This window comes from Salvelinus fontinalis, chromosome 15 (assembly GCF_029448725.1).
Source record: "Salvelinus fontinalis isolate EN_2023a chromosome 15, ASM2944872v1, whole genome shotgun sequence".
In the NCBI taxonomy this organism is placed as follows: Eukaryota; Metazoa; Chordata; class Actinopteri; order Salmoniformes; family Salmonidae; genus Salvelinus; species Salvelinus fontinalis.
The window spans coordinates 26,846,220-26,916,591 of record NC_074679.1 but is presented as its reverse complement, the minus strand read 5'-3'; the positions used below and the strand labels follow the sequence as shown (position 1 = coordinate 26,916,591).

The window sequence follows — 70,372 nt, the reverse complement described above, 5'->3', positions numbered from 1 at the left end:
CAAAAATCAATGCGAACTCTTTTTAGTATTTGGGGAAACAAAACAGTATTTAAATATCAAATCAAATCAAATTGTATTGGTCACATACACATATTTAGCAGATATTATTGCGGGAAATGCTTGTTAAGCCTGTTGACATTACACAAAAAACACAACTATACCAAAATGTTATGTTTTTTTTTCTTATTTAGAATGTCTTTTGATTTTCTGTAAAGATGCGGTAAAGGAGCCATTGGAACGCAGACCCTGGGGGATAGAAGATAGACGCCATATTGGGACACATTCATCAAATCTGATCTAATAAAGTGGATATTCGTCAAATCTGTGATGTATTAAATACATGTATTATAAAGGAAAAAATTCAAACCTTCACCATTACAATTGTAGACATAGAAGAAAAGCCGACCCGATATCATTTGGGATGCCTTGAAGGCGTACATTAGGGGAATGATAATCTCATACGGCAAAAGTTCAATCTGATTTGGAAATTAAAATGAAGGATAAAGGATCTTAGAAAAAATCCATACATTTCTGAACTTAAGCAGGAATACACACTTTTATTTCTGAAGAGAGCCAATGACTACAGGTTAAACTCAAATAAAGCATACTACTTAATGGCAAATAAACCTGATAAATATCTCACAGCTCTCACAAAACAAATACATGCTAAACCAGTTATATATGTTTAAGATAAAGATACAAAAGCAGTAATTAGAAACAACAATGCAATTAATGGTAATTTTAAAAGCTTCTATGAAAATGTATATAAATTGGAATAAACAATGGTTGAATGGATCCTATAGCCTTCTTAGGCTCAACAACTCTGAAGCAACTATCAGCAGACAAAAAATAATCACTAAAAACAGAGATCCCCCAAGAATAAATATTAGATAGTGTTAAAACATTAGCAGGAGAAAAGCACCAGGAATGGACGGCTTTCCCATAGAATTCTATTTAATATTTTGGGACAAAGTAGCCCCCCTATTTACGCAAATGACAAGACATGTCACTCAATTCAGTACTCATAGTTCCATGTATCAAACAGATTTTTCAGTTATATTAAAACCACGAAAATCTGGAGAGTCCCCTGCTGATTAAAGACCCATAAGTTTAATAAATTGTGACGGTAAAATAATAACAAAGCTTATAAGTAATAGAATGGCAAAGGTCTTACCAGACTTGATACAGTCCAGCAGGGTTTATAAAAATAGACACAAACAAATACAAGAACAATGTTTCAGTTTAATACAATACCCCAAAAAACAAGATATAGATTTATCAAAAATGGCTTTTGATGCAGAAAAGGCTTTTGACATTCTTGAATGGCCCTTTCTATTCAAAACTTTGGAAGCTTTCAACTTTCCAGCTGCAATAATACATTTTCTAAAAATATTGTATAAATGTTGTAAAGCTAATATACAAAAATAATACATTATCTGATGAATTTGCTTTTAGAAAAGGGGCACAATACAGGGATATCCCCACTCCCCCCTCCTGTTTGCACTGGCAATTGAACCGTTTTGCAGAAAGAATTAGACAGGACACAAACGTAACAGGTATCAGTATTGGTAAACATGAATATAAACTAAACTTATTTGCAGGTGATCGCCTGATATACCTGACCAACATTGAAAACTCAATGTCCCCTTTGCTAAAATATTTTCAGAATACTAAAATGATCTCAGGTTATAAAATTAAAGTAGAATGTTGTATATATTTTGAAAAATCTGAAAATAATGGCAGTAGGAAAAAGAAAAATATTAACTCACAATATACATCAATCCTTTAAGTGGACCATAAAAAATATTAAATACTTAGGATGCTTAATGAGTGACAACAAAATAGAAATATATAAAGATAACTTTATTCCATTACTCAACAATATGAAAGCAGATCTAATTAAATGGAATAATCCTCCCATAAATCTTACAGATGGAATAAACCTCTTTAGAATGTTGTATTTATTCCAGTAATAGCAATTACCCCCCCCCCCCCCCCCCCCCCCCGAAGACATTCTTTAAAAAAGTATAATAGGTGATAACAGACTTTATATGGTCAAATAAAATTCATAGAATAAAAAATAAAGTCATACATCTTCCCAAGTCTGGGGGTGGTTTTAACCTTCCAGACTTGGAATTGTATCAACTCCCTACCCAAGGCTTTTACTTGTACATATAGTTAAAGATGCCCTATGCAGAAATTGCTCCGCCATTTCCTGGTTGCTAAAATTCTAATAGTTTGCCTAATATCACTTTATGTGACAAAACAAGCAAGTATAGTGTAGAGAATTATTGTACCATCTAAACCTCTGTGAAATATATTTTCCACAACCAAATATATTGTATTTTCAGCTGTTTGAAGCTGGTGTATAAAAGATGCAAAAATCTAACTTAAGACCGGAAAAAAACACACACAAAAAAATTGGAAGTCAATCAATCCGCCATCATTGACACAATGGAAAAATCTAATGATTTATTATTGAAATGTTGAAATATTTATTTATTTCACCTTTATTTAACCAGGTAGGCCAGTTGAGAACAAGTTCTCATTTGCAACTGCGACCTGGCCAAGATAAAGCATAGCAGTGTGAACAGACAACAACACAGAGTTACACATGGATTAAACAATAAACAAGTCAATAACATGGTAGGAAAAAGAGAATCTATATACAATGTGTGCAAAAGGCATGAGGTAGGCAATAAATCGAATAATTACAATTTAGCAGATTAACACTGGAGTGATAAATCATCAGATGATCATGTGCAAGAAGAGATACTGGTGTGCAAAAGAGCAGAAAAGTAAATAAATAAAAGCAGTATGGGGGTGAGGTAGGTAAATTGGGTGGGTAGTTTACAGATGGACTATGTACAGCTGCAGCGATCGGTTAGCTGCTCGGATAGCAGATTTTTAAAGTTGTTGAGGGAGATAAAATTCTCCAACTTCAGAGATTTTTGCAATTCGTTCCAGTCGCAGGCAGCAGAGAACTGGAAGGAAAGGCGTCCAAATGAGGTTTTGGCTTTAGGGATGATCAGTGAGATACACCTGCTGGAGCGCGTGCTACGGGTGGGTGTAGCCATCGTGACCAGTGAACTGAGATAAGGCGGCACTTTACCTAGCATAGCCTTGTAGATGACTTGGAGCCAGTGGGTCTGACGACGAACATGTAGCGAGGGCCAGCCGACTAGGGCATACAGGTCGCAGTGGTGGGTCGTATAAGGTGCTTTAGTAACAAAACGGATGGCACTGTGATAAACTGCATCCAGTTTGCTAAGTAGAGTATTGGAAGCTATTTTGTAGATGACATCGCCGAAGTCGAGGATCGGTAGGATAGTCAGTTTTACTAGGGTAAGTTTGGCGGCGTGAGTGAAGGAGGCTTTGTTCCGGAATAGAAAGCCGACTCTAGATTTGATTTTGGATTGGAGATGTTTGATATGAGTCTGGAAGGAGAGTTTGCAGTCTAGCCAGACACCTAGGTACTTATAGATGTCCACATATTCTAGGTCGGAACCGTCCAGGGTGGTGATGCTAGTCGGGCGTGCGGGTGCAGGCAGCGAGCGGTTGAAAAGCATGCATTTGGTTTTACTAGCATTTAAGAGCAGTTGGAGGCCACGGAAGGAGTGTTGTATGGCATTGAAGCTCATTTGGAGGTTAGATAGCACAGTGTCCAGGGAAGGGCCGGAAGTATACAGAATGGTGTCGTCTGCGTAGAGGTGGATCAGGGAATCGCCCGCAGCAAGAGCAACATCATTGATGTATACAGAGAAAAGAGTCGGCCCGAGAATTGAACCCTGTGGTACCCCCATAGAGACTGCCAGAGGACCGGACAACATGCCCTCCGATTTGACACACTGAACTCTGTCTGCAAAGTAGTTGGTGAACCAGGCAAGGCAGTCATTAGAAAAACCGAGGCTATTGAGTCTGCCGATAAGAATATGGTGATTGACAGAGTCGAAAGCCTTGGCCAGGTCGATGAAGACGGCTGCACAGTAATGTCTTTTATCGATGGCGGTTATGATATCGTTTAGTACCTTGAGCGTGGCTGAGGTGCACCCGTGACCGGCTCGGAAACCGGATTGCACAGCGGAGAAGGTACGGTGGGATTCGAGATGGTCAGTGATCTGTTTGTTGACTTGGCTTTCGAAGACCTTAGCTAGGCAGGGCAGGATGGATATAGGTCTGTAACAGTTTGGGTCCAGGGTGTCTCCCCCTTTGAAGAGGGGAATGACAGCGGCAGCTTTCCAATCCTTGGGGATCTCAGATGATACGAAGGAGAGGTTGAACAGGCTGGTAATAGGGGGTGCGACAATGGCAGCGGACAGTTTCAGAAATAGGGGGTCCAGATTGTCAAGCCCAGCTGATTTGTATGGGTCCAGGTTTTCCAGCTCTTTCAGAACATCTGCTATCTGGATATGGGTAAAGGAGAAGCTGGGGACGCTTGGGCGAGTAGCAGCGGGCCGGGCGGGGCTGCTGGCCAAGGTTGGAGTCGCCAGGTGGAAGGCATGGCCAGCCATTGAGAAATGTTTGTTGAAGTTTTCGATTATCACGGACTTATCAGTGGTGACCGTGTTATCTAGCCTCAGTGCAGTGGGCAGCTGGGAGGAGGTGCTCTTGTTTTCCATGGACTTTACAGTATCCCAGAACTTTTTGGAGTTAGAGCTACAGGATGCAAATTTCTGCTTGAAAAAGCTGGCCTTTGCTTTCCTGACTGACTGCGTGTATTGGTTCCTGACTTCCCTGAACAGTTGCATATCACGGGGGCTCTTCGATGCTATCGCAGTTCGCCACAGGATGTTTTTGTGCTGGTCGAGGGCAGTCAGGTCTGGAGTGAACCAAGGGCTATATCTGTTCTTGGTTCTGCATTTTTTGAACGGAGCATGCTTGTCTAATATGGTGAGGAAGTAACTTTTAAAGAATGACCAGGCATCCTCAACTGACGGGATGAGGTCAATATCCTTCCAGGGTACCCTGGCCAGGTCGATTAGAAAGGCCTGCTCGCAGAAGTGTTTCATGGAGCGTTTGACAGTGATGAGGGGTGGTCGTTTGACCGTGGACCCGTGGCGGATACAGGCAATGAGGCAGTGATCGCTGAGATCTTGATTGAAGACAGCAGAGGTGTATTTGGAGGGCAAGTTGGTCAGGATAATGTCTATTAGGGTGCCCATGTTTACGGATTTGGGGTTGTACCTGGTGGGTTCCTTGATGATTTGTGTGAGATTGAGGGCATCAAGCTTAGATTGTAGGACTGCCGGGGTGTTAAGCATATCCCAGTTTAGGTCACCTAAATAGCATGGGCTAGCATAGCATGAGAGAAGCAAATGGAATAAATCATTAGTGTCATGACTTCCGCCGAAGTCGGTCCCTCTCCTTGTTCGGGCGGCGTTCGGAGGTCGACGTCACCGGCTTTCTAGCTACTGACGATCCACTTTTCATTTTCCATTTGTTTTGTCTTTGTTTCACACACCTGTTTTCAATCCCACAATCACTAGTTCTTTATTTAACCCTCTGTTCCCCCCCATGGTTTTTGTGAGTGATTGTTAATTTTGTATTTTCTGTCTGTCATGGTGTACATGTATTTGTTACTTTGTATATTTTACATTTTTGAGTAAAGTACGTTTGATTACTCATATCTGCTGTCCTGGGCCTGATTCTCTACACTAGCTACACCTAGGACCCATTACAATTAGATTTTTCCATTGTGTCAATGATGGTGGATTGATTGGTTTCCAAGTTTTTAGTGTGTGTTTTTTCAAGATTAGTGATGAGAAGAGAAACATCCAGCCCATTGAGTATCCTACTACACCCCCATATGTCATGTCTTAGTAGTTATTGTTGTTTTGGGGCTGTATCGCTTTGCTGTATTTGAACACCTTTTATTTATTAGGTTCAAAGGAAAGTAATAGTGAATTGCGTGTGGGCATTCCTTGTCAAGTTGCTACAGTAGTCAAGTTGTTTTTTAACAGTAATGCAGTTGATTGGTGATGATGACATGAACATGTGTTGGGGTTGACATCCAACAAGCATAATACTCTTATTTTATCTGAACATAGTGTGAAATGCACATATTAACAATAGCCTAAATGTACAGTGCCTTGCAAAAGTATTCAATCCAGTTGGCATTTTTCCTATAATTAATAACCTGTAATTTAAATGGATTTTTATTTGGATTTTATGTAACGGTGTAACGGCATTCGTCGGAAGAAGGTGAGGACCAAGGTGCAGCGTGAGACATGTTCATATTATAACCGGAACAGTTCTGACAGGTGCAGCAAACACTAAACAGAAAATAACCACCCACAACTACCAGTGGGAAAACAGACTACCTAAGTATGGTTCTCAATCAGAGACAACGATAGACAGCTGCCTCTGATTGGGAACCATACCAGGCCAAAACATAGAAATACAAAACCTAGACATACAAACATAGAATGCCCACCCACATCACACCCTGACCAAACAAAAAATAGAAACATACAAAGCAATCTAGGGTCAGGGCGTGACAAACGGACATACACAAAATAGTCCAAATTGTTGAAGTGAAATGCTAAATATTACTTGTTTCGAAATATAAAAAAAGTGTGCATATGTATTCACCCCCTTTGCTGTGAAGCACCGAAATTAGTTTTATTTATTTATTTCACATTTATTTAACCGGGTAGGCCAGTTGAGAACAAGTTCTCATTTACAACTGCGACCTGGCCAAGATAAAGCAAAGCAGTGTGACAAAAACAACAACACAGAGTTACACATAAACAGACGTACAGTCAAAAACACAATAGAAAAATCTATGTACAGTGTGTGTAAATGTAGAAGAGGAGGGAGGTAAGGCAATAAATAGGTCATATAGGCGAAATAATTTCAATTTAGCATTAACACTGGAGTGATAGACGTGCAGATGATGATGTGCAGGTAGAGATACTGGAGTGCAAAAGAGCAAGAGGATAAATAACAATATGGGGATGAGGTAGTTGGGTGTGCTATTTACAGATTGGCTGTGTAGAGATACAGTGATCGGTAAGCTGCTCTGACAGCTGATGCTTAAAGTTAGAAAGGGAGATATAAGACTCCAGCTTCAGTGATTTTTGCAATTCGTTCCAGTCATTGGCAGCAGAGAACTGTAAGGAAAAGCGGCCAAAGGAAGTGTTGGCTTTGGGGATGACCAGTGAAATATACCTGCTGGAGCGCGTGCTACGGGTGGGTGTTGCTATGAGGACCAGTGAGCTGAGATAAGGCGGGGCTTTACCTAGCAAAGACTTATAGATGACCTGGAGCCAGTGGGTCTGGCGACGAATATGTAGTGAGGGCCAGCCAACGAAATCATACAGGTCGCAGTGGTGGGTAGTATATGGGGCTTTGGTGACAAAACGGATGGCACTGTGATATACTACATCCAGTTTGTGGATTAGAATGTTGGAGGCTATTTTGTAAATGACATCGCCGAAGTCAAGGATCGGTAGGATAGTCAGTTTTACGAGGGTATGTTTGGCAGCATGAGTGAAGGAGGCTTTGTTGCAAAATAGGAAGCCGATTCTAGATGTAATGTTGGATTGGAGATGCTTAATGTGAGTCTGGGAGGAGAGTTTACAGTCTAACCAGACACCTAGGTATTTTTAGTTGTACACATATTCTAAGTCAGAACCGTCCAGAGTAGTGACGCTAGTCGGGCGGGCGGGTGCGGGCAGCAATCATTTGAAGAGCATGTATTTAGTTTTACTAGCATTTAAAAGCAGTTGGATGCCACGGAAGGAGTGTTATATGGTATTGAAGCTAATTTGGAGGTTTGTCAGCACAGTGGTCAAAGAAGGGCCAGATGTGTACAGAATGATGTCGTCTGTGTAGAGGTGGATCAGAGAATCACCAGCAGCAAGATCAACGTCATTGATATATACAGAGAAGAGTCGGCCCGAGAATTGAACCCTGTGGCACCCCCATAGAGACTGCCAGAGGTCCAGACAACAGGCCCTCCGATTTGACACACTGAACTCTGCAGGGGGTGCTGGGGTGTTGGCCGGGGTAGGGGTAGCCAGGTGGAAAGCAAAAATTCTTATTGAAATTATCGATTATAGTAGATTTATCAGTGGTGACAGGGTTTCCTAGCCTCAGTGCAGTGGACAGCTGGGAGGAGGAGCTCTTATTCTCCATGGACTTTACAGTGTCCCAAAACTTTTTGGAATTAGTGGTACAGGATGCAAATTTCTGTTTGAAAAAGCTAGCCTTAGCTTTCCTAACTGACTGAGTATATTGGTTCCTGACTTCCCTGAAAAGTTGCATATCGCGGGGGCTATTTGATGCTAATGCGGAATGCCACAGGATGTTTTTGTGCTGGTCAAGGGCAGTCAAGTCTGGGGTGAGCCAAGGGCTATATCTGTTCTTAGTTCTACATTTTTTGAATGGGGCATGCTTATTTAAGATGGTGAGGAAAGCACTTTTAAAGAGCAACCAGGCATCCTCTACTGACGGGATGAGGTCAATATCCTTCCACGATACCCAGGCCAGGTCGATTAAAAAGGCCTGCTCGCTGAAGTGTTTTAGGGAGCGTTTGACAGTGATGAGGGGTGATCGTTTGACCGCGGACCCATTACGCACGCAGGCAATGAGGCAGTGATCGCTGAAATCGTGGTTGAAGACAGCAGAGTTGGGGCATGTCCTAGTTTAGGTCACCTAACAGTTTGAACTCTGAAGATTCACATATGGTGTGCAAGGCACAGCTGGGGGCTGAAGGGGGTCTATAACAAGGAGCAACAGTGAGAGACTTGTTTCTGGAAATGTGGATTTTTAAAAGTAGAAGCACGAATTGTTTGGGCACAGACCTGGATAGTAAGATCGAACTCTGCAGGCTATCTCTGCAGTAGATTGCAACTACTAGTCAAAGCCCAGACCTCAATCCAATTGAGAATCTGCGGTATGACTTAAAGATTGCTGTACACCAGCGGAACCTGTCATGTTTTGTCATTTGATTATCATGTCTTGTCCCTGTGCTTCCCTTCCATTTGTCTCCCTCTGCTGGTCTTAGTAGGTTCTTTCCCTCTTTCTATCCCTCTCTCTTCCCCTCCCTCTCTTCCTCTCTCGCTCTCTCTCTATCGTTCCGTTCCTGCTCCCAGCTGTTCCTCATTCTCCTAACTACCTCATTTAATCTTTCACACCTGTCCCCTATTTTGCCCTCTGATTAGAGTTCCTATTTCTCCCTCTATTTTCCGCTTCTGTCCTTGTCGGATCTTTGTTTGATGTTTGCTGTTCTGTGTCCTGGTTCCGCCCTGTCGTGGTTTTGCCTTCATCAGATGCTGCGTGTGAGCAGGTGTCATCTAAGATATATCCTGGAGTACCGTTTTGTTTAAGACTGGAATAAAGACTCTGTTTTTGTTAAGTTGCTTTTGGGTCCTCATTCACCAGCATAACAGAAAGATCCGACCACAATGGACCCAGCGACTACGGATTCTCGCAACACTGCCATCAAGATCCAGGGAGCAATGCTCGGCAGACACGAGCAGGAATTGTCTGCTGCTCGTCATGCCGTTGAGACCCTGGCCGCTCAGGTTTCCAACCTCTCAGGACAGTTTCAGAGTCTTCGTCTCGTGCCACCTGTTACTTCCTGGTCTTCCGAGTCTTCGGAACCTAGGGTTAATAACCCACCATGTTACTCTGGGCAACCCACTGAGTGCCGCTCCTTTCTCACCCAGTGTGATATTGTGTTTTCTCTCCAGCCCAACACATACTCACGAGAGAGAGCTCGGATCGCCTACGTCATATCACTCCTTACTGGTCGGGCTCGGGAGTGGGGCACAGCTATCTGGGAGGCAAGGGCTGAGTGTACTAACGATTATCAGAGCTTTAAAGAGGAGATGATACGGGTTTTTGATCGTTCAGTTTTTGGGAAGGAGGCTTCCAGGGTCCTGGCTTCCCTATGTCAAGGTGATCGATCCATAACGGATTACTCTATAGAGTTTCGCACTCTTGCTGCATCCAGTGACTGGAACGAGCCGGCGTTGCTCGCTCGTTTTCTGGAGGGACTCCACGCTGAGGTTAAGGATGAGATTCTCTCCCGGGAGGTTCCCTCCAGCGTGGACTCTTTGATTGCACTCGCCATCCGCATAGAACGACGGGTAGATCTTCGTCACCGAGCTCGTGGAAGAGAGCTCGCGTTAACGGTGTTTCCCCTCTCCGCATCTCAACCATCTCCTCCCATCGGCTCAGAGACTGAGCCCATGCAGCTGGGAGGTATTCGCATCTCGACTAAGGAGAGGGAACGGAGAATCACCAACCGCCTTTGTCTCTATTGCGGTTCTGCTGGACATTTTGTCATGTCATGTCCAGTAAAAGCCAGAGCTCATCAGTAAGCGGAGGGCTACTGGTGAGCGCTACTACTCAGGTCTCTCCATCAAGATCCTGTACTACCTTGTCGGTCCATCTACGCTGGACCGGTTCGGCTGCTTCCTGCAGTGCCTTGATAGACTCTGGGGCTGAGGGTTGTTTTATGGACGAAGCATGGGCTCGGAAACATGACATTCCTCTCAGACAGTTAGGGAGGCCCACGCCCATGTTCGCCTTAGATGGTAGTTCTCTCCCCAGTATCAGATGTGAGACACTACCTTTAACCCTCACAGTATCTGGTAACCACAGTGAGACCATTTCCTTTTTGATTTTTCGTTCACCTTTTACACCTGTTGTTTTGGGTCATCCCTGGCTAGTATGTCATAATCCTTCTATTAATTGGTCTAGTAATTCTATCCTATCCTGGAGCGTTTCTTGTCATGTGAAGTGTTTAATGTCTGCTATCCCTCCTGTTTCTTGTGTCCCCTCTACTCAGGAGGAACCTGGGGATTTGACAGGAGTGCCGGAGGAATATCATGATCTACGCACGGTCTTCAGTCGGTCCAGAGCCAACTCTCTTCCTCCTCACCGGTCGTATGATTGTTGTATTGATCTCCTTCCGGGGACCACTCCCCCTCGGGGTAGACTATACTCTCTGTCGGCTCCCGAACGTAAGGCTCTCGAGGATTATCTGTCTGTTTCTCTCGACGCCGGTACCGTGGTGCCTTCTTCCTCTCCCGCCGGAGCGGGGTTTTTCTTTGTTAAGAAGAAGGACGGTACTCTGCGCCCCTGCGTGGATTATCGAGGGCTGAATGACATAACGGTTAAGAATCGTTATCCGCTTCCCCTTATGTCGTCAGCCTTCGAGATGCTGCAGGGAGCCAGGTTCTTTACTAAGTTGGATCTTCGTAACGCTTACCATCTCGTACGCATCAGAGAGGGGGACGAGTGGAAAACGGCGTTTAACACTCCGTTAGGGCATTTTGAATACCGGGTTCTGCCGTTCGGTCTCTCTAATGCTCCAGCTGTCTTTCAGGCATTAGTTAATGATGTACTGAGAGACATGCTGAACATCTTTGTTTTCGTTTACCTTGACGATATCCTGATTTTTTCACCGTCACTCGAGATTCATGTTCAGCACGTTCGACGTGTACTCCAGCGCCTTTTAGAGAATTGTCTCTACGTGAAGGCTGAGAAGTGCGCCTTTCATGTCTCCTCTGTCACTTTTCTTGGTTCTGTTATTTCCGCTGAAGGCATTCAGATGGATCCCGCTAAGGTCCAGGCTGTCAGCGATTGGCCCGTTCCTAAGTCACGTGTCGAGTTGCAGCGTTTTCTCGGTTTCGCTAATTTCTATCGGCGTTTCATTCGTAATTTCGGTCAAGTGGCTGCCCCTCTCACAGCTCTGACTTCTGTCAAGACTTGCTTTAAGTGGTCCGGTTCCGCCCAGGGAGCTTTTGATCTCCTCAAGAAGCGTTTTACATCCGCTCCTATCCTTGTTACTCCTGACGTCACTAAACAATTTATTGTCGAGGTTGACGCTTCAGAGGTGGGCGTGGGAGCCATTCTGTCCCAGCGCTTCCAGTCTGACGATAAGGTTCATCCTTGCGCTTACTTTTCTCATCGCCTGTCGCCATCGGAACGCAACTATGATGTGGGTAACCGCGAACTGCTCGCTATCCGCTTAGCCATAGGCGAATGGCGACAGTGGTTGGAGGGGGCGACCGTTCCTTTTGTCGTTTGGACTGACCATAAGAACCTTGAGTACATCCGTTCTGCCAAACGACTTAATGCACGTCAAGCTCGTTGGGCGTTGTTTTTTGCTCGTTTCGAGTTCGTGATTTCCTATCGCCCGGGAAATAAGAACACCAAGCCTGATGCCTTATCCCGTCTCTTTAGTTCTTCTGTGGTTTCTACCGACCCCGAGGGGATTCTCCCTGAAGGGCGTGTTGTCGGGTTGACTGTCTGGGGAATTGAGAGACAGGTAAAGCAAGCGCTCACTCACACTGCGTCGCCGCGCGCTTGTCCTAGTAACCTTCTGTTTGTTCCTGTCTCTACTCGTCTGGCTGTTCTTCAGTGGGCTCATTCTGCCAAGTTAGCTGGCCACCCATGTGTTCGGGGTACGCTTGCTTCTATTCGCCAGCGGTTTTGGTGGCCTACTCAGGAGCGGGACACGCGCCGTTTCGTGGCTGCTTGTTCGGACTGCGCGCAGACTAAGTCAGGTAACTCTCCTCCTGCCGGTCGTCTCAGACCGCTTCCCATTCCTTCTCGACCATGGTCTCACATCGCCTTAGACTTTATTACCGGTCTGCCTTCGTCTGCGGGGAAGACTGTGATTCTTACGGTTATCGATAGGTTCTCTAAGGCGGCACATTTCATTCCCCTCGCTAAGCTTCCTTCCGCTAAGGAGACGGCACAAATCATCATTGAGAATGTGTTCAGAATTCATGGCCTCCCGTTAGACGCCGTTTCAGACAGAGGTCCGCAATTCACATCACAGTTTTGGAGGGAGTTCTGTCGTTTGATCGGTGCTTCCGTCAGTCTCTCTTCCGGGTTTCATCCCCAGTCTAACGGTCAAGCAGAAAGGGCCAATCAGTCGATTGGTCGCATTTTACGCAGCCTTTCGTTTCGAAACCCTGCGTCTTGGGCAGAACAGCTCCCCTGGGCTGAGTACGCTCACAACTCGCTTCCTTCGTCTGCTACCGGGCTATCTCCGTTTCAGAGTAGTCTTGGTTACCAGCCTCCTCTGTTCTCGTCCCAGCTCGCCGAGTCCAGCGTTCCCTCCGCTCAGGCTTTTGTCCAACGTTGTGAGCGCACTTGGAGGAGGGTCAGGTCTGCACTTTGCCGTTACAGGGCGCAGACTGTGAGAGCCGCCAATAAACGTAGGATTAAGAGTCCTAGGTATTGTCGCGGTCAGAGAGTGTGGCTTTCCACTCGTAACCTTCCCCTTACGACAGCTTCTCGCAAGTTGACTCCGCGGTTCATTGGTCCGTTCCGTGTCTCTCAGGTCGTCAATCCTGTCGCTGTGCGACTGCTTCTTCCGCGACATCTTCGTCGCGTCCACCCTGTCTTCCATGTCTCTTGTGTCAAGCCTTTTCTTCGCGCTCCCGTTCGTCTTCCCTCCCCCCCTCCCGTCCTTGTCGAGGGCGCACCTATTTACAAGGTACGGAAGATCATGGACATGCGTTCTCGGGGACGTGGTCACCAGTACTTAGTGGATTGGGAGGGTTACGGTCCTGAGGAGAGGAGTTGGGTTCCATCTCGGGACGTTCTGGACCGTTCGTTGATTGATGATTTCCTCCGTTGCCGCCAGGGTTCCTCCTCGAGTGCGCCAGGAGGCGCTCGGTGAGTGGGGGGGTACTGTCATGTTTTGTCATTTGATTATCATGTCTTGTCCCTGTGCTTCCCTTCCATTTGTCTCCCTCTGCTGGTCTTAGTAGGTTCTTTCCCTCTTTCTATCCCTCTCTCTTCCCCTCCCTCTCTTCCTCTCTCGCTCTCTCTCTATCGTTCCGTTCCTGCTCCCAGCTGTTCCTCATTCTCCTAACTACCTCATTTAATCTTTCACACCTGTCCCCTATTTTGCCCTCTGATTAGAGTTCCTATTTCTCCCTCTGTTTTCCGCTTCTGTCCTTGTCGGATCTTTGTTTGATGTTTGCTGTTCTGTGTCCTGGTTCCGCCCTGTCGTGGTTTTGCCTTCATCAGATGCTGCGTGTGAGCAGGTGTCATCTAAGATATATCCTGGAGTACCGTTTTGTTTAAGACTGGAATAAAGACTCTGTTTTTGTTAAGTTGCTTTTGGGTCCTCATTCACCAGCATAACAGAACCCATCCAACTTGAAGGAGCTGGAGCAGTTTTGCCTTGAAAAATGAGCAAAAATCCCAGTGGCTAGATGTGCCAAGCTTATAGAGACATACCCCAAGAGACTTGCAGCTGTAATTGCTGCAAAAGGTGGCTCTACAAAGTATTGACTTTGGGGGGGGTGAATAGTTATGCACGCTCAAGTTTTTTTTTTTTGTCTTATTTCTTGTTTGTTTCACAGTAAAAAATATTTACATGTTGTGTAAATCAAATGATACAAACCCCCAAAAAATCTATTTTAATTCCAGGTTATAAGTCAACAAAATAGGAAAAATGCAAATGGGGTGAATACTTTCGCAAGCCACTGTAGTCAAATTTTGCTGGGGGGCAATGAGATGATTCAGGATCTTTTCCCCACAGCCTTTCCCCCACGCGTTTCCATGGCAATTCCATTGTTTTGGTCGAGTTCGATTGACCTATTTACCTTCCTATTTCTATGTTGTCACAATGGGAGCTTTAGCATTGTAAACCCTGGTGGCAGTTGGACATTTGAGACAATTCTCTTTGTTTTATTTGATCATATCAGACATTACCAAGTCTTGTACTGAAAATTTAAAAACAAATTGACTTAGACTAAGCACTTTGGTTCAACCGGTGGCTTTTTAATTTAGTTGAAATTTTAAGTCAATTTATGGAGGAAGATGATCTATTAAATGATTACCTCAGTTTGTATTCCCCACTCCTCCTCATGAAGCTAATAAAACAAATGTTTTAATTTCTTTCATGTTGTCATTTCAGATGCAATTGGTGCTTGGGTGCCTAGCAGGTTTTTCAATGAAATGTTTGTTTTGTGAATTGTCAAAATAATTGAACACATTAACATGAAACAGTTTACTTTAATAAAAAAGCTTCAATTCTCAATCTATGCAAACTCCTTTTGGATTCTTTAAATTCCTATTCATTTATGGTAATAAGAAGTCAAAGCTGTAGCTAGAGCATGTTTATTCGTACATTTAAGGGTATTGTAGTGATAGTCTTTTGATAGATTTATAATCAATCATCATGGCTGAATGTCATGGCAGGTTTGAAGTTGAAAGGCTTGCATTGAGCTAACAGCAGACGGCTCTCTATCAGATAACAGGGAGAGGAACCACACCATTCATAGTTGTGGTGTCACAGTGTGTGTGAGCGTGTGTGTTTGTAAAGTGACTAACACGCTTTGAGCGGGCCGGTGCCTGGAAGAAAAAGTCAACGGGTTTGTGGAATTTTGCTTTGGTGGCACAACTCTGATATGAGGTCACATTGGGCATTACTCATTAGGAGGGAATGCATTGTGTCTGTTTTTAAGACATGGCAGTTGTTCGCATCCGCGCTGCGCGCAGAATGAATGCAGGCCTTAGAAAGTTGACTTGTATTGGCTTCAGTGAACAATGTGAGCAACATAGTTTGTAGGACTTCAAACAGCTGTCTTTTATGACATGGATTAGAGGCACCTTAGTGGCTCAGAATTGAGGCAGAATACTTTATATGGGTTGTTACAAACATTAGTACTTAAAATGTAAATGATATTTAATAAATGTTTGGTAATGCCTGAAACTAATTTTGAAATAATTCAATAAAATAAAATTGTGCTTGTTTACATTTAAGTCATTTTAGTAGACACTCTCACCCAGAGCAACTTACAATCAGTTATAACAAAACAAGACGTCATGAGATGAAGTTAAGTGCAGCTTTAATCTATCAACTGGACTATCAAATAACCACTCAAAATATGGTGTCTATGGAAGTAAGATGACAGTAGGCCATAGACTATAGCAATAGGCACACAAACATCTAAACAGCTTTTTTTTGTACATGTAAGTTTCTGGTCATTTGCAATATTGACATGTTATTAGGTTATTTATTTGGTCTTAAACCCTTTAGAGTATCCAAACGTAATTGTAGCGTATTTACATTTACATAAAACACTTGATACGAATCAATCTTTCTCTCACCTATAGAGACAATTAAATCCCATGTCCATTGAGGAAGCATACGTAAAATATGTATAAAAAGTATAAATTTCTTAACACTGGTAAGTCTACCAGACCTAGCAAGTACACTATAGTACTGAAACACTGCCTTTAAATATCAGTAAATCTACAAACATGCAACTACATATTGTATTAATTGAATCCACATGGAAACACAACGACACAGTAATACTATCTTCTCTCAGCTAAGTCTTTAAAAAAAACTCAGTAACACTTTACTTGAACCCACGGTCATAACCATGTCATAATATGTCATAACAGCTGACATAACTTGTCATAACCTGTTATAATATGGTCATAACACTGTCATGACACATATATTTCAACCTGTTGTGACACATATTGCGTTATTTTATGGCTGGTTATGACACCTACATAATAGTGTCAAAACCCACAAAACCTACTACACAAGGTAAAAAATTCCATAACACCATAGCCTATGTGTCAACAGTATGTTTTTGTTATATATATATACACTGCTCCAAAAAAATAAAGGGAACACTTAAATAACACAATGTAACTCCAAGTCAATCACACTTCTGTGAAATCAAACTGTCCACTTAGGAAGCAACACTGATTGACAATACATTTCACATGCTGTTGTGCAAATGGAATAGACAAAAGGTGGAAATTATAGGCAATTAGCAAGACACCCCCAATAAAGGAGTGGTTCTGCAGGTGGTGACCACAGACCACTTCTCAGTTCCTATGCTTCCTGGCTGATGTTTTGGTTACTTTTGAATGCTGGCGGTGCTTTCACTCTAGTGGTAGCATGAGACGGAGTCTACAACCCACACAAGTGGCTCAGGTAGTGCAGTTCATCCAGGATGGCACATCAATGCGAGCTGTGGCAAAAGGTTTGCTGTGTCTGTCAGCGTAGTGTCCAGAGCATGGAGGCGCTACCAGGAGACAGGCCAGTACATCAGGAGACGTGGAGGAGGCCGTAGGAGGGTAACAACCCAGCAGCAGGACCGCTACCTCCGCTTTTGTGCAAGGAGGAGCAGGAGGAGCACTGCCAGAGCCCTGCAAAATGACCTCCAGCAGGCCACAAATGTGCATGTGTCTGCTCAAACGGTCAGGAACAGACTCCATGAGGGTGGTATGAGGGCCCGACGTCCACAGGTGGGGGTTGTGCTTACAGCCCAACACCGTGCAGGACGTTTGGCATTTGCCAGAGAACACCAAGATTGGAAAATTCGCCACTGGCGCCCTGTGCTCTTCACAGATGAAAGCAAGTTCACACTGAGCACGTGTGACAGACATGACAGAGTCTGGAGACGCTGTGGAGAACGTTCTGCTGCCTGCAACATCCTCCAGCATGACCGGTTTGGCGGTGGGTCAGTCATGGTGTGGGGTGGCATTTCTTTGGGGGGCCGCACAGCCCTCCATGTGCTCGCCAGAGGTAGCCTGACTGCCATTCGGTACCGAGATGAGATCCTCAGACCCCTTGTGAGACCATATGCAGGTGCGGTTGGCCCTGGGTTCCTCCTAATGCAAGACAATGCTAGACCTCATGTGGCTGGAGTGTGTCAGCAGTTCCTGCAAGAGGAAGGCATTGATGCTATGGACTGGCCCGCCCGTTCCCCAGACCTGAATCCAATTGAGCACATCTGGGACATCATGTCTCGCTCCATCCATCAACGCCACGTTGCACCACAGACTGTCCAGGAGTTGGCGGATGCTTTAGTCCAGGTCTGGGAGGAGATCCCTCAGGAGACCATCCGCCACCTCATCATGAGCATGCCCAGGCGTTGTAGGGAGGTCATACAGGCACGTGGAGGCCACACACACTACTGAGCCTCATTTTGACTTGTTTTCAGGACATTACATCAAAGTTGGATCAGCCTGTAGTGTGGTTTTCTACTTTAAGTTTGAGTGTGACTCCAAATCCAGACCTCCATGGGTTGATAAATTTGATTTCCATTGATCATTTTTGTGTGATTTTGTTGTCAGCACATTCAACTATGTAAAGAAAAAAGTATTTAAGAAGAATATTTCATTCATTCAGATCTAGGATGTGTTATTTTAGTGTTCCCTTTATTTTTTTGAGCAGTGCATATATTTCTTAATAAATTTAACATATTGAATTATCATTGTAATTGCACAAACATTGATGTCAGACATGCACCTACCCCAATGCTTTGTTGATGATGACTGGGATGAATGCAGGAGCAGATTTCAGGAGCAGATGACTGATGACTGATATAAGGGCATGTACGTGATAGGCCTATCTGCCTTATATGATTATGATGGTCATAATGCTTCTTGACAGTGTCATAAAGTGTATTTTCTTAGTCCAAGTAAAGTGACAAAGGATGGTCATAATGCTTCATGACAGTGTCATAAAGTGTATTTTCTACAAGTTATTTAAAGTATGATGAAAAAAAACATGACTAAAGGATTCATAACAACAACAAAATATTGAAGAAACAAACTTTCAAATGAAAGGAAACCTCTTGTCAGGGAAAAAATATTTTGAATAAATGTGGGTTGTGACCCTCTTATGTAGGTGTCATAATCAGCTGTTATGAGATATTATGACATGGTTATGACCTTGGTGTCAAGTATGTGTTACCAAAAAACTCATAGGCGAGAGCTGAAGCAGTGTGATAATGTGTTTACTGAGACGGTAAATAGCGTGCCATAAGTAGGTTCCTGCAGTGTAAAATCCGTCATTTACAACATGTTTTCTTCCAGAATTTCCTCACTAAAATCCAATTCATTGGCAACGGGTTCAAATCTGAATTTATTGTCATTGCATGACTTTAAAATGTCCTTCCTTCCTTGAGCATGGCTTTTGCTTGCTCTGTCTATAGGCAGGTGGATGATTTGAACTCATCTGGGACATCACTGTCCAGCTTACAGATGACCTTGTAGATTGCCTTCTTCCAAGAGGGGTCAGAATCTTTAGCAGTTGAAATGGCATTGAAAAACTCCTGAAGAGTAATTTCAGAAACCTCAAGGAATCTCTCAGGAACCTGTTGGTAGAGGGATCAAACACAATGTTGTGCTCAAAGTCAAGTATCATCATAATCACCTGCACTGGTAGCAACAAAAATCTAAGCCAACAGCTTAGATGTTGTGAGTGGCAAACCACTTTAGTAGATGGTAAGTGTGTTGTCTCATTGATTTACATTACTAGTGCTCTGTGTAACGTCTGCTTCCAACTCACACTCTCAAACACGTAGATCCCCTGAACGCAGCTCACTCTCCAGATCCCAATCCCCTTAATTCTGATCACCTGTTCATACACCTGTATGTCATTTACACACACTATTTAGTTAAGTTCTTTGCACCCCATCATTGTGAGGTATTTTTTGTTTTGATACACATTCTATTCGGAGCTCTGTTTATTTCTTTATTAGTCCTCCTGTGTATCGTAGTTTTTTGGCCAACTTCACTAACGACGCCTTTTTGCCTATTCCTTGCCTGTACTGTTTAGCCTATCAGATTTCCTGTTGTCAACCTCTTGCCTGATCTCCCGGACTACGTTATTAGCCTTTTCCCTGCCTGTACTGTTACTGTTTTGGAGTCCCTGTGTATGACCTTCTGCCTGTCCCTGGACAAAGCTACCTGCCTCTTCCTGTGGTCCTTTGCTAATAAACACCTGCGCTTAAAACCAGCTCTGTCTCCCATCGTCTTCATTACACTCTGAACCAACACTGTGGAACCCAGACCTACCAGCATGTTTTTCAAAAACGGACAGCTCCTTGTTCTCTGTCCTCTCTGTCCATTCCGAATCATTAGTCGTCTGTGGTGGGATTCTGCTTTGACTTTGCAGCCTTAAACTTAACGGTTCGGAAAGAACGAAAGCACCAAGCCTTCCCAGGAATTTCACTCTGCTCTCAACAAAGATCATCAGATCGAGGCTTGGATGTTGGGACAAGGATCTATCCGGTGCAATTATTTCCCATAGACCAGCTAACAGTCAAGTTGTTGGCATAACTTATTTTTCTTTGCCCTCATCTCCCAACAGAAAGCATCCCTGGGAAAGAAATGTATTGGTCCCAAGGTAAAGAAAATGGTCTCTGCTCTTTCCCACCAAACAGCTTTCTCCCTCGGAATTTACAGCGTCTTTCTCAGCATTCTGCATCAGTAGCAATCTGAGCCTCGCTCAGGCATACTGGTCCTCTAATCCCGAGTTGTTTTAGTGGGATTCATGCGGCTTCCTCTTCCCACAGTTTGATAACGCATCGCTCTAGAGTTTAGATAATGGCTGTGAAGCCACAGGTGCAGAGTGACACATGGGTCAGGGCAAGGACACGGTCATACGTGGCCGCAACCACAGAGGTAGGAGTTAGCTGACCAGACCAGAACCACAGAGGTAGGAGATAGCTGAACAGACCAGAACCACAGAGGTAGGTAATAGCTGACCAGACCAGAACCACAGAGGTAGGAGATAGCTGACCAGACCAGAACCACAGAGGTAGGAGATAGCTGACCAGACCAGAACCACAGAGGTAGGTAATAGCTGACCAGACCAGAACCACAGAGGTAGGTAATAGCTGACCAGACCAGAACCACAGAGGTAGGAGATAGCAGACCAGACCAGAACCACAGAGGTAGGAGATAGCTGACCAGACCAGAACCACAGAGGTAGGAGATAGCTGACCAGACCAGAACCACAGAGGTAGCTGACCAGACCAGGAACATTTAACACCCATGTTTCTGTGAGGAGTTCTCTGATATGCTAATGAAGGTGTATTACATTTATATTACATCACACACACAATATATCACATTCATACCAAAACAACTGTATTGTTTAGCTCACTTTAATACAAATTGTAGTTTCCAATTGTTTCTCTCAGGACAAAAAACACAGAATTGGCTGTATAAACTGAGGAGTGCTGATGAAAGCAGAATGAACACACTGTTCCCATACATAAACATAATTCACTCAATTTACTTTGGAAAGGGAGGGTGTTTTAATGTAATATCTAATGATTTAAAAGTCATGGAAAAACTTTGAGAAGCTTATATACAGTATATAGTTACATTGGATACCAGGGGAGGAGCTGACCATATGGTAAGATACAAGTATTTTGACTTACCTGGAAGTCATTGGCTTTGTTGTAGTGCATGTTGAGGGCTCTGAACAGCTCAGAGTCTCTGCTGATGGACATGTCTTTCACGTCCGTGACGCCGTCCACTATGGCCTGGCGGGCAAACTTCTCCATCTGGATGTAGTAAAACTCCCGGAAGTTACTGAACCATTTGATGAGCTGAGAGGTGATGCAGCGATTGAACTGGGGACACAAGGTTAACAACAAGTTTGAGAAGATGGCCTGATTTTGTCATTATCAACCAAATCATGATAAACTTGATATCAAGATGTTTGGGGAAAAAAACGGTAATATTTATTTTTCATTATTGACTCGTAAAACCTTCCACAAGATAATAAATGTATGTATGGATTGTATGTTTTGCCTTGGTCTGTCATTTTATTCAATGTTAATTACTCTGATCTTTTGCCACCAATTTACTGAATGAAAAAAACATCTGTCAAAGCTATGTATTTCTAAACTCAGTCTTGACATTAGCCTTCTTATTCTATCTTTTCATCCAGAGAAGAAGAAAGAAAAGCACCCAAGGGCTGGGCAGTCGTTTCTTTTCTCTGGTGTTTTCGGACGGTGAGAAAGCCGCAGAGCAGTGTCAGGACAGAAGGAAGCTTCCCTCTCAATGACTCTGCCTGATTGGATTGATACAGACACCAGGATTAGAACTGTCTTTTGTTCAGTGCCACTTCCCACCACAGGGTCGTGGGCAAGGAGGAGACGCAGTGGGCTGCTGGCTGCAGGTCTCCCCCATGACCTTAGGGGTCAGACAGAGTAGTGAGGAGGCCTGGGCCAGACACGGACAGGCTCCAGTAGAACATGTCCCAGCCATGGTGGAAGGAGAGGAGACATACAGGGCACACAGACATATGGTATATCATGGTTAGGCCCAGAGCTCGTCTCACAGTCTGCCTGCCTGCATTTTAAAAACCTGCCCTGTGTTGACGCCAAATGACAGTGGCTTTATTACAGAGGCTTTTGTCACTCCATTTGCTGACTGGAGTGGCTTTTAAAATAAATAATGCCTCTCTATCTCCCTGGCCTATGCCCCAGGACATGCTACTGGCTTAACAGCTTTGTTTTTCTAAACCGTGTATTCTTTTGTTTCCTTCCTCCAACCCACTTCTCATTCTGTCCCAAAAATACATCCATAAGTATTCTATAGGCAAATATGGTGAACGTATAACAAACTATTAATTCTAACAGTGAATACTATCATGTTAAATAATAATGTGATTGCTTACCTTGACATCTGGAAAGAAGGTTTTCAGCACGTTGGAGCTGGGGTAACGGGTGTAGAAGAACATCAGCTTAGCTTTCTTCAGATGGTTGGGGGTTAGGCCTTGCTGGATGTGTCAATGTGTTAAGTACTTTCAGTCAATCACAATACAGTTCAAATACAATGTTCAAAGTGTTAATGGGCTAGAATACTAGGTTGCTTCTGTCTCCAGTTAAAATGGATGACACTAAATAACAGCTCTGCGGTAACCAGGAAGTCAATAATGACCCTACAACAATATTCATTAGATTAGGGATTTAATTAGTGACTGCGGCTCTGTTGCAGCTATTTCATTGTATTAAACTAATCAAATGTTTAACATTTAAAAATAATTTTTTGTCACTGCATTGGTATTTTCATAAATTATATTTTACATCATCCCTGTGAACTTTAAAAGAATAGTAGTTTGGGAGGAACAATTTAGTCTTATTAAATTAAATACATCATGTAACAAATAAAATAGCTCATATTTCAACGGAACTTTTCTATGCATCTAGATCTTTAGAGGCCTTTCTCTCTGTAGCCCAAAGCCACGCCTTAGGTAATAGTTTTCAGCAGGTCACAGCACACCATACATTTATTAGGGAATCCTACTTTGAAATAAGGAAGTTGGAATGAAAGATTGATGAGAAATTGTTCAAAGAGAACCGTATCTCTTTACACAGTAAAGATAAAACATATCTTGAGAGGGAGATGATAATATTCTTCTCCAGATACCTACAACCAAGGACAATGACCACTTCGGAGCTGTTAAGGATCTTCACATAACTTTGAGTTGTTCAGTAGCTTAAATAAATATCACACAGGAGCTGCCTTACAACAGTTTACCTGTCATGTCTCTATAACATATTAGATTTTTGAAAAATGATCCCACTTTTTTTTTTTTATGATCCAAATGTGTTTTCTGTAATAGTGATTATGAACATAATTATTATTACGCTGCTTATGATAATGTTATTATATTAATAATTATCATTATAGTTATCATAATCATAGAATTCATTATAATAAAATGCAGAGTGGTGTGGCTGAAAACATTCTCACTGGATTATATTTCTTGGATTGCTTGTCTCTTATTTTGCAAAAACATTATTTATAAAATGTACGCATTCATGTACTTTATAAATCTATATATTTTTTTATGGCTGTGTATGTATGCTCAAGAAGACAAGTGTTCTGCTAGGGAGGCACTTCTGCTTTCCACAGGCACTCAGCTCTGACCTTTCAGATACACCCCTATCGCACTGATGATAGAGAAATATATTCTGCACCTTTTCAAGTCCGAAAAAACACTGTTTCCTGGACAGAAACTGGTGCTTTCTCTGCCTTTGAAAATGGGCTTTTGTTCCTGACAATTCTTATCAAAGCCTTGTATTCCTTTTTATTTGTCTTTTTCTAGACTTAAAGTCATTACTCTGCTCAGATTAAAGAAGATGCTATAATTTTCTTTGTGGTTAGCGAGATCAAAGAAAATAAACATTTCCTTGAAGTCTGTTTTACTGGAATTGCTCGTGCTGCAATGAACCTCCACAAGTCTTTGTTCAACTGGGAAGGCAAAACACAGGGAGTTTGAATACTGAGGTACTGGATGCTAAGGTATATATCAGATAACAAAATATTACTAAACATTTAGGATTCAGTGTGTATGTGATGCTCTATAGGCTATCTTAGTGGGAAAAAATATAATACCATTTTATTCATACAGCCATTAATTATATAAAATCCTATGCAATTATAGAGGTTAACTGGGACACTATGAGAGTAAGAGATTTTCCAGGCCAGTAAAAGGATATATTGAGAGACATGTAGGAGTTTCTCTCTGCTATGCTCTGCAGGTCCCCACACTCCATCTTGACATGAGGGTGACACAGACTGTCCACAGTCACTGGACCCAGGCCTGATGGGTGACGGTGGTGGGCCAGGTGGCTGGATGTGACTTTGGACCTCATGACGATGGCATCCCAGGGTAGGTCCACCGAGTTTGGTGAGGTTCTGTCCATGGATGGGGGCATGCATGGGAGACCTCCGAAGTTAGTGTTGGGTCCGTATTTGAGGAGGTGTTCCAGCATTTGACTGTCATGGAGAGGTGTGCTGTAGTTGAACTGGAATGGAGACTGGTGTAAGGGATAGGGCCTCTTCACCGTCGGGGTAACAGAGCTAAGCTGGCTCAGGGGCGGCTTACGGACCACTAGAGACAGAGCTTCGGTCTGATCCTCAGGACTGCAAGCCTCACTTCTCTCATAGTACTCTAGAGCCTTTGGTTTGACTGGCTCCTCAGTGTGTGATTGCTCCTGGTTACAGGGTACCTGGCTCTTCCTCTCAGCTCCCATAATGACGTGCTCCAGAGTGTGACACATACGCTGATGAGATGACTGGTTGAGCCCCGTGGAGGAGAGTTTCTTGAACACCCTATCTACACTGTCACTCACCGCTTTGGAGAGCTCATGCTTCAGAGTCTCCTGTAGGTTTTTGCCTCCCCTTTGATGTGTCAGATTACTTCTGTCTGTCTTCACTCTGTCCTTACAGCCCCCTTTACCACTGTCATGCTTCCTCTCTAACTCCTCATCCATGTTTATACGGAACATGAGCCCAGACTCTTTGCTTGGTGTGGTGTCATCATTTTCAGCAGGGCTGGCTGTGCCTGTGTCATCTCTGTCTTCGTGCACAACGTCTTCCTGGTTGTAAACCTGTAAGAACTTATCCTGGAGCTGTCTCAGGATTCTCTGCATGCTCTGGAGCTGCACCTTCAGCTTGTGGCACTCTTCATCCTTACTGCTGCTGATGCTACTGCTGCCTCTGTTAGCTGGAGCTGCCGCATTGAGACTGTGCTCCTGATGCTGGGGGAGCATCTGTTTACGTTTGTTCTCACTGTAGGCCTCTCTAGCATCCCTGGTGTCTGACTCAGCCCTTTCACTGTCCCCATGGAGCCTACTGTTGGGAGACCCCGCCATGCCTCGGATGATGTTCTCCACACGGGCACGCTTGGCCTGGAGGTGATCACTCAGGGGCCTGTCCTCCTCAGGGCTGACCCTGGTCGAGAGGTGCCTGCCTGGGGCTGCAGACTCTGCCGCACTGTCCTTGGACGAGACACTGCTCTGGTCCTCCTGACTGGAGTCAGCCATTGTGGAGCTGGACACAGTCGATGTGGGTAGGTAGAAATGGCTTTCGTCCAGAGCCTTCTTGTTGTGGATGGTTTTGCGCAGGAGGTGAGAGATGATGGATCCATTGGAGTATGAAATTAGAGGCTCATCGTACATGTTTCTACGGAAGCAGGGGATCATGAGCCCAGCCCTGTTATCCTCCAGACCACCGTCACTGGGGTTGTGCATGTTCTGGTCAGGGAGGCTCAGGTTCATGCTCACTGTGCAACCTTTTTACTAGCTGTGTCAGGACACCTTGGAGTGAGTCAGTATGAGATGACTGGACCTCAGACTGCTCTCAAAAAAGTAAGGGGAAAAAAGGAATATACCGTAAATATCTCATTCTGTACAGTATCTATACTACAATATATATGTGAACAGTATAGCACACTTAACAATATTTTTGATTCGTATGGTTATGTTTTGGGGAAAGTAGAAAGCACAAGTGCAAGTTAAACATTCAAAACATAGAGCAGAGGACTTGCACCAGAACACTTCGGCTACTAAATGTTAGTTGACAGCTCTCCCTCATTTCTCTACTAAATGTTAGTAGACAGCTCTCCCTCATTTCTCTACTAAATGTTAGTAGACAGCTCTCCCTCATTTCTCTACTAAATGTTAGTAGACAGCTCTCCCTCATTTCTCTACTAAATGTTAGTAGACAGCTCTCCCTCATTTCTCTACTAAATGTTAGTAGACAACTCTCCCTCATTTCTCTACTAAATGTTAGTAGACAGCTCTCCCTCATTTATCTACTAAATGTTAGTTGACAGCTCTCCCTCATTTCTCTACTAAATGTTAGTAGACAGCTCTCCCTCATTTCTCTACTAAATGTTAGTAGACAGCTCTCCCTAATTTCTCTACTAAATGTTAGTAGACAGCTCTCCCTCATTTCTCTACTAAATGCCACTTAGATTCAATCAACTCTGTTGAATATAATTTATGTAATCATGGTGGGAAACAATAATCTCCTCCTTCCATTATGCTTATGACACCTGAGTTAGGAGCTTAAAGTAGTGATGTCCACCACCACACATTTTTATTTATTTAAATAATATAAAATATAATGCAATAGCCTCACATTTTTAGAACATGACATTTAATCTGGGATCTTATAATGACTACCTCAGCTAACAAAGTTGTTATTACATATTTATAGCATGGAATATCAAATGACCCGTCGCTCATTATATGAAGACCCTCAGATTTATAAGTGAAATCTCTAAGATCTCAAGGCACAGGGGAGTGCACACTAGTGTCTCCCTTTCATCTTGGGTTGGAAATATTCAATATGAATGATAAAAAGAATAGCAGTTTTATACTCATGAAAGGTATTCTTTAATCAGTATATGAAAGGCAAGAAAAGATTCCGAAAAACCACACAAAGGTTCAATGTACAGGTAACTGCCAAAATAATGGAAACACTTGAGTAATTGAGGGATACAAAGTACATTAAAAGCAGGTTCTTCCACACAGGTGTGGTTCCTGAGTTAATTAAGAAATTAACATCCCTTAGGTTCATGCCTAAAAATACTGGTCAGGCCCTTATTTTGGCCATTATTTTGGCTACCATGGCTATGCCCCCATATGATGACAATGTTTCCATCCACAGGGCATGAGTGGTCACTGAAAGGTTTGATGAGCATGAAGATGATGTAAACCATATGCTATGGCCTTGTCAGTCACCAGATCTCAACCCAATTGAACACTTATGGGAGATTCTGGAGTGGCGCCTGAGACAGCGTTTTCCACCAACATCAACAAAACACCAAATGATGGAATTTCTCATGGAAGAATGGTGTTGCATTCCTCCAATATAGTTCCAGACACTTGTAGAATCTATGCCAAGGTGCATTGAAGCTGTTCTGGCTGTTAGTGATGTCCCATCGCCCTATTAAGACACTTTATGTTGGTGTTTACTTTATTTTGGCAGTTACCTGTATATTATTAAGAGGAAAATAAAGGGATTAAAATGTTCATCTCTCAGTTGCGTTAAATTGTAGTTTCTTAGTAAATGGATTTTATTCCAATGTGTGGACCATGTATGCACTGTTTTAAAATCTCTAAAAACAATAGGTTAAATTGGATCGTAAAAATGTATCCTGGTGAAAACATGCATGGATCCAATTCACCTTTAACCACAAATTACAAATGACAGAATTTCAGTCTATAAAAATAAAACAACTCATTTGTGAGAGATCCACATTTTATATGTTTCTATTTCACCTAGTCCTCACACCATAAACCTCTACTTTTATATAAGTCCAAAATAACCATAAGCCTCGAGCCAATAACATGAACCATTTTTTACAATAACAATTTACGAGAGGACAAAACAACAACAAAAAGTTGTAAAAAGAGGCATCCTCAATAAATACAGTGAAGTCATTCATATTATACATACAGCACCTATACCAGGTGTCATAATTTACAGCACATTCCATATTGTATACCTGGTATATGACTGAAGAGCAGATAGTCTCTACACTTGATTTACAGTTTAAATAAGGATTATTTCATCATTATTTCATATTTTTTATTTGATGGAAACCCTCCTTGCAACTTTTAGTTAGGCTAGCCTATTTAATATATAGTAAAGTAAGGCTATCTAATATATCGTATTCTTTAGGCAACTCATGATGAAAGGTACATTATGAAGTACTTTTATTTTGATCAATCCTAAACGAGGCAAGATATTCTACCATAATACCAAACAGCCTATACATCAATCTGCATAGAAATGACGAAACAATCCAAAAAACTGTAATCAATATAATCAATGTGAATATATTTTCACAAGACAAGCATTACAAACTGTTACAGTGCAGCTTGTATCTGTAATGAAAAGTAGTATATATGTGCTCATTGATGATGAGATAAGTTGAGAGTTCTTGTCCAGCAAATGTTTGATAAGTTAGTCTAACATCACCGTAAAATACCAAATAAACTTGCCTTTATTCACTGAATTATTGATAGAAACAAAAAAAACGTACAGATTTCAACTTTGAAATCATAAGCAGCCAAGTTATTTGGACGTGGACAATGCTGTCCATTATTGACATCAACTAAGGTCAACCAACAATCATAGCCATTAGTTTTGAAACTACGGATGCATCTGAGTTATTTAGACTTGGTTGTCATCATGGGCATGTCCCAAAGTAAAATAACACAGAGCATGTGAACCTTACCTGTTACGTTGAGTAGAGTCGGGTCGGGTTATACGCGGAGTGATGAGATGAGATGAGTGCGGGAGCGACTGTCATTGTATCTAACAGAAACAGAGGCGTGGCCTCGGAGTTGACTCAAACAACTGGGAAAGTGAAGAGACAAGCATATAAAGGATTGTCATTCAAAATAACTCCTCAATACAAATTAGTTGATCTCATATTAGTTGCTTTATAGAAAAAAAATGAAAACCTAATTTACAACAAATCTATGTATTGGCATAATAGGCCAATTTTTCAGAGCGGTGAGTTAGTACAATTTGCATGAAAACTGATTATGGAATTTGAAAGAAATGTAGGCTACAATTTGTGGTGAACTCATAGTTTGTTTTAGGCACTAACTTTATTGAGTGTAGACGAGAATAAATCACATTGTCAATGATTCGATTGGCCTACCATACGTAAAATGTATATACGCATTACTGTAAATCGCTTTGTATAAAAGCGTCTGCTAAATGGCATATGTCATGTTACCATTTTTAGTTATATTACACATTAATAAACTGTCATAAAAATACACATGTATAATCGTATTATGCAATTATATTTAGCCAATCCTAGATGAGTAAATATAAAACATACATTAAGCTATTTTATTGTAGCCCATTCATTCCCACTCATGCCACTAGCTTTTCCACAGTGAATCCTCTTTGGGATAGCCTTTGATCACTCCCCACTTTAGCTGGTTCCTCCCAGTCCCACACTGCTTCCGCTGGATCTAGCAATTTTGGGTTTCCACTAGTTACCACAGCCGCAAAAAAACTACCCTGCGAAACATTACCTGAGGAAACTCAAAAAACACATGCACATTAACTGTGTTTTTTGTGTTGAGCATCCAGAAACAGTTTTGCATTTATTTTGGCATTGTCTACATGTAAAGAAATTATGGCAAGATATTTATGGTTTTATAAATTCACTAATAAAAAAACACCCTTCCATGTTTTCTAAAAGGAATTCGAGCAGTACTTTAAGACCATTCTACATGATTTCAATAAGAAAGCTGATAAAACAATCAGTACGTGTGTATCTTTTAAGGTATTTGTATAACCTGTAATTTGTTGTATGTTATCATTGTCTGTTTGTATGCTTATTGTATGTATCCTGGTGTTTCTGAAGAAATCACAAGATACATTTTAGAAATCGGCGGGGTTCATGACTTTGTGACTGTGGTAACTAGTGACGACCCAACTTGGCCTGCTGAAGGAGATTCCCTTCCGCGGACAGGTTTCTGTCATTTCAGCCACCATGTTATCCCACTCCCGGTGTGTCACCCGGAATGTTAGCCGTTTTATCGCTGTCATTAGTCAGGTAAGCATTACACCATTGGCAAGCTTGAGTGTTTTCTGTGATCGCATGCGTAGATTCATCCATGCTGCTGCCAATGCTAACGTTAGCTCGCTAGCTAGAGAGTGGCGCCGCCGGTGCGAGCAGTAGGCCATGGTAGGCCTTCTTCGCATTGTCAAACCAAGGACAGCCTGACACCCTGTTTGGTTCAAAACTATTTTGAATTCTAAAGTAGTCTCTCCCATGTAGCTAACGTTAATCTGATTTGTTAGCTGACATTTTGGTTTTACGCGCTAGCTTGTTCGTTAGTCAACCAGTGGTTTATTTAGATAGCTAGTTTAGCTAGCTTGCCTCTTGGAAACAATCTGAGGTCATTTGAGAGTTTTGGCTAGCACACATACCGGTAACTATTTATGTAACGTTAATGATAAAGACTATTGTACGTGGCCTAGCAAGTTAGTTATATATATCTTGAACTATGTCATTTTGTATTGAGATTAACGTTACATTGCACATGATGTTCGAATTCCCTCTTCAAAGTTCCATCACCCCTCTATTGACTGTCCAATTTTAGCATAAGATAAACAGACCGGTTTGAAGTTGAACTTTCACACACAGATAGCTCTCTATTCAGTCTATTTTCACTTGGTCATATAGTCAATTATAGTAGTATGATAATGTAGTTGACCCTATGTCTACATTGTTTCCAAGTGTTGAATTCACTGGTTGGTCCAACACACACATGTTGACCTCCCCAACCACGACTACACTGACCTTTTGGGAGGTACAGAACAGTATGTACCAGTTTGTCTGTCAGACTGTTAATGTGGACAGGGGTGCAATTTTGACGTTAGAAGTTGGGGTGAGACATAAATTATATATTTTTTTATCCAGTCGGATTAACACTCCAAACAGCCTACCCGTCTGCTTGGAGGCATCCGCATGGTCCTAAAGCAAACTGTTGACTCGTTTTGTGTCACATTCCAATGATACAACTGGGGGGGCTGCATGACCCCAGTGAAAGTTGCAACCCTGCATGTGGACGTTGTAAAAACATGGTCCTTGGTAACAAATACATGTTGATTTTATGCATATTCACTCCCTTGTTTTGGAAGAGGGGAATATGATATGAGCAATCTGAGTACTTCCAAATTTTTAAAACTATGTCTGAATTGTACTGTAAACCACCTGAACAACATCACATCAGGATATTTAGAATTGTTTAATAAACACTTTATATTGATAGCTAACAGGTTGATGTTCTCTATGACAGGGAAACAATGTATTGGCACGGCAGGCTGTGTCAGGTGAGTGTGTTTTGAAACCGCATGTACAGTGCATTTAGAAGTTTTCAGACCCCTTGACTTTTTCCATATTTTGTTACATTACAGCCTTACTCAGAAATGTATGAAATCGTTTCACCCCCTCAATCTACCCACAATAACCCATTTTTTTTTTTTCTTTTTTTTTGCCGTTATTTTACCAGGTAAGTTGACTGAGAACACGTTCTCATTTGCAGCAACGACCTGGGGAATAGTTACAGGGGAGAGGAAAGGGATGAATGAGCCAATTGTACATAATGACAAAGCAAAAACAGATTTTTTAAAATGTTTGCAAATTTATACAAAATAAAAATCTGAAATGACATTTACATAATTATTCAGACCCTTTTCTCAGTACTTTGTTGAAACACCTTTGGCAGTGATTACAGCCTCGAGTCTTATTGGGTGCAATGCTACAAGCTTGGTACACCTGTATTTGGGGAGTTTCTCCCATTCCTCTCTGCAGATCCTCTCAAGCTCTGTCAGTTTGTATGGGGAGCGTTGTTGCACAGCTATTTTCAGGTCTCTCCAGAGATGTTCGATCGTGTTCAAGTCCGGGCTCTGGCTGGGCCACTCAAGGACATTCAGAGACTTGTCCCGAAGCCACTCCTGGGTTGTATTGGCTGTGTTTTTAGGGTCGTTGTCCTGTTGGAAGGTGAACCTTCGCCCCAGTCTGAGGTCCTGAGCGCTCTGGAGCAGGTTTTCATCAGGGATCTCTCTGTACTTTGCTCTGTTCATCTTTCTCTCGATCCTGACTAGTCTCCCAGTCCTTGCCGCTGAAAAACATCCCCACAGTATGATGCTGCCGCCACCTGCTTCCCTTAGGGATGGTATCAGGTTTCCTCCAGACGTGATGCTTGGCATTCAGGCCAAAGGGTTCAATCTTGGTTTCATCAGACCAGAGAATATTGTTTCTCATGGTCTGCGAGTCCTTAGGTGCCTTTTGGCAAACTCTAAGCGGGCTGTCATGTGCTCTTTACTGAGGAGTGACTTCTGTCTGACCACTCTACAATAAAGGCCTGATTGGTGGAGTGCTGCAGTGATGGTCACTCTGACAGAGCTCTAGAAGGACAACCATCGGGTTCTTGGTCACCTCCCTGACCAAGGCCCTTCTCCCCTGATTGCTCAGTTTGGCTGGGCAGCCAGCTCTAGGAAGAGTCTTGGTGGTTCCAAACTTCTTCCATTTTAATAATGATGGAGGCCACTGTGTTCTTGGGGACTTCAACCCTTCAATGCTCTAGACATTTTTTGGTACCCTTCCCCAGATCTGTGCCTCGACACAATCCTGTCTCGGAGCTCTACTGACAAGTCCTTCGATCTCATGGCTTGATTTTTGCTCTGGCATGCACTGTCAACTGTGGGACCTTTTTATATAGTCAGGTGTGTGCCTTTCCAAATCATGTCCAATCAATTGAATTTACCACAGGTGGACTCCAATCAAGTTGTAGAAACATCAAGGATGATCAATGGAAACAGGATGCACCTGAGCTCAATTTCGAGTCTCATAGCAAAGGGTCTGAATACTTATGTAAATAAGGTATGTTTTTTATTTTTAATACGTTTGCAAAAATAATCTACAAACCTTTTTTCGTGTTGTCATTATGGGGTATTGTGTGTAGATTGCTGAGAATGTTTTTTTATTTAACGCATTTTAGAACAAGGCTGTAACGTAACAAAATGAGGAAAAAGTTAAGGGGTCTAAATACTTTCCGAAGGCACTGTAAATCACGGTAGTTCAACCCAGCTCTTGCATGTATGAAGTCGTTTTAGATTCTGCACGAGAAGGGAGTGATTTACTGTTGTCATCTGCTCCAGGACTGTCAGCTAGCCGTAGTGTCACAGTCAACAACCCAGCGTAAGTATTATCAATGCACCATTGACCTCCGTCTTCTCATTAGAGCATGGCTTCGCCTGTGTTTTAGCCTCGTACTGTGCAGTTGGACTTTCTATATTGACACTTTTTATTTATCTGTAGGAAATGCGAAGCCAGGTCCAGCGTCTTCCAAATCAGATACTTCAAGACGTCTTCAGCTTGCAGTATGTATCGGCTTCAACTCTTCTCCCTTTTTTTGACCCTTGTGATCTAAGCAGTAATGTGTATAACCCTACAGGAGTTGTATGAAGTCAATATTGTGTGGTCTTCTAGGGAATGAAGTTATCACAGTAAAGACACCTGCGTTTGCGGAGTCAGTCACAGAGGGGGATGTGAGGTGGGAGAAAGGTAAAGTAACTTAGGCTTATTTTATTTGTGTCTGTTCTTTGTGCTCATTTAGATGTCGGTTGCAGCCGGGCAAATATTTCTCTGTTAGCCACACTAAATGTAACCTTCTCCTTGCAGTGGTTGGTGACTCTGTCAAAGAGGATGAGGTGGTTTGTGAAATTGAGACGGACAAGGTATGACCGCTCTGGAAGTCTATTGTTTATTGAAATGCCATTTTTACAACCTCCTTATATATTAATAGACTAATACGGTTGACTGTTTTTTGTTAATAACAGATCCATGGATAGTTTGTTGTATCATGCATGGTCTGCAATGGTTTGTCTTGCTCCACAGACATCAGTGCAGGTGCCGTCTCCTGCTGCTGGTGTGATTGAGGAGCTACTGGTCCCTGATGGGGAGAAGGTCGAGGGAGGACAGGCTCTCTTCAAACTCCGGAAAGGAGGTCAGTACCACTGAGTTTACCAGGTGTATGGTCGGCACACTGTTCTGATCTGATTGTGGCATGTTAATGTTGGAGGACCCAATAAAAAAAATCTTCTAAATTCCATCAATTCAAGACACATGGTAGATGTTGTTTACTGAGGTATTAGATAATATTTATCTACACTGCAAGCACAAGTGCTATTGTCTAGTGTTAATCTTGCCTGATGCACATTCTTATAACTTTTTCTCTTCAGCTGTTGCTGCCCAAGCTGCAGAGGCCCCAGCATCAGCAGCAGTAGCAGGCCCTCCACCCCCTGCTGCTGCCACACCTCCATCCTTTGCTCCCTCTGCAGTGGGCCCCATCCCCTCCACTATGCCACCCGTGCCACCCGTGCCAGGAGCTGCCATCTCTGCCACACCAGGTTAATCAATCAATCACATTCATTTATAAAGCCCTTTTTACATCAGCAGATGTCACAAAGTGCTTATACAGAAACCCAGCCTAAAACCACGAAGAGCAAGCAATACAGATGTGAAGCACGTTTGCTAGGGAAAAACTCCCTAGAAAGGCAGAAACCTAGAGAGGAAGCAGGCTCTGAGGGGTGGCCAGTCCTATTCTGGCTGTGCCGGGTGGACATTATAAGAGTACATGGCCGTTAAGGCCAGATCATTCTTCAAGATGTTCAAACATCGTTAAGAGGAGAGAAAAGAGAACAAGAGGAGAATTAGAGGGAGCATACTTGCATTCACACAGGACACCAGATAAGACATGATAATTACACCAGATAGCACAGACCCTAGCCCCCCCGCACAGACTATTGCAGCGTAGATACAGGAGACTGAGACAGCGGGGGTCTGTAGACATTGTGGCCCCGTCTGACGATACCCCCGGACAGGGCGAACCATGCAGGGTATAACCTCACCCTCTTTGCCAAAGCACAGCCCCCACACCACTACTGGGCTATCAGCAGACCACCAAATTACTACCCTGAGACGAGGCTGAGTATAGCCCACAAAAATCTTCCCCACCGCACGAGCCCCAGGGGCCCAAAACGTGACAGGAAAATCAGGTCATAGGATCTACTGAAGAGCTGATTCTTCAGTAAAGACTTAAAGGTTGGGACTGAGTCTGTATCTCTCAGATAGGCAGATCATTTCATAAACATGGAGCTCTATAGGAGAAAGCCCTGCCTCCAGCTGTTTGCTTGGAAATTCCAGGGACAATAAGGAGGCCTGTGTCTTGTGATCGCCGTAGCGTACCTTGTAGTTATGTACGGCAGGACCAAATCAGAGAGATTGGTAGGAGCGAGTCCATGTAATGCTTTTTAGGTTTGCAGTAAAACCTTGAAATCAGAACTAGCCTTAACAGGAAGTCAGTGTAGAGAGGCTAGCACTGGAGTAATATGATCACATTTTTTGGTTCTAGTCAAGATTCTAGCAGCCGTATTTAGCACTAACTAAAATTTATTTTGTGCTTTATCTGGGTAGCCTGAGAGTAGAGCATTGCAGTAGTCTAACCTAGAAGTGACAAAAGCATGGATAGCTTTTATTTGCACAAAAAGTTTCAGATTTTTGCAATGTTGCGAAGATGGGGAAAAAAGCAGCCCTTGAAAAAGTCTTGAAATGTTCGTCAAACGATAGATCAGGGTCCAGAGTAACGTTGTAGTCCTTCACTGTTTTATTTGAGACGACTGTACAACCATCAAGATTCATTGTTTAGATCAAACAGCAGATCTCTTTGTTTCCTGGGACCTAGAACGAGCATCTCGTTAATAAATCACTTAGCCCTTGCCTGTTGACAGTGACAATTGCTAATGGCTAAATGGAGGTGGCGAGGTACTAACAGCTCCTGTTCCCCTGTCTGTCTGACACAGTTTCAGCCATCAAACCCACTACTGCCCCAGCCGCTGTTGCCCCAGCCGCTGTTGCAGATGGAAGGGGGATACCAGCCAGGACAGAGCACAGGGTGAGGAATCGTAATCACGAAATAGTGCAGTAAAGCACCCATGTTATTCACAATAGCTCAGACCGTAGGTGGAGTTGGTAGAGTAAGCAAAAAGTAATAATCAACTCTATCTGCTAGTATGCATAGCTGTTGTGGCAGTGTTTTACATTTTTTCTTCAGAGAATATATTTTGAGAAATTCTTAAAATAGTTTTTCTATTTTCTTTTTTTATCTCAGGTGAAGATGAACCGTATGCGTCTGAGAATCGCCCAGAGACTGAAGGAAGCCCAGAACACCTGCGCTATGTTGACAACATTTAATGAGGTCGACATGAGGTAGGAAATAACAGAATAGGTTGCCCTATAGCCCTATTAACATTATTAGATAGGAAGTTCTTCTTAAGGGAGATGATTACTCATCCACCACATATTTAACATTAGCAGTACACTTTCAGTGAAACAGATTCACTTATATTAATGTATACATTTTATATTAGGGATTATATATGTTATCTGGAAATGTAAATCCTGTATCTAAAATAATAGTCTGGATAAAGTAAGGTCAAAAGTAAAGAAATGCTATACTTCTCTATGTTATTCAAGCTGAGGCCTACAGACAATGGTTATAGATTGGATCTGCTCAACAGGAAAACCTTTTTGAAACCTGATCCCCTCTTAAACGATGGAATGTAAATATTTGGTCCTAATGTTGGTGAAAACAAAGATAAGATTTGTTAAAACGGGGCTTTATTAATTTACAAGGAAATGTTAGTGCCCATGTTTGCCCCCCGTGCTAAAGATGAAACTTTGAGGATTTCTTTTCTGTGTAAATGTGTGGTGTCAGCTTTCAGCTATTCAGGGGTTTCTGTGCATCTTAATTGAATTGGCATTGATGGTCTGGAGGAAGACTTCCAGGCCTGGACTCATCTGGAGCCGAAGGAGCAGCTAGAGCAGGAGGCCAGAGCATCTACTGGGGCCCACAGAGACCTGCGCTCTGAGTGGACGAGCTGCCTCAACCGATATGGGCTTTTATGACAGGCCAATAAGATTTAGAGGGTTTGGAAAGTGAAGATTTTTATCGCTTCTTCTCTCCTTTCTCGGAGAGTGCGTGTCTTGGGAGGGGCTAATGCCGTTAGCGGAGAAACCCTAGAGTTTAAACCGGGTTAGAGACAGGAAAACAAACAATTAAAAAGTGAGATATAAGAGTCCTTTTTCATCATACAGAAGAGAAATGAGCAATGGTGTAACATTAGCAGCCCAGTGTCAATGGCACTCAATCACCATGACCTGGAGAAGCAGAACTTTGACAGAAAAATATGTGTTGGTTTTTAAGCTTGGTTGAAAATATTGAGACAGTAATGCATGTTTGTGCTGTCAATCAATATCAGAGATGTCTATGAAAAATGTATTTAAGTATTGTCAATTACGTAACATTTTCCTGAAAATAAGTACATATACTGGGTGTTGGTTAGGACAGCAGCATTCTGACTTGGTCTAGTTTCTGTCCACAGCAACATCAGTGAGATGAGGAAGGCCTACAAAGACGCTTTCCTGAAGAAACACAACATCAAGCTGGGCTTCATGTCTGCATTTGTCAAGGCTTCAGCATACGCTCTGATGGAACAGCCTGCCGTCAACGGAGGTATGCTCTCCTTTACCCAAAGTCACATCCATCTGAATATGGCAAAAAAAACATACGTTTTGCCTCTTGCATAGACAACCTTCAGAACCACAGTGTACCTATGTACTCCACCTAGGCCTCTCTGGCCTATTTAAACTAACCATAGCCAAGTAGGTTTGATCTTCACTGCTAACCCATTAGTGTCTAAAATTGTCTGTGGGTTTCCCCACCCACAGAGAAAAACCACTATATGCTTCAAGGAAGTGAATCATAGAAGCTAAATCAATATTTAAAGTTCATTAGTTAACCTCTTAAATGTAATGGCAAAATGTTAGATTTTCGCCTAAATAGACATACCCAATAGTAACTGCTATTCATGTGTAATTACATGATTCTGATATGCAACAACTTGGTATATTTGGAAAGAAGACATCTGGGAGATTGTGAGGAAATTATCAGAAGATAGGAGTTACATAGTTCAGAATACACAAGATCAATCACACACAAAATAACCTTTTTAAATGTTGAAAGTCATATTTCATTGACAAGCAATACGTGCGTTATTGATTCCCAGAGCTGGAAACACATCAGATGGCTTCCACAACATGTGCCACTATCAGGGGGAAAAATGGGATTGATAGACCTAACAACTAGAAATGGGCAGATGTTTTAGTAAGTGGTGTGGTCATGGGACGTTTCCAAGTGTCCTTTACCCCACCAGACATGCCACCAGGGGTCTTTTCACAGTCTCCAAATCTAGAACAAATTCAAGAAAACATATAGTATTATATAGAGCCATTGTTGTGTGGAACTCCGTTCCATCTCATATTGCTCAAATAAACAGCAAACCTAGTTTCAAAAAACAGATAAAGCAACACCCCACGGCACAACGCCTCTCCCCTATTTGATCTAGATAGTTTGTGTGTATGCATTGATATGTAGGCTACGTGTGCCTTTTAAAACATTGATGTAGTTCTGTTCTTGTCTATTAATGTTCTTTCTGTATTATGTGTGGACCCCAGGAGATCCTAATAAAATTCCAAATACCAAACCTCTCCAAAGTGGCATATGTCTGTAAATTAGATAATTCCAGTGCTATTACATATTTGCAATCCCTAACTGCTATTTGTTCAGTATAAAAACAATTTATACCATATCAACCTCACTCAAACATTGTGGTGGTGTTAAGGGGTATCCAGTGTACATTCAAGTGTCCTTTCAACCTCTTCAAAGTGTCTGAATATGGTAATTGCACTGTTTTTGCACCCTGGATGTGCCTAAAAGTTATTGTTCACTATAAAAACTACATGTCTACAACATCAACCTCTCAAACATTGTGGTGGTGTCGGGGGACATACAGGGGATATCCAAGTGTTTTTTTCCCCAACCTCTCCAAAGTGCCTGAACATTTAGCCTAGGCATATCCAATGCATTGGTCCCACATACAAATGAACTGTTTACAAAAACAATATAAAAGCAACAGATACAAAAAATATAAAAATTTCTTATCAAACACAAACTTGCTTACACACGCGTCCTTCACTAAAAAAGGTAATAAAAATAGAAATAAGCTGAACTATTTACAAATGGTGTTCGTATTACATCCCAGGTGTAGATGATTAGATTTCACTATCACCGTAGCTTGTGCATGTCGTGATAGTCTTTGAAGCAGTCCCTCTCCGCCAGGAAACAAAAAGCGAACTGGCATTTCGGACAGAAGATCTGACATTTCACCCCCCTGTGTTTTGTGCAATGCTTGCAGTTCTTCCTTTTTTCTTTTGGCATGTGTGTTGGATAGTGGCACTCACCTTGAGTGGGGGGTCTTGTTATGGTTGTGAGGTTGCTTTGGGCCCCCAATTCAGCCATTCCCAACACCAGCTGCTCTCGGAAGGCCAACTGGGAGAGAGAGGATTGACCTTTTGCTTTGGCCATCTGCTTGTGGAGAATGAAAGCATTTACTGTAGCAATGTCCACAAAGTGGTTAAAAAAAAGTATTATACCACTTTTTGGTCTTGTGGAGGGCCTGGTAGTAGCCTATCAGAGCATCAGATAGGTCGACACTCCCCATGCTGGCATTGTAGTCCTTCACAGAAACAGGAATGGGGACTTTCTTCCCTTTTCACCCTCCTTGAGACATGGTTGTTATTGAATGCCTTATGCTGTGTGGTGAGCATGGTTACTTCACTAGTGTCTTTCCATTTCACAAAAAGCAGCTTGTTTCAATGTATGGTCCCCCTCTCCGTTGTCTTTGTCATGTCGTTTACCTTGGTCTTGAGGAAACCGATTCTGTTAGGGGCTTGTGGCACCGTTCGTCCTATTTTCTTTTACAAGAGGTCTATGAAAGTGGATGTAGAACCATCAGACGGGGTGATTGACATAGCAGTGGGGGGTGAAGACCTTGACTGGTGGCTCCCTAATGTCATCATCCAAATAAAATAAAGAGATATATTGTTGTAAGACAAAAATAATTGCAGTTGACAAAATTTACAAAACCACATTACTGTAAAGTAAAAACAAAGCCTAAACTTTCTGTACAGTGACTCACATAGGTGTGAAGCACACACACAATGCAAACAGTAACATTTTGGAGACAAAGGCAGAGGTGAGAACCACAAAGTAAAAATGGCCATGAGAGTTTAGTGGCCTCTCCAAAGTTACAAGGATGAAACTTAGAACAGCAAACAATGAACTAATATGAAACATAGACAATAACTACTATGGAATTATATAACATGAAATGAATTGTTACATAGGCTTATGTAAACTAAATCCAATGCACAAAAAGCAGACTACTTATAAAAAACATAATACATATAGTAAATTAGCTATTATAAATTCATGAAAATAATTTACTTACAGATCTAAAAGTGGATCCAATCCTTCTAGAAAGCAATCTTTGTCGGCCGTGTCAAAATACTCGTCCAAATCGCTCCCCTGATCTGAGTCCAACCAGTATTTTATTCAAAACTTCTATGTCGGTATACTTAATCAGAGCTGCTGCCTTTTTATCTTCCTGCTCGATATTCTTAGTTTTGACTTTTTTCCCCCCCTTGAGAACACATCTTATGCTAAAGCGATGACATCTGTTTACAATGTAATGTAGCGTGCTCGGTGTGTCTCGTCTCTGAGATAGGTAGCAATAGTTTGCATTATGGATCAAAGGTTCTAGACCAGGGGTGGGCAAACTTTTTGGCTCGAGGGCCACATCGGGATTTTGAAATTCATCAGAGGGCTGCATTTTATAGGGACTATAAAGGGACTTTACATTTAAGAGGTTAATACAGTATTTAAACTTTGAAACCCTATTTTCATAACTTTTCTCTTTTTAGTAATTGATGACACCACCAAAGAGGTTGTGTACAGGGACTACGTGGACATCAGTGTGGCTGTAGCAACACCAAAGGTAATGCCTATGGTTGGCTACTCACTGTTAACACATTTACAACAGGGCTAATACAGCTGAAGTCGGAAGTTTACATACACTTAGGTTGGAGTCATTAAAACTTGTTTTTCAACCACCCCACAAATTTCTTGTTAACAAACTATAGTTTTGGCAAGTCGGTTAGGACATCTACTTTGTGCATGACACAAGTAGTTTTTCCAACAACTGTTTACAGACCGATTATTTCACTTATAACTCACTATCACAATTCCAGTGGGTCAGAAGTTTACATACACTAAAGTTGACTGTGCCTTTAAACAGCTTGGAAAATTCCAGAAAAGTATGTGTTGGCTTTAGAAGCTTCTGATAGGCTAATTGACGTCATTTCAGCCAATTGGAGGTGTACTTGTGGATGTATTTCAAGGCCTACCTTCAGACTCTTTGCTTGACATCATGGGAAAATCAAAATAAATAAATAATTGTAGACCTCCACAAGTCTGGTTCATCCTTGGGTGCAATTTCCAAACGCCTGAAGGTACCACGTTCATCTGTACAAACAATAGTTTGCAAGTATAAACACCATAGGACCACGCAGCCGTCATACCGCTCAGGAAGGAGACGTGTTCTGTCTACTAGAGATGAACGTACTTTGGTGCGAAAAGTGCACATCAATCCCAGAACAACAGCAAAGGACCTTGTGAAGATGCTGGAGGAAACCGGTACAAAAGTATCTATATCCACAGTAAAACGAGTCCTATATCGACATAACCTGAAAGGCCGCTCAGCAAGGAAGAAGCCACTGCTCCAAAACCACCATAAAAAAGCCAGACTACGATTTGCAACTGCACATGGGGACAAAGATTGTACTTTTTGGAGAAATGTCCTCTGGTCTGATGAAACAAAAATAGAACTGTTTGGCCATAATGACCATCATTATGTTTGGAGGGAAAAGGGGGATGCTTGCAAGCCGAAGAACACAATCCCAACCGTGAAGCACGGGGGGGGGGGGCGGGGGGGGGCAGCATCATGTTGTGGGGGTGCTTTGCTGCAGGAGGGACTGGTGCATTTCACAAAATAGATGGCATCATGAGGAGGAAAGTGATGTGGATATTTTCGAAGCAACATCTCAAGACATCAGTCAGGAAGTTAAAGCTTGGTCGCAAATGGGTCTTCCAAATTAACAATAACTCCAAGCATAATTCCAAAGTTGTGGCAAAATGGCTAAAGGACAACAAAGTCAAGGTATTGGAGTGGCCATCACAAAGCCCTGACCTCAATCCTATAGAAAATGTGTGTACCAAATATAATTGAGCGTATGTAAACTTCTGACCAACTGGGAATGTGATGAAAGAAATAAAAGCTGAAATAAATCATTCTCTCTACTATTATTCTGACATTTCACATTCTTAAAATAAAGTGGTGATCCTAACTGACCTAAGACAAGGACTTTTTACCAGGATTAAATGTCAGGAATTGTGAAAAACTGAGTTTAAATGTATTTGGCGAAGGTATATGTAAACTTCCGACTTCAACTGTGTACATGAACCAAAGCTCTGAATATCTCATTCATCCTGTCTCCCAGGGCCTGGTGGTGCCTGTGATCCGTGGGGTGGAGGGAATGAACTTCGCTGACATCGAGAAGACCATCAACGAGCTGGGGGAGAAAGTAGGAGGACAAGGATATGCTCTGTTTTGCTGTACTTTATGTTTTGACTGTTGTGCATTTTCTAAGTTGATGTTGTTTGCAGGCCCGTAAGAATGAGCTGGCCGTGGAAGACATGGATGGAGGCACTTTCACCATCAGCAACGGTGGCGTATTTGGATCAATGTTTGGCACGCCTATCATCAACCCTCCGCAGTCTGCCATCCTTGGCATGCATGGCATCTTCGACAGGCCAGTGGCCATCGGGGGCAAGGTGGGTGTTGGCTCTGTTCTGTGGACTTTGAATTACTCCATATAATATAGACTCACATCTCAGGAGACCCCCTTATCAGATGTGGTATAGGGACAGGAAGCAGTATTTGTTTGTCTCTGAAGCTCCTCCTCTGCTGCAGGTGGAGATCCGCCCCATGATGTACGTGGCTCTGACATATGACCATCGGCTCATCGATGGCAGAGAGGCAGTCACCTTCCTGCGTAAGATCAAGGCAGTGGTAGAAGACCCCAGAGTGCTGCTCCTGGACATGTGAGCCAGCCTCTCGGCAGTCACAACAAACCACCCTTCACACACAGGGGCTATACCCTTCCTCCTGATGTCGTTTATTGTTGAATAACTAGACAGTGATACTTGAAAAGAGCGAAAGGTGCATTGGACTTATTGCATGGGCTGAAATGATGAAAGAATTGATGCTAAATGTTCTATGTCTGGGGCAGGGGTTTCACTAAAACGGGTCTCTGGAGATGGAGAGGGTGTTGTACAACGCAAAGCACCATTTGCCATTTTCTACCTACAATAAATATTTGTCAAATAATTGTAATATAAATGACCAAAAAAATATCTTAGTTGTGTATTGTTCATTTATTTTTGCTGAGAAAAGAACAATTGTAACTTATCATAAGATGGACTGCAAACACTATAGCCTAAGATGTGGTACATGGGACAGGTTTTTATGCGTTGTTACACTGAAATCACAGTGGGTCCTTAAAGCATTAAAAACAAATCTGATTCACACCCTAAGAAAAGTATCTTTATGTTGTGTAAAAAATAGATATATTTAAAGAAAAAAAGATTTTAAACAAAATCTTAACTATCCTTTTTGTTTTCTACTGTTTACAACGACACTTGCCTTTTTTACAGAATGCTCTCAAAATGACTGATGGCAATAATTCAGAAACCAGGTGGCTGGTGTGGTTTAAAATAGCTATTGCCAGGGCTTGGAAGCTAAAAGAAATGGAGAAGTTTGAAAGAAGCAAGCCACATCACAAGTACGTTTTAATTTCACATGCACAAGTCAGGAAGTGGGTAGACTGTCTGAGCTGTGGTAAATGTTTAGTTATGAAGGCTACGTACAGATGACCAAGCAAAAATACGAGGCATTGGTTCTTTTTTATTAACCTCCAAAAAGTATTTGTGTAGTCAGTGTTTGACAATGAAAAAAATGTTCATGCTTGGTGATAAGGATAATATTCATGGAATCACTGAACAAAAATATAAACGCAACATGCAAGACTTTACAGAGTTACAATTCACTTTACCCCTACCTACATGTACAAATTACGTCGACTAACCTGTATCCTTGCACGTTGACTCGGTACCCCCTGTATATAGCCTCGTTATTGTCACTTTTTATTACATTTCTTACTTTAGTTTATTTAGTAAATTTGTTCTTAACTCTTATTTCTTGAACTGCATTGTTGGTTAAGGGCTTGTAAGTAAGCATTTCACGGTAAGGTCTACCTACACCTGTTGTAGTCAGCGCATGTGACAAATCAAATTTGATATAAGGAAATAAATTCAGCATGGATCAGAAAACCAGTCAGTATCTGGTGTGTCCACCATTTGCCTCATGCAGCACAACACATCTCCTTCGCATAGAGCTCTCGATTGTGCAAACCCACAGTTTCCTCAGCTGTCCGGGTGGCTACACTCAGACAATCCCGTAGGTGAAGAAGAATGTGTAGGTCCTGAACTGGTGTGGTTACACGTGGTTGGCTGGTTGTACTGCAAAGTTCTCTAAAATGACATTGGAGGCGGCTTACGGAAGAGAAATTAACATTACATACTCTGGCAACAGCTCTCGTGGACATTACTGCAGTCAGCATGGCAATTGCACGCTCCCTCAAAACTTATGACATCTGTGGCAACACATTTTAGAGTAGCCTTTTATTGTCCCCAGCACAAGGTGCACCTGTGTAATGATCATGCTTCTTGGTATACCATACCTGTCAGGTGGATGGATTATATTGGCAAAGGATAAATGCTCACTAACAGGAATGTAAAAAAACAAACAATTTAACCAAATTTGAGAGAAATACATTTGTGTGTATGGAACATTTCTGGGGTCTTTTATTTCAGCTCATGAAACATGGGACCAACACTTTGTTGCGTTTATATTTTTGTTCAGTATATTAACAGAAGTATTGCTTGTCATTTGTATAACAGACGTACCCCAAAAGTCAGCTGATAGAGTACACTTTAATATTTAAAACATCTTGCCCTACCATATGTCAAAAGGACAGGTGAGGTTTACACTAGCCTCTATCATTCAAACATGGAGGTTGGTTGTTGCAGGGTTGACATGTTAGCTGTGTGTCTGCTGCTCTGAATTACACTTCTAATCAATCTATCATCTTTCTTTGGGAAGTAAGATGCTCAGGAAGTAGCACCAGAGCTGGGGCTTCAACTATTTTAGCCACAAGGGGGCAGTGGCTGCCCAGAACAGTTCAGGCTGCATTTAGGCCAGAGACACACAGGTAGTCTGTTGGCATGTTAACTTGACAGTGCCTTCCAGGAGACACCATTGAAGAAGGGGTGACACTTGATGTCACTCACACCACCGCCTCCAGAGCCCAAACGATAACCAGCATCAAACTGCAGCAGCTGTGGAACATATAATTGTCACTCATTCAGAAATATATGAGTTTGTACAATATTTGTGGCTCTGTGTTTCTGTGGTAGCAGGCTAGCGTTTATATGTTTACGGTACCTAAAGTACAGGCCACATGGGTGTGTAAGGGGGATGTAGTTCTTACCTCAGTGAGCAGGGAGGCGGCTGCAGTACTCAGGTGGTCTGGGATCAGGAGCTGGGTGTGAGAATGCACCCCGGCTGGGTGGAACTGCCACAGGGGCTGGAGGCACAGGCATACAGTTTCATTAAACAACCATGCCTTGATAATGGTACCAACCAGGGGAGCAACTTTGGATAAACATGCAATTTCAGAATGTTGGGAGGGGGACATGTTCCCAGTGAAAGTTGTGCCCCTGGTACCAACAACAGATATACATGATCAACAGGCCCAGTGGGCAGCAGTGTCAATATATACAGGTTTGGATTTACTACAGCATAGGGAAAGAAACAGATAGAGACTATGGAAACAGATTATTCAATAGAGTGTTGTTTACCATTCCAGTAAGAAGTTCAATCAGCAATGCCCCCAGACTCCACCAGTCACAAGCCTCTGTGATTTTGGACACACCTCCAATCTCTGTTGGCCAACAACAGAACTTGTTATTCACAGATTTATTGTTGGATCAAGCTAAATGTCTGATTCTTACCACTGGATGGCACTTTATATCTAGGGTAGGAACCTTATGTGTAACGGTTGTAACATGTGACTGAAGTTTTTTGAATAAAGAGTATTTTCACCTGGGGCACAGTACATCTGGTCCATAGCTTTAGAGTTGATTTCTGACTGAACTTCACTCCACTGGCCAAAGAATGTCAGGCAGACCTTTCCTAGTGAGAAACATGAAATTATGTCACAATCAAAGTTAGTTGAGTTTAAGACTCATGCCAAAAACAGACCAACAATGACACCCCATACCAAGTTAAAGTGATTTAGGTGACTAACCATTGCTCGTGAGCAGGATATTCTTTGGGTTGAGGTCTCGGCACACCACACCTTGCTGGTGAAGACTTTCCAGGGCCAGGAGGATCTGAGCCCCCAACAGACGCACCTCTGGCTCAGGCAGCCCCCAGCTACTTTGCCTGGCCCTGTCTCTCCCTCTGGAGGCCTTGGCTGGGAACTTGGGTAGGTGGCACCAGCCATCCACCTCAATGATTTGATCCTCATCCTGTCCATCCGATTCCTCTGACTTTAGGAAAGCATCCATGTCCCCCTTCCGGCACTGTGGGGAGGCCCCTGTGGGATCAGGGGTGTTGGGGTAACATAGTGATCCTTTCTCTCGGGGGAGGTCCTTACTCACAGGGCTCAGCAGCTCCCAGCCCTCCTCCACTGGCTCTCTGCCAGGAGGCCCCACCTGATACTTCACCCCTGTGAGGGCCAGAGAAGTGCCTGGCTGGATCCCCAGGTGTGTCCCAGTACTGTGATAGTGAGAGACGGAGGGGGGGTGAGAGTTCCCTGAGGATGTCCTCAAGAGCTTCAGCTTGTCTACTGTAGAGGGACACACAGCTCTGCCAGGCTGGGAAGTCTCTGTGTCCCTGGTTACTGAATTCACCATGCTCTCCTCAGTAATGTGATGGTTTACCTTCTCCTTCCCTCTACCCTGGTGTGTGTCTGTCACAGTGTTCTCAAGGTCTCTACCTGAAACACTGTCTTGGTGAGAGCCATTGGAGGTCAAAGTTGCTCTCTCACTAACCTGGCTTTGATTATGGAGGGGTAATTGCAATGTAGTGGGAACGTAACTTTTCTGTGAATATAAACTGATAGAATGATCCTTGAAGTTCAATGTTGACCCTGTACCACCAGAAGAGGTCTGAGTTGTTTGAGGTACAGATTTACCTGCAGCTATATCTGAGTCAGTACGAGTCTCTGCATAGGGGGCTGAACTTTCACAGTTACGAGTCAGATCAGTCTTCCACACAATGTTGAAATCCAAACTGGATTCAATTTTTTCTGTTCCATTGACCTTCCTAGAAGGCTCAGAGGTGACATCAGGGGCCTGATCGATACACAGATGACCACAGAGAGCAGGTTTGTCCTGAGTTTTAGAGTGCAAACACTGACTGAGGCCTGCTGGATGGATATCGGGACTGGTGTCTGACCTAGATAAGGAGGGCTGTGTCGCCGGAGTGTGTGGCGCTGCAGACCTGGAGTTGTTCTGCAGGCAGCCTGTCTCCTCGCAGTAGGAGTGGGTCCTACAGCTTTCTAGACGATGCTGAGCCTCGAGCCAGAATGCCGGGGAGTCTGTGTCTGGGCTCTCCTCGTTCTCCGTCTCCAGGAGAGAGGTTTTCTCTGTGCCCCCTCTGTCATTCTGCTGGTAGTCTGAGCTGATGGTAGGGGAGGTGTAGCTGTTCTTCATTTTGATCCTGTGCTGGCTGGGACTGGAGCATTCTGGGTGCTCTTTGGCTCGGTCGTTCCTCACCTTGTGCAGTTTGGAGAAAAGCTTCCCACCTACAGATCATAGAAAAGTCAACACATCAGACAATAGTTGTTTTTCTTCATTTGAATTCAGCTATCTTTTCTACTCTCTATGGCATCCTTGACCCAAAATGGCTGAAAAGTGCAGACATCAGCAAAAAATGAAAACTGTTGGTCCACTGCCTTTGAATGGTTATAGGCTAGATAAGAGCATCAGCTAAATCTCCCATACTACAGGGCTGGCAGGCAGAGCCTGTGTTCAGCTCACCTTGAACATGCTCCAGATGCAGGTACACAGCATCCTCACTGACATAGTACCTCAGCAGCTTCACCATGAAGGGGACCCCCTGGGGGATGATAGTGGGCTGGTCCCGGCTCTCCCAGCTCGACTTGGGCAGGCTCTGTGACGACACAGCGCAACAGATCAACACACATATTACTATGCTGTTATTACCTTTGTCAAAATACAACTTATCACTACTGTACTACACATTATTTTCAGGCTAGTCTTAATAAGTCTATTGTTAATTGATCGAAAAACAAATCGCTCTACCAGTGCCTAGATAGCAGTTTTTCTGAGACCTACACCGTAGCCAACCCTGCAACAGTATGTTCCAATAGCAACTCTCTGGTTACAGAGATGGGAGGTGCATTTGCACTAAGAGGGTCAAAGTAGAGGGCTTTTAGCCAGATCAATGGAGAAGGATACTCATGAAGACAAGGCTGATAATATTCCTATCAACTGGGCTGCCCTGGCTGGCTGGCAGGGATCCAGACAGTACAGCAGCCATCTGTGCACTGGATATGCATCTACACAGATAGACATTTTACATTTAGCAGACACTCTTATCCAGAGCAACTTGTAGGAGCAATTAGGGTTTAGTGCCTTGCTCAAGGGCACAAAGACAGATTTTTCAGCAAGTCGGCTTGGGGATTCAAACCAGCAACCTTTCAGTTACTGGCCCAACGCTCTCAACCGCTAGGCTACCTGCACTGCTAGATAGCTGCACTACATGTGTACTCTGTCATTCTGCCCTGCCACCCTCCCCCCTGACATACTGTATTGGCAGTGCTGAAGCATAAGTACTTACTTTAACAACAAATTTCTCCTTGGTAATCAGGCTTTGGACAATCAGGACCTTGGGGAGAAGACATACATTTTATGTTAGTTTAAATAAAGCTGAGAATAAATTGAGTAGTATGTTATTAGATGGTTATGACAGTTTTGGGACAAGTTCATATTTGGAAAGGTAAGCATCATGGTTCACTGGATCTATAAGACATAGCTAATAAAGGGTTAACTACAGCCAGGATGTCTGTTCAAGAGATTATCATCAGCTGGAACAAACAGTTCAAGTATACTGGTTGAGAGCAGTGAGTGTAAAAACCTCCCTACCTTATCGATGATCCCCACCACTTTACACATCTCCAGATCCTCCACTGGGGAGCTCAGGTGTCTGATTGGCCGGAATCTCAGACTACTGTAACCCTGGTGATAAAAAGAGATTACTGCACAGATGTCAGCAATGTGGACACGTGTTTGTGTTGAATTCACATCTGAAAGTGCTTCTACTCTGGGATTAGTTACAATCTTAGGACATATATTAGAATGTTACATAAGAGAGAGGGGACGATCTGCCCAGTGCGAGCCACCCTGGCAGATCGTGTAACAGAGGGGATGTTGTGCTGCTCTGTAGCCAACCTCCAGAGACTGTTAGCAGCACAGACTGGTTGCTCTGAAGATGTGACTCAGACTTTCCCAGAAGGAAATGATTCAGAGGTGGACATATAAATAGCATGTCAACCAACTCTTCAATAAACAGACTAGACATATAAATCAATACAGGACTGAAAAGCTGGAAAATGAGTGCCCAGTATCATTGAGTAACACAGATGGTCAGACCAGGTTGATTACCATTCATAAGATGTGCACAGTAGTATGGCATGTTAATCGTGTCGAAGGAGGGTTTGCTGTAAAAAGTCATTTTCTTACCCCTAAGTGAGAGTTCCCCTTCCCCAGGTTGTCCTGCAGGTGGGAGATAAAGATTTCCTCTGCCCTCTTTAGATACTGAGTAGTCTTCCTCTTCACTGCCTCCCGGCGCTCCTTGTTAGGGTCCACTGGAAGACAGACCAACCTCAGATTTCTCTCACCCTCACACAGAGAGGGACTGAAACCTCACTTGACTAAACTGAAATCAACTCACAGGGATTGACATTAAGGGTTGCCCTATTGCCCGGGGCAAGTGAACTGAGCAGTTGCGCCACTTGAGCCTGCTCTGAGGTTGTCCTTTTGGCCAGGTGATAAAAAAAGAAAAAGTAAAACAACCAAACTGTAAAGAGTTCCAGTAGCCTAAAACTGATCTTTCTCATTCCTCCACATTGTTTATCCTAAGTGAACTTATGGCATTATGCCAGTCAGAGAAGCTGAGCCTGCTCTTAATTGTTTTTTTTACTGAACTACCGAATTCAAAGAATTCCAGTCCTGCAAAGTGATCATAATCTTCGGGCAACCAAAAAATACTCCTGACTTGCCGTATGGGCAAGTGCCTTTCAGACTTTAATGTCAATCCCTGACTCATATAATTCAAAAGCTTCTGTTTTACCTACCTCACTAAAACAGCAGAGGAAAGAGAGCAGAATGTTCAGCATGCTTCACCAGTATGGAAATCTCTCCTCTGACTTTGGCTTTCTGAATTTCTGTTTTTCATAGCAATTATTTAATTCTGCTTTTCAATGGATGAATCATGGACCGACAAATCCACATGTTCCTGTTTCATACCGCGTGACTTGTTCTCACTGTGTTGACTAGCTGATCTACTCAATATCACCAGAACCAGAACCCTGCATGTTGACAGAATACAGTAGAGTAGATTTACCGCTGTACCTTGAACTCCATTGAGCAGCAGGTCAACCCCGTTCTTGTAGTAGCTGAAGGCAGCCTCATAGTCTTCACTGACCTCCCTGTCCAGAGCCATGCGGATCTGCTTGGCTGCCTCCACCAGGTAGTCTCTCTTGGCCATGGCTGTCCTGGCTCGACCCTGTGGAGGTCCAGACGGGCCTAGAAGCCGCACAACAGACCCGGTTAAAGGAGTGTACTGTATGTAATCACACTGATCTGTATGTTCTAGGAGGGATCATAACACGACTAGCCACCGCTAAGACTTTCCTCTCTTTAAAGGAAGTTGGCTAAGAATAATCCCTATACTGGCGGTGAATGATTGATGAAATCTCCAGAGGTGGTAACTGCCGAAAACCAAGAGTCAATATTTCCCCAGGGCTATAGTAAATCCCTTATCTAGTCACTTGTCTGAGAAAAACATGACAGCAAAGCACGAGACAGAGAGTAATGTGATCAATAACAGACTGTTTCTGTTTCTCTCCCCTTCTCCATGCTAGCGTCAGATCATAAACTTGTGGAGTAAGTTGTCTCACATTTGCTCCCTGGTCCTATCAGCAGTGGAATTCATCACTGGCAGCAATCAGTCGGCTCACTGGGGGGTTATCCTCCTCCACTTGAAGGTTAAAGTCTTTGTTGACGGGCATGACGATACGAACCTGGGTAATCAGAGAGTTTGGTTCAACTTCAGTAGAGCACAGGAAGTGATTATGAGTGTGCTGCTCCTGTATTATTGGTGATGAATGAACAGACACTGTCAGTGCTGCCGGGGTGGCCGAGGATCGAACGATGACTCAGAGTGCTTAACTGCCTGATGTCCACTCACTCATGTCAGACTAAATACATATAGGAAAGCTGTGGGCAGATCCCTGTTGTCAGGGGACTTGTAAATGCTAATGTATTGCAATCAGAGAAGCTCTTAGAATACCACAAATGTGCACTATGAAAATGTGCTGATGCCTTACTACAGTACCATTGTGACATGGGGTTAGCGTTGTATACACGCCCACACACATACATTCATTATCATCTCTCATACAGTCTGAGGAGGGGAAGTCAAGCCAAGTAGCACTGCAGCACCCTAGTGTGTCTGTCGTTGAGAATCCACACAGAAATAACATGCAGTCAGCCTCCTGCAGTATTCCCATGATACATGCACCGACATCCTTGATACCAATGACAAACATATCATGTGATAATAGAGACAAGATTCACAATGGAATAATCACATTTGTTTGTCTCGAATGGATAATTGCTTGCATCATACACACATCATGGTCGCCACACGACAGACAGGGATGCTATAGCATATAATAAGCCACTGTCATGAAACAGCCATCTGCAGTCTCTCTTGATCCTCCCTCACACTGCTATTTAAGCATATCTGATCTGGCCCTCCTTAGAGGGGGAGGCAGGCTAGAATAGATCTAGAAATCAGTGCTGCTACACACACACAAACACCACTACATATATTCTACCTACCTGATGTGATCAGAGCATGCCCTGGACCCACCGCTCCAGTAGCAGCCTGCGTCCTCAGCAGCCTCCCTCCCTTCACGGATCTCAGGAAAAGGAGGAGAGAGCTCAGCGAGGCTGCCTATTGGCTTGCGATGATGTCACTAAGGGTACCATTAGCCACAAGGCCTTCACTTCCCCTCATCCTGACAGATGCAAGATTTAAAAAGACAGTGCTATTTTTGTCTTGCTGTGTCTCCAGACCTTTTTTTCAATTTCAGATAGATTTTGCAATATGTTGCAGTATGCTATAGTGTACTTTTGTATGAAAATGTGAATGAGTCAATGGATTTGTTCAACAATTACCTGAAACCGTAAGAATAAAATAATGTGCCTGGTTCATTGTTGTATATGCAGTGGGTGGCTGCTATGTGGGCTCACCCTGCCTGGTTAGTCTAATCAGCTCTGACTTGGTCCTCAGTACCAGATGGAGCCAGCTTCTCACTGGAGTACAAAGAACAAACCCAGGGGAGGGCTTGCTTACAGAGGAGCCGGGTGGAAGCTCCAGCCTGAGCCAAAGGAGGGGAGGAAAGGAGAGGCCCAGCCCATCAGCCCTAAGCTAGGGTGGGAGGGGTCTGATATCATACTGGGGATGAGTCATATTGAGGTGCTAGTTATACGGATTGACTCAAATTCGACTGAAAATGAAGGGGTGGGATACTGCACCCCTATACTCTTTCTCTTTGGACTGCCTAGGTAATGGGAGGGAATCTGACAGTGGCTGGGTATTTTTAGTAATGATAATAATGCACATTTTATTTTTCAATCCAATTTCAAATGAACCAAAATAGAACACATACAGTTATTTCAATGATTCAGTTTGATTTTATTTCAGGAATTCAAGAGACATGATTTTAAAATGCATGTCATTGTATCAGACAAAGTAATGAATATCTATCTATTCAGCGAAGCCCTGTGCTATCAGAAAGTCATATCAGTGGCATCAGTCAAGATACGATAGACCAGAGGGGGAATCTAGTCTTTGTTAAACTTGACACTATAGGACACATAGTAGCCCTTGTTGTACATGTAGATTTTCTGATCAATAGGGTTGTAGTGCAGGTTTAAATATTCATCCTGGAACTTCTCAAATGGAATGCTGAGGTAGTTCTCCTGCGCTGTTTTGGTGTCATAGGAGTAGAATATCTCCTCTGTGTGAACATCGACTGGTCTAGTAGCATAGAGAACACCACACACCATGAAGGCATTACCTACCAATGATTTGTACACACCGGTACTCCATACATCCTCAATACCAAATTCATCCCTGTTTACTTTGGCAATGACCATTTTACCTTTGGATTCATATGTGGCACGTTACCCACAGTCTATTCTCATCGGCTGAGAAATCCATGTTCTGATTGGCTGAGAAACTGTATGAGAACGTTGCACTGGCCTTTTCAATTACTCTGTAGTCATATTTGGATATGGTCAAACTCAGTTTAGCCATGCTGAATGGGCTGTTTTTCTGGTAATACAGGGTGTTACCATGAACAATGTCATTGTTGCCAGTACCCTGCCATCCATTTGGTAAGGTGTGTTGTTTAAATTAATTCCTTAAAACCAGATTTTGATAGTTGGAATAAAGATAAAATGTATTCACTGAGGCACTGCTATAGGCACCATACCAATACATTGATTCAAAGCCACAATTGGGTTTTGAGTCTTTCCCCCACCCCCCAAATCTGTAGCCTGCATTCAAGTTTGCATTCAGTTGGCTGACCACTGGCGTCCCTACACTGGTGATGCCTTTGTGGTTGCAGGAGCCTGGGGGGAAATATAAATAGCTATTAATAATATGTATGACAACAAATCCACAAACTACTGCTTTAATGTAATTATACAATATGTCAACAATGCTACCATAAGAGGATCCTTACCAATATCTGGGTTTATGCCCTCTTCTTGGTTCTTCTGGCACTCCTACAGCTTCTTCTGCAGTTTTCCAAACTCAATACGGATCACCTCCAGGTTACTCTTGTCATAGCTCTCCAACTGGTTCACGATCAGGCTCATGTTGCGAATCTATGGATGCATGTATACAAAGGACAAATAAGTAATTTGTTCCACACAGCAACATTCCTCTTGCTCCTGCATCATATTTTCTGTCACTTATTTATTATGCCACTGCCAGTCATTAATAGTCATTCCGATATATTTGTCTATCTATCACACATTTACCTCTAATAGTCATTCCGATGTATTTGTCTATGTATCACACATTTACCTCTGTGTACAGGCTGTCGAACATAGGCGAGGAGGAGTTGAGGGAATCCTTCAGCTGTGTCACCAACAATTCAAACTCGTCGGATGTATTTGTCAGGGCCGCTCTCCACAATCTCAACTCTCATAGTCAGGTTCCTCAGCTCAGCCAAAAAGATCACAATCTTGCCCTTGTAGCTGCCCAGCTGCAAGAGAGACACAGGTACTAGTCCCGGTGTAAGATATCTAGTAGGCTATACTGTGAATGAGGTCTCAGTTAAATATACACATGCATCTCCTCCGAGGTTTACAAGACGTTCCATTTACTGGAGTAGGCAACGTTTAACATCACTCTAAAACACGGTGTGTAAATGCAATATGAATGTAATCCTGTTCAGGGGGCTTACACCTCATGGTGTTCAGTACAGTACCTTATTTATCTGGATTTCCACTTCCAGCATCAGATCCTTGGTGACTTTCTGCATGTGTTCCACACGGTCGGCAGGGAAGGTGGTGTCAGGTAGAAACACATGACAAAGGCATTTCCCCAACAGATGCAGTCACATTGCCAGAGTCCCAGTCCTCCATTGGCTGGAGGAAAATACAAGTTCAGAGTAAACTTCACAGTGGTACTTCACAATAGTAATAAACTGGCAGTCTATTTGGAAGTATCTCTAGCTGTTAAGTTTTAGTGGAAGGAGAAAATGAAAGTCCCTTACCAGCCAAGCCACCGCAGGGCAAAGGAAAGTCAGAAGCAGTAGAAATGGAGCCATCTTGTCTCCAGTGTTGTTCTAGTGAGTCTCCTTGTCTGTTCGCTCTGTATTTTTAAAGACCCTCCTATCAGCTCATCAGAAACATCTTGCTTCTTCCCAAAGTTACTGCTGTTGCGTAATAGACTCCCTTCAATTCTTGACACAATATATGCAGACATCCTTGTTTGCTTGTGATAAAATACTCAAATACAATTTTCTGAAACCTGTCTCTTATCCTTTTATTGATCCCAATGATGATGTGGACATAGAGTTCATGAGAAACAGGCCATATGGGCATATGATGACATCATGGTATAGATGGTACCTGATATTATCAACCGCGTAACCTTACTATCAGTCCTCAGCAATGTGGCAGGATATCATATGTTGACATAAGCATATGATAGTATAATAAAGAATTGTCATCCTTATTCCAATTTTAAAGCCTAGCAAGTTCCAGCCCACAAATATTACTTTATTTCTCCTCATGGGACTTTAGATTGTATGTTGGTAAGAAGTATAGTACTGGTTTATGTGTTTGATTCTGCCCTAATTTTTCCATGAACCACATTTTAGTAGTTAATTCAATCAAGCAGAGTTCCATAGTCTGATCAATACTGTTGTGCATGTTTGAATAATAATAAATTGCTAATATAATAAATGGCCTTTGTAAATTATTCTTTAATTTACAGGAAATGATGGCCAAAGTGGATTGGGTCTATGTTCAACATAGTTTTATCGTAGTATTTTTTAGATAAGAAAGGGAACAAAGAAAATTAGTTTTTTCAAGACTTTTCTGTAGTCTACACATGTAAACTTTCAAATTAAATTGAACACGTTTTATTTTCTATGTGGTTAGATATCAATAATGAGCAGACTAAGTATTCTCAGCAATGAAGGGGGTTATTGTTAATTAATTCTTAACAATGTGCTGCATATTGAGAGATATTATCCCCCAATACAGTATCACAATACCCCGCTTTAATGTTGGTGACACTGTTTGATACCTACAGTACATGAAGATTAACAAAGTGTACAGCCCAAAACTAAGTTTCCTCTAACTTTAAGTTTGGAACTGAATTTGCTACCAGCGTAAGGGACTGTTATCAGCATGGAAAAAACACAATTCAAGTATTTTATATAAGATATAGTCATGCTTATTAGCCACAACTGACCTTCATTTGGCTGATACACATCATTATATAAGTACTAATACACCTCATTATATAGGTGCTGATTCAGCCTAAAGACTGAAGGAATCATAATACTTAAATACACTGCTCAAAAAAATAAAGGGAACACTTAAACAACACAATGTAACTCCAAGTCAATCACACTTCTGTGAAATCAAACTGTCCACTTAGGAAGCAACACTGATTGACAATAAATTTCACATGCTGTTGTGCAAATGGAATAGACAAAAGGTGGAAATCATAGGCAATTAGCAAGACACCCCCAAAAAAGGAGTGATTCTGCAGGTGGTGACCACAGACCACTTCTCAGTTCCTATGCTTCCTGGCTGATGTTTTGGTCACTTTTGAATGCTGGCGGTGCTCTCACTCTAGTGGTAGCATGAGACGGAGTCTACAACCCACACAAGTGGCTCAGGTAGTGCAGTTCATCCAGGATGGCACATCAATGCGAGCTGTGGCAAAAAGGTTTGCTGTGTCTGTCAGCGTAGTGTCCAGAGCATGGAGGCGCTACCAGGAGACAGGTCAGTACATCAGGAGACGTGGAGGAGGCCGTAGGAGGGCAACAACCCAGCAGCAGGACCGCTACCTCCGCCTTTGTGCAAGGAGGTGCACTGCCAGCGCCCTGCAAAATGACCTCCAGCAGGCCACAAATGTGCATGTGTCTGCTCAAACGGTCAGAAACAGACTCCATGAGGGTGGTATGAGGGCCCGACGTCCACAGGTGGGGGTTGTGCTTACAGCCCAACACCGTGCAGGACGTTTGGCATTTGCCAGAGAACACCAAGATTGGCAAATTCGCCACTGGCGCCCTGTGCTCTTCACAGATGAAAGCAGGTTCACACTGAGCACATGTGACAGAGTCTGGAGACGCCGTGGAGAACGTTCTGCTGCCTGCAACATCCTCCAGCATGACCGGTTTGGCGATGGGTCAGTCATGGTGTGGGGTGGCATTTCTTTGTGGGGCCGCACAGCCCTCCATGTGGTCGCCAGAGGTAGCCTGACTGCCATTAGGTACCGAGATGAGATCCTCAGACCCCTTGTGAGACCATATTACATTTACATTACATTTTAGTCATTTAGCAGACACTCTTATCCAGAGCGACTTACAGTAGAGTGCATACATTTTATATACTGAGACAAGGATATCCCTACCGGCCAAACCCTGGAGGCCCGGGTGGCGCAGACCATATGCTGACACATGCACATTTGTGACCTGCTGGAGGTCATTTTGCAGGGCTCTGGCAGTGCACCTCCTTGCACAAAGGCGGAGGTAGCGGTCCTGCTGCTGGGTTGTTGCCCTCCTACGGCCTCCTCCACGTCTCCTGATGTACTGGCCTGTCTCCTGGTAGCGCCTCCATGCTCTGGACACTACGCTGACAGACACAGCAAACCTTTTTGCCACAGCTCGCATTGATGTGCCATCCTGGATGAACTGCACTACCTGAGCCACTTGTGTGGGTTGTAGACTCCGTCTCATGCTACCACTAGAGTGAGAGCACAGCCAGCATTCAAAAGTGACCAAAACATCAGCCAGGAAGCATAGGAACTGAGAAGTGGTCTGTGGTCACCACCTGCAGAATCACTCCTTTTTTGGGGGTGTCTTGCTAATTGCCTATAATTTCCACCTTTTGTCTATTCCATTTGCACAACAGCATGTGAAATTTATTGTCAATCAGTGTTGCTTCCTAAGTGGACAGTTTGATTTCACAGAAGTGTGATTGACTTGGAGTTACATTGTGTTGTTTAAGTGTTCCCTTTATTTTTTGGAGCAGTGTACATTGAAGACAGTACTATTTCAGATGTCAAAAGTAAACACTTGAACATTAATCCTTAGTCAGATATGTATTTTAAATCAATGAGCATAAAACAGGGTGTTCTACATAATCAGAGCAACTACAAAAGAGATTAAATCTGATTTGAGTATAATGAGTTTCAATATGAGATGCCGCAATAGGCCTTTTATCAGACCAAGAGTTGTGTCGTGTTGACAGTGGCCTGGTTGTCAAACCAGAGATGATAGTTGACATAGTCATCGTTGTACATGTCAAGTTTCTGTTCAGTGGGTTTAAGTCGAGGTTGACACACTTGTCCTTGAACCACTCAAATGTAATGTTCATGTAGTTCTCTTGTTTTTTCTTGTATTCATAAGTGTAAAATATCTCCTCACAGTGAATGTCAACTGTTCTGACAGCATAGAAAACCACACATGCCATGAAGGCAGATGGTTTGCACACACTGGTTTCTCACAACTCCTCTATACCAAATGATGGTTTATGGATTTGAGCAATTACCATTTTACCCTTGGATTCCTCCCACAGCCCACTCTCATCAGCAGCAAAGTCTAGGTTCTGATTGGGTGAGTGACTGTATACGAATCTGGTGCTAGCCTTTGCAATCACCCTGTGCTCATATTTTATAGTAGTACAATTCAGTTTGGCCAGGCTAAATGGGTTGTTAAATTGATAATACAGGATGTTATAACGAACAATGAAGTTGTTGCCAGTTCCATACCAGCTACTTGACAAGCTTCGGTGTTTAAATGGAGTTCTCAAAATAAGATTTTTGTATTTTCTGTAAAAGCTCACGTCAACAATTGAGGCACTGCCCAGAGTACCAGTATTGAGATTCAGAACCATGCACAGGCTAAGAATCATTCCCCCACCCTCCCCAATTTGTAGCCACCATTCAAGTGGGCATTCAGTTGAATGACGATGGGCTTGCTAATTGTGGTTATACCTCCGTGCTCCCAGGACCCTGAGAAAAGAGGGTACAGTCAGTGACATCAAACGTACAAGAGTCTTGACAAGGGTGTGTATCATTTTAAAAGTGGTCTTTGACTTACCGATATAGGGGTTGAAGATCTGGTTGTGGTGCCTATCACACTCCTCCAGTTTGAGCTATATCTTGATGTAGTCACGACGGGTCACCAGCAGCAGGTTCTCATCGTACCTCTCCAGCTTGGTCAGGACCACCAGCATGGAGGACATCTGAGAGAGAACACAGATGAGCAACCACAAGACCAAAAGTTGTACATCTTACAAAAGAGAAATATCTCCAGTGAAAAGTCGACATGGTCATTGACCATAGCTGTATCATGACCATATGAGTTGTTAGGAACAGTCTTGGGTAGTTACCTGCTGGTGCAAAGACTCAAAGACAGTAGTGGTCTGTATGGAGCCCAGGAGCTCCTGCACCAGTCTCCACCTGCTTGATCTGCACCTTCACCTCCTGCATTAGGCCTCTCTGTACGCATCAGGGTTCTTCTCCATCAGCTCCATCAACACCGTCAGGGTCACTATATTCTCTGCACACACTGTCAGCTTATTCTCATATGTCTCAAACTGGAGGGAAGGATATTTTATAGACAGTAAGTACCTAAGTCACATATCATAGGCAAACTGAACTATTGTTAAGGAAATATAGTCATCAGAACCGTTGCGCATTGCAGAATCTATGGTGTACATCAGATAGTGATAGGCCTTCACACCCACACTGTCACCATCAAAGACACACGTCAGACAACTGTGAGACGTCAGTGATCTTTGACAAACAGATTCTATCTGCCAGGATGTTTTTAGTGCAGGGATGTCATATAATGTTGTGGTGGGTATTAGAATTTTCACAGATAATTCATGGGTGTGCCCTTAGCATCTACACTCGGGAACTTTCCCAGACATAATGCAAAGTGCTATGGTCTGAGCAGGATCTTTGCCAACCCTGGTACTAAATGGTATCTTAAATAAAAGAGTTCATAGTATTGAGCTAAGGCACATCAATTCAACAACTAACCCGATACATTTAAAGATAATCATACCATCTAATTTAGCTGGGTAAGAATAAGGTTTGCATGAAACGTGGCCATGTATACTGGAATAATATTTATTTTGAGGTTTTGTGTAATACATGGACTCTATGTAATTATTACTACTTATTATTAATATTTCCAGTAAAAATATATAATGATGGGTCAGTGGAGCTGTTACTGCATAGTAAGACACAGCAGCATTAGTCACTTTGATGATTGTGTTTGATTCTGTTCATGTGGAGTTTTATCCACGCGTTTCTTCTTTTTCTTCACATTGGTGGTTTTGGTTTTAGTGTCTGGCTGCTTGGAGTTCAGTGCTGGACTGGACCTGGTCAGGTGGTTGGCAGTGGGGCTCAGCTTGGTGTGGTCAACATCAGGGTTGGAGTCAGAGAGCATCCCCTGGGCCGAGGAGGGTTTGGATTGGGGGTATCGTTGGGAGTCATCCAACAGGTTGGGCTGGGAGTAGGAGCGCATGGTGGGGGAACTGGTGGGCCGTTGGTGGGTGCTGCCCCCTAGCATGGGGAGGTGGATGTGCTCACTGCTCAGGTTTGTGACAGAGTAGCGGCTGCTGTTGGACATGACAATGTGGTGCCAGGAGCTGAGTGGGGTGGCAGAGAAGTGCTGGGGGCCACTGGAGTCCTCCTTGGTGCCCCCTGGGGACATGACCATGGAGCTGCGGGGGGTGTTGGCCTCCACGGCGCTCTGGAAGGTCTTCAGGATGCGCTCGCTCTTCTGCTTCTCTTTCTTCTGACGGGACTCCACCTTACGCAGCTGCCGCCGGTGGTCCCGCATCATCTGCTTCCTGGTGTCGGCCAGGCCCCTGAGTAGAAACCAAAAAATGTATTTAATGTGATGATTCACTTAAACTCATTTAATTTCAAGTCAGATGTAAACTGGACTTTCTCAGCTTTAGAATGGGGAAGACATTGGCATGGCACTACAAGCAATTACACATAGATAAGACTGCCTACTTCAACACTCTGACCATAAAGGTCTGCTCATGTTTCGTTTGTATGGTAAACAGGTAGACAGTTCATGACAAGTTTCTGTTCAGTTCTCAGGTTATTGCTGATGTTAGGTGTTTTCTTTACACACCCATAATGGTCTCCCCACTCTGGCAGTTTGTTCTTATGATAAAAGCCCACCTGTAGTCTACCATCCCTGTCCTTTCACGATCCAGTCTCTGAATCAACTCCTCAATCTGGTATCGATCCAAGGGGATGTTGGATTGCTGTAATGGTTACATAAGACATAAGAGTAAACAAATAAAGACTATGAGCTAGCTGGCCACTAACTTCAATATAAAGTACATCTTGGAGCACTGGAAATGCATTAGCTCAACAGACCTGGCAAATGTCAGGGACTATGGAATGAGCAATTAGTTTGAGACCTGCACAGCCTTCCTGAAGTCTGCCACAGGCACTCGCATTGTCCCATCTTTATCGATTTTCTTAAAGAAGTCCCAAAGACGCAGCTTCCGTTCATCCAGATAATCCTTCAAAGAAAAGAATAGAGCGGTTGGGACGGGGTTTTTTGTCTTAAAATTCCCCCCTATTTCAAATCTTGCACTGTCTTTAAAAACAGCCATAAAATAGGTCCTAGTTTGTAGAATTAGCCGTAAACAAAAAAGAATACAATGCACTGGTATGCAATGATATCACTTGTGATTACTACTTTTCTACATGACTAAAATAGTTTTATGAGTAACAGTAGCCTACCACAGTACCTGGATTACTTTCATTGGGTCAAGGCGTTTGGGTGGTTTCTTAGCGATAAAGCCCCCGACCCCTGCATACTGCACCTCTAGAGAGGGATGCTCCTGGCATGTCAGATCCAGCAGCTGCACAAAGTTCTCATTCACCAACACATTCTACACACAAACACAAAATATTAAGTTCAAATGCAGGGACCAAAACACTTCTGTACATCAAGAAGAGAACAACAATGCTCACGGATATGTTGATCTCCTCCAGAGCAGTTTTGGGGGTGTTCTTGACCACAGTAATAAGAGCCAATGCCCCCTCCACTGTCAGAGAGTTATAAGCCAGCTGCGGGGACACAAAACATAGAAAGTCACACTAGTTTCATACCACACAGGTCAATGGGTGTGTGCCCTGTCCATCAAGCACCTACCATCAGTGCTCTGAGAGTGTCGTTGGCCTCCAGCCCCTTGCACAGCATGCCCACCCCCTCGTTGGTGATGCGGTTGTTGTTGAGGTCCAGGTACACCAGAGTGTTGTTGAATTTCAGTGCCTCTCCTAAAGCCAAGGCCCCCTCATTCCCAAAGCCATTCCAGGACAGGTCCAGGTGTTTCAGGGACACATTCACCTATGTGAATAGTAGGTATTTTGATCACATACTGTTTTACTCTTTTTTTTTTTTACGAACTTACACCTTAAATGTGAGAATTGGGTTGAGTATGTTTATCCAAACCTTGAGGCCGGCACAGAAAGCCACAGCTCCTTTCATTCTCAGATGGTTCCAGCTCAAGTCTAGTACCTCCAGAGCTTCATTGTTTGCTGTAGGATTATGTCAGTGACAGCAGATGTAAAACACTCACATTGTGCATGATTCTAACCCTAATGACTCCATTTGTCTGTATACTCCATGAGACTGCTCAGCCGTAATGATGTGAGATACAGACATAAAGTGAAATGGTCTCTACCTAACATCTGGCCCAGATGCTCCCCACCTTTCCCACAGAACTGATTGTGGCTCAAGTCCAGCTCCTTTACTCTATAGTTGTTCTACAGGGAGAGATATTGCAAGTAGCTAGCTATAGACTCCAATGACAGTAATATCATCAATATGCCTGCATGTTTGAATGTAATTTCTTTTCACTTACTGCCAGGGCATCTGCAAAACTTTTAGCATCGTCCTCTATGAATCCATTCCCTGGGAAGAAATTGTTTATATAAAAAGATTCAGAAATAGAGTAGAGAAATATAGTATCTAACAGACCATTCTTTTTGTTTCCATTTTCAAATCTGTGTGTACTACCTGAAAGTTTGATGGATTTGATGGAAATGTTATCGAGCAACATTTTTGCTATGCACTCAGCCCCTTCAGACTGTAGGTGATTGTTGGACAAATCCTACGAGACAAACAGTGGGCATGTTAACACAGAGCTATAATTCCATCATGAAAGCATGACCCGCAAGACTCTTATGCCCTCTTGTGGCAGATTCAAATCAAATCAAAGATTGTGGGACATATCATACATATCATATCATACTTATCCCACTTCTGAATAAACATGTTATAGAGATACCAGATACAATTACTTTACCTTCTTACAGAGAGCTGCCTAAAGACCATCTCATACAAACTTACCAGATGCTGAATGGTGAAATTTGCCTTTAACATCTCTAGAAGGTATCTGGCTCCCTCAGCCAGCAGGTAGTTGTCTGCCAACTCCAGGTTGGTGATGTGCATGTCAGTCTGAGAAGAAACATTGGAACATAAAGAGCGTTCCTTGAACATAAAGAGCGTTCCTTGAACATAAAGAGCGTTCCTCGAACATAAAGAGCGTTCCTTGAACATAAAGAGCATTCCTTGAACATAAAGAGCGTTCCTTGAACATAAAGAGCATTCATTGAACATAAAGAGCATTCCTTGAACATAAAGAGCGTTCCTTGAACATAAAGAGCGTTCCTTGAACATAAAGAGCGTTCCTTGAACATAAAGAGCATTCCTTGAACATAAAGAGCATTCCTTGAACATAAAGAGCGTTCCTTGAACATAAAGAGCATTGCTTGAACATAAAGAGCATTCCTCGAACATAAAGAGCATTCCTTGAACATAAAGAGCATTCCTTGAACATAAAGAGCATTCCTTGAACATAAAGAGCATTCCTTGAACATAAAGAGCATTCCTTGAACATAAAGAGCATTCCTTGAACATAAAGAGTGTTCCTTGAACATAAAGAGCATTCCTTGAAGTTGATATTATGTTAATAGACGTCCACCAGACTTACCACCAGAGCGATGGCTAGTGCCTTGCCCCCTGGAGGTCCCAGGCCGTGGTGGTTGAGGTTCATGGTGGAGATGCCCAGGTTCCGGAGGAAGTAGGAGACAGGAACCACCCCGACCAGCCTGCAGGCCTGCAGGTATATCTCAGCAGTCGATGTGTCTTTACTGGTCTTTTTCACCTCTAACAATGACAAGAAGTGGTGTCACTATCAGACAACCATCAGTGTGAGATATGCATCAAACAAATCAACTTACAATACAAACAATGATACATTGTAATAACAACAGTGAGCTGATGTGTTATTATCCATAAAATGTCAATATAATAGCCTACTCACCATCAATCTCCAGGTCTGTATCCCACTTATCCTCCAGGTCTAGGTCTTCTGCAGAGGATGGACTGTCATTATCTGCTAGGCAGAGGGACTCGAGAGATAGGACAGACATCTTCTCTGTCCTAACAGTCACATACTCAAGGTCTACAACATGTTTGTTGAATTTGTATTTTACTTCCCGTTATGACTTTGGCTCTTCCCACATTATGCACTGGTATCTGTGAGGGCTGAGCAACTGTTGTTGCAACAGTGAAATCAAATACCCACCTGAGTTGTCCCAAACTGTAATTCAATCCTAAGGAGACCATGGTGTGTCATAAAGAATTCACCACTCACAGGGAAGGGCTAAGAGAAGGCCTATTGAGTATTATCATTTTTAGTAGATTTTTACCTACAACACACAAACAAAATGCTGCATTCCCAGTTCCAGACCATGACAATCTTCTACAAATATTCCAACATGAGCAGCTTTCTTGTTGTTAAACTTGTTTTATTTGTTATCACTGTCATCTTGAAATCTACAGTAAAATGATCATCTGGCACTGAGGTGGTTACAGGAGTCACGGTTAGTTCTACCTGGAATCCCTGGGATGTTTTTATCCTAAACCATAACACTTACCTAACCATTTCAAATTTGTTACCCTTTCTATGAGCATATATTATAAACTACAACGCGAAAGGTACAGTTTACTTCACTTTTAATCATGTCAGCACATGTAACAGCAGTTTACTGCACCTTTTTTGTTTCTTTTTCTTCCTCTCCCCAATTCACTTAAACTATATTTCTTTATTTCCCATGGGCTTCACCAGAGTACCCCCTAGTGGCTGGAATACAACTGTATTAAGCACCTTACAACACCCCCCTGCAAAAACTAAATGTTTTCCCAAACATTTCACTGGCCTCAAAACAAACAGAGGATGTAAGTACTGGTCATGAGAACAACTGAGAACTGGCCTAACAGCCATATAACTATCTAGACATGTCCAGTCTACCTTTATGGGCAAAGACGCAACCCCCACTAAACATTATTACACTGTGATTAGTAAAGGTAAACGAGAAAATATATACACATCTGAACATCTCTAGTTGGTATCCTGATAAGAGCTTGGCAGTCCTAAAACGTTTGGGCCTCCTCTGCCGGGCTGAACCGCGGGGCAAGGTCATGGGTGACCCCAATGAATCAGTGTCCACTTCATCATGAGATGATTGAGTCTCTGAGCCCTCAGCTGTTTCCATATTTACCCCCTTCTCCACAGACCTCTACTGGGTGTTTCAACAGGTTCCTCAAATGTTAGGGAATTACATGACATGAGCATATTGCAATGCAGAATCCGGGCCCTGCCTGTACCAATCTTGTGGTGTGACCTCAGACATGGCTGTCATCACCTTTCCTGGTTACCACCACGTGTATTTGGTCCTCCCAGTGTGATCTTAGCTTTCCCGGCCCCCCACGTTCTGACATGTTCCTCACCAGTACACGATCCCCTGAGACCAGAACCAAACTAATTTTCTTCTGATCGTAGTAGGCTTTTCCCTTTGCTGTTGATTTCTCCATGTTTCTAATGGCGATGTCATAGGCTTTCACCATCTGTTACTGCCACTTCTTAGCATAATCCTGGTATGATTTCTACTGTTCCTTCATCTGTAACCCAAAGACAAGGTCAACAGGTAGCAGTGGAGCCCTTCCAAAGAGCAGGAAATACAGTGAGAACCCAGTAGCATCACTGGTGGTACAAGTATCTGCATGAATGACCTTGTTCAGATAATCACCCCCAGTTGGCCCTTTTCTCTTCATCTAGTGTGCGCAACATTGACAACCGTGTATGGTTAAATCTCTCCACCGGATTCCCCTGTGGATGATATGGAGAGGTTCTGGAATTGGCTATTCCTGTACAGTTCTGCAAGGCTCTGAATAACTGATTTTCAAACTCTCTTCCCTGATCATGATGGATTTTTGACACAAAGCCAAACTTTGGGCAAAAAATAATCGGAAAGCTTTTTTGTTAAAGTTTCCCTGGCTTATTTCTGGTGGGGTAGGCTTGCGCAAATTTTGTAAAGTTGTCTAAAATAACTCAAATGTACTCGTAGCCCCCTCTGCTTTTCTCCAAATGCACAGTCAATTGAAATCATCTGGAAGGGAGCTGTAGCTCGTACATGTAGCATTGGAGCCCTAGTTATTACACAGGGTTTCTTTTGTTTGATACACTTACACACTTTAGTGATAAAGTGTTCAATGTCATGTTGCATACGCGGCCAATAAAAGCGTTCTCGTGCTAAGTTCAACACTCTTTCTGTTCCTAGTTGGGCCATTTCACAGTGTAAGTACTTGTAAATCAGTGTTCTATACTGACTTGGTACCATAACTTGTGTTCTTTTTGCTGTTTTCCTTTGTAATAATCCATCTAGTGAGACATGCAGCCTGTTCCACTCTTGCAGTAACTGTTTGACTTAGTTTCACTCTTGTTGACATTCTGTTGGTTTAGGTTTAGTTCTTTGACTTTTCAGTTCCAAGATTCTTGATACAGCTGCATCCTTTAACTGAGCCTGCATGAGATCGTGTGGAGACAGTGGGTGTGTAACTGTTCCCCCTCACCATGACAGCTCATCGTGCACTGATGGCCTTAGTGTGACCATGGATATCCAAGTTACAGTCATTCTGTTGTGTCTGAACATTATTGAGTGTTGCTTTTACCATTTCAAGTGAGTGTTTCTCTGTGCAGTCTTCCATGTAATGTTCAGCATGCAAAGGAGAGCGTGACAGAAAGTCTGCATCAGTGTTTACCTTTCCAGGACGATACTTCTGTGTGAGATTAAAGTCAGACAGCTCCACCACCCAGCGATGACCGGTTGCATTGAGTCTTGCTGTAGTTAGTACTTATGTCAAGGGGTTATTATCACTGTACACTGTCACAGAGGGAGCATAGTCACTGCCCATTTGAGGGCCAAGAATTCCAGTTTCCCAGAGTGAAGGTGATAGTTTCTCTCTATTCGAGTCAGGGTGCGGGAGCCATATCCAATGACTCTCAGTTTTCCACTTTGTCGTTGGTATAACACACCTCCCAATCCCGCTTCAGAGGCATCAACATGCAGGATAAAAGGCTCCTTGAAATCTGGGTAAGCAAGCACAGGTGGATTAGTCAACATACTCACCAAGCGCTCTAATGCTCTCTGGTGAGCATCCTCCCATATAACTTTCTGGTTGGGCAGAGCCTGTTCCGACTGCATAGCTACCTTGGTCCTTCTCTTCCCGGATGCTGGGGTCTCCGACTTCACTGCTAGTAAGTCATAGAGACATTTAGCATGTTGTGATAAGTTCTGTACATAACCACTGTAGTACCCTAGAAACCCCAGTAGTTTCCTCAGCTCTCTCACGTTTGTTGGTGGTCTGTTTACCAGTTCTTACACTGTTACAATTTCTTTAACATCCACTCTGTAACCCTCAGCAGAAATGATTTTTCCTAAATAACGGACCTCATTCTTGAATAGGTCACACTTATCAGCCCTGAGTTTAATAACCTATTTATTTTGCTGCCTGAGTACCTGACGGACATCTTCCACATATTGTTCAAATGACATCATCCAAATATGGTATACAGATTCTCTCTCTTATACCCTCACTAAACTTTCCTCCATGCTTTGTTGGAAGGCGAGGGACTGTTTGATAAGCCAAAGGGAATTCTATTCCATTCATATAAGGCCCAAGCGGTGCTGAAGGCAGTGTATTTTCTGGACTCCTCTCCCACAAAGTCTTGGTGGTATGCCTTTCCTTGATCTAAAACTGTAAACCATGAGTTTCCTCCCAAACCATCAAGTATTTCCTGTATTACGGGGTATGGGACGCCTGTCCAGGACAGTCTTCTTGTTCAATCCCCTGTAATCAACACAAAGTCTTAAACTCCCATCCTTTTTCCGTACACAGACCAGAGGTGATGCGTATGATGAAGTTGACTTCTTGATGAAGTTTTTGTTCAGGAGCCCCTGAAGGTGGCTTTTCACCTCAGCATACAAGGGGCGTGGCACACCGTTGTATCCTCTTTGCCACTGGTATGTTCTCAGTCAATGTTATCTCCATTCTGAGATTTTCAATACACCCTATGTCTATGTCATCTTTGGTGAAAAACAGCTGATTCCTCTCTGGGAATCTGTTTGACTAATTCTTGTTGTTCTTGGCTCAAGTGCTGAACATCTACAGGTGGGTCCCACCACTCCATGTGACTGTTGTCAGGGCCAGGCTCTGGTGGGGATCTGTCCTGAACCTGTGCTACAGTAACCTTTTCTAAACTGGGCACAGGAACCGGGTGACACGCTACTACTCTGTAATGTCCCTATCACTGTTTGTCTAGGTAAGTATGTCATGTTTGGTAGTATTCACTACTGCAATGTCAACTTTTCGAGATGGCCGTTTTGATGTTTTCACAACCTGACTTTGTAGGTCCAGGCCACAGATCACTCTCACGTCCGGTTCAAATAACATCATTTCATCATTGAAGGGGACCTCTCTTGGGATACAGGGATGAATCAATTTGGTTTGTCCACCTGATAACGGAATGATAACGTCACGTCTGCCTGCTGTAAGCAAGCATTCCTCCGTGTACTCTGAGTGCTGAAGCAGTGGGTAGTCTTTGCCTTTCCCTGTCCTAGCTTAAGTAAATTTCTAAGCATCTTAATGTATACATCAACGCTGAGAGCTCCTTGTTACTTTTTGTTTGAACTATTTCTTCAATTACATGAAATTATTGGTTTCTCCAGTCTTTCATTTGTGACTAATATCGGAACCCTCAACTGTTTTTCTGCAATGACCTCAGCTTTGGAATCAAGCAAACTAGAACATATGTCCATCCAACCCAGAAAGGGAATTTCAGTGCCATTGGTTGCCCTCAGATCCAGTTTCTTTGTATTGCCCATGAGTTCTATTAGTGGTCTAATTTGTGTGCGTGGCAAATGACGTTTTCTCCATTCCTCACTTAGATGGATACCTGAGCCTCTGTGTCCCATAGTGCTAGGGTCTTTACGCCCTCCATATAACACAACACTTGACATTTTTTACCAATGAGCTGTGCTATATTACAATGTCCTGTGGTAGCTGGCCCCCACTCTCTCTGTGTCATGGGACAAGGGGAGTTGTGGTCAGTCTTACATGTAGGTTGGTGCTGTTTCCAATGATCCTGTTGGCACACTTTGGAACAGTAGGCAGCTTTATGACACAATGAACACAACTTAAACTCTGAGGTTCTCGCTACCTTTGCACTGCAACACTGGATGGAACTAGATGTACCGGGGGTCACTCCCCGTTCCATGGTTGTGACCCCCAGGCGTTTCCCGATGGATGTGCGTTGCCCCTGATCCTACATCCTACTGCCCAATGGCTATCACTGCCACATTTGTAGCAATGATGGAAAGTCTGTTGACCAGTCTCATAACTTTTGCATTTTCTTTTCTCCCTGTTGGTTGGACTTGGTTTTCTGTTGGAGCGACTGTACTAATGAGGCTACCTGACAGGTCACTTCTTTGATGGCCTCATTGCTCGCATCAATTTTACTCAGGAGAGGATTGTATTTCTTTTGTTTTTGGACTGTGGTCTGTGAGGGCTCTGCCTGTGCACATTCCTCTCCGCTATCCCCGTTATCTTCACTCTGTACTGCGTTCACTCGTGTGGGTGTGAACTTACGTGAAATCCTGGCCTTTTGAA

The 70,372-nt window shown here is 43.0% G+C and overlaps 4 protein-coding genes and 2 pseudogenes across 6 annotated transcripts; 1 reads left to right on the top strand and 5 right to left on the bottom strand.

Moving 5' to 3' along the window:
• Positions 1 to 15,905: 15,905 nt before the first annotated feature.
• On the bottom strand, positions 15,906 to 25,893 carry LOC129811662 (prospero homeobox protein 1-like). Its single transcript, XM_055863143.1, has 4 exons — positions 24,266 to 25,893; positions 22,436 to 22,545; positions 21,189 to 21,383; positions 15,906 to 19,112 (listed from the first exon to the last, which is right to left on the bottom strand). The coding sequence occupies exons 1-4, from the start codon at positions 25,824 to 25,826 to the stop codon at positions 18,945 to 18,947; spliced, it is 2,034 nt and encodes a 677-aa protein (XP_055719118.1). The 5' UTR covers positions 25,827 to 25,893; the 3' UTR covers positions 15,906 to 18,944.
• A 4,094-nt stretch (positions 25,894 to 29,987) lies between these two features.
• Positions 29,988 to 43,529, top strand: LOC129811660 (dihydrolipoyllysine-residue succinyltransferase component of 2-oxoglutarate dehydrogenase complex, mitochondrial-like). 2 transcript variants are annotated; one of them, XM_055863142.1, is made up of 15 exons: positions 29,988 to 30,142; positions 31,392 to 31,425; positions 33,256 to 33,295; positions 33,416 to 33,477; positions 33,587 to 33,661; positions 33,779 to 33,834; positions 33,995 to 34,103; positions 34,339 to 34,506; positions 35,959 to 36,050; positions 36,267 to 36,364; positions 37,540 to 37,670; positions 40,979 to 41,052; positions 42,614 to 42,697; positions 42,780 to 42,947; positions 43,087 to 43,529. In XM_055863142.1, the coding sequence occupies exons 1-15, from the start codon at positions 30,080 to 30,082 to the stop codon at positions 43,219 to 43,221; spliced, it is 1,389 nt and encodes a 462-aa protein (XP_055719117.1). In that variant the 5' UTR covers positions 29,988 to 30,079; the 3' UTR covers positions 43,222 to 43,529. The 2 variants fall into 2 exon arrangements, with proteins under 2 accessions (XP_055719117.1, XP_055719116.1); XM_055863141.1 differs by having other exon boundaries at positions 33,202 to 33,295.
• A 2-nt stretch (positions 43,530 to 43,531) lies between these two features.
• On the bottom strand, positions 43,532 to 52,532 carry rps6kl1 (ribosomal protein S6 kinase-like 1). 2 transcript variants are annotated; one of them, XM_055863139.1, is made up of 12 exons: positions 52,392 to 52,532; positions 51,446 to 51,568; positions 50,898 to 51,071; positions 50,007 to 50,131; positions 49,410 to 49,502; positions 49,105 to 49,152; positions 48,282 to 48,414; positions 46,544 to 48,046; positions 46,339 to 46,428; positions 46,095 to 46,177; positions 45,725 to 45,820; positions 43,532 to 45,572 (listed from the first exon to the last, which is right to left on the bottom strand). In XM_055863139.1, the coding sequence occupies exons 3-12, from the start codon at positions 51,031 to 51,033 to the stop codon at positions 45,462 to 45,464; spliced, it is 2,418 nt and encodes an 805-aa protein (XP_055719114.1). In that variant the 5' UTR covers positions 51,034 to 51,071; positions 51,446 to 51,568; positions 52,392 to 52,532; the 3' UTR covers positions 43,532 to 45,461. The 2 variants fall into 2 exon arrangements, with proteins under 2 accessions (XP_055719114.1, XP_055719115.1); XM_055863140.1 differs by lacking the exons at positions 51,446 to 51,568; positions 52,392 to 52,532 and having other exon boundaries at positions 50,890 to 50,977.
• A 423-nt stretch (positions 52,533 to 52,955) lies between these two features.
• LOC129812100 (olfactomedin-4-like) lies at positions 52,956 to 55,399 on the bottom strand (annotated as a pseudogene).
• A 3,134-nt stretch (positions 55,400 to 58,533) lies between these two features.
• Positions 58,534 to 60,559, bottom strand: LOC129812099 (olfactomedin-4-like; annotated as a pseudogene).
• Positions 60,373 to 65,335, bottom strand: LOC129811658 (leucine-rich repeat-containing protein 74A-like). Its single transcript, XM_055863138.1, has 13 exons — positions 64,686 to 65,335; positions 64,353 to 64,528; positions 63,710 to 63,817; positions 63,377 to 63,470; positions 63,222 to 63,271; positions 63,042 to 63,123; positions 62,810 to 62,895; positions 62,510 to 62,704; positions 62,329 to 62,424; positions 62,103 to 62,246; positions 61,767 to 61,871; positions 61,522 to 61,607; positions 60,373 to 61,196 (listed from the first exon to the last, which is right to left on the bottom strand). Exons 1-13 carry the CDS (start codon positions 64,792 to 64,794, stop codon positions 60,581 to 60,583), a joined length of 1,947 nt encoding a protein of 648 aa, XP_055719113.1. The 5' UTR covers positions 64,795 to 65,335; the 3' UTR covers positions 60,373 to 60,580.
• Positions 65,336 to 70,372: the final 5,037 nt, after the last annotated feature.

What these genes read in the sequence shown, in the direction of transcription:
- LOC129811658 (XM_055863138.1), bottom strand. Translation starts at nt 64,794, where the DNA reads ATGTCTGTCCTATCTCTCGAGTCCCTCTGCCTAGCAGATAATGACAGT. An exon ending in ATTTCACCATTCAGCATCTG is followed by an intron (nt 63,471 to 63,709) that starts GTAAGTTTGTAT and finishes TTTGTCTCGTAG; the next exon opens with GATTTGTCCAACAATCACCT. An exon ending in CAAATCCATCAAACTTTCAG is followed by an intron (nt 63,272 to 63,376) that starts GTAGTACACACA and finishes ATTTCTTCCCAG; the next exon opens with GGAATGGATTCATAGAGGAC.
- LOC129811660 (XM_055863141.1), top strand. Translation starts at nt 30,080, where the DNA reads ATGTTATCCCACTCCCGGTGTGTCACCCGGAATGTTAGCCGTTTTATC. An exon ending in TGGCTGTAGCAACACCAAAG is followed by an intron (nt 41,053 to 42,613) that starts GTAATGCCTATG and finishes CCTGTCTCCCAG; the next exon opens with GGCCTGGTGGTGCCTGTGAT. An exon ending in CAGTGGCCATCGGGGGCAAG is followed by an intron (nt 42,948 to 43,086) that starts GTGGGTGTTGGC and finishes CCTCTGCTGCAG; the next exon opens with GTGGAGATCCGCCCCATGAT.
- rps6kl1 (XM_055863139.1), bottom strand. Translation starts at nt 51,033, where the DNA reads ATGGCCAAGAGAGACTACCTGGTGGAGGCAGCCAAGCAGATCCGCATG. An exon ending in TGGTGGGGATCATCGATAAG is followed by an intron (nt 49,153 to 49,409) that starts GTAGGGAGGTTT and finishes CTTCTCCCCAAG; the next exon opens with GTCCTGATTGTCCAAAGCCT. An exon ending in AGGAGAAATTTGTTGTTAAA is followed by an intron (nt 48,415 to 49,104) that starts GTAAGTACTTAT and finishes GTGTCGTCACAG; the next exon opens with AGCCTGCCCAAGTCGAGCTG.
- LOC129811662 (XM_055863143.1), bottom strand. Translation starts at nt 25,826, where the DNA reads ATGAACCTGAGCCTCCCTGACCAGAACATGCACAACCCCAGTGACGGT. An exon ending in CCTTCTTTCCAGATGTCAAG is followed by an intron (nt 21,384 to 22,435) that starts GTAAGCAATCAC and finishes TTGTGTCCCCAG; the next exon opens with TTCAATCGCTGCATCACCTC. An exon ending in ACAAAGCCAATGACTTCCAG is followed by an intron (nt 19,113 to 21,188) that starts GTAAGTCAAAAT and finishes CTCTACCAACAG; the next exon opens with GTTCCTGAGAGATTCCTTGA.